The sequence below is a fragment of the Thermobia domestica genome, chromosome 14 (assembly GCF_964235325.1).
Source record: "Thermobia domestica chromosome 14, izTheDome1.hap1.1, whole genome shotgun sequence".
Classification (NCBI taxonomy): Eukaryota; Metazoa; Arthropoda; class Insecta; order Zygentoma; family Lepismatidae; genus Thermobia; species Thermobia domestica.
In genome coordinates this window covers 150,490,343-150,553,325 of record NC_137467.1, presented here as the reverse complement: position 1 = coordinate 150,553,325, position 62,983 = coordinate 150,490,343, and the positions used below count along the sequence as shown (strand labels likewise).

Below are 62,983 nucleotides of genomic sequence, written 5' to 3'. Positions count from 1 at the left end.
GTTTTTCTGCATATTAGGCAGAAAGATTTAGGAAAAAGAATTGAAAACTCTATATCCATAGTGTAAATTCTCAAAACACTGCAAATTATTTAAGATTGGTTGTTTAAGTAATCGTAGGTCTGTAATATGAAACGAGTCGTCGAGTAAGATTTTAAACTTTAAAAATATAACCGTCTAAATGCGTAACAGGACATTAAATATATATATTTTCTATAAATTTAAATTAATCTTACAAACAATACTCAGAGTGCAGTGAGAAAAATGTATACCTTGTGAGCACTAACGAATGACAGTATTTAGGACGTTCTTGCTTGAAGAAGGGACAGGACAGGGACACGTTTACAAACGTCAGTAAGGACACTTCCGACAGGGATCTATGCAGGGGTGGGTCCTAGGGTCCGGATCTCCCCGAAACCCCAACTTCTCTGTATATTTAACTAATATAATTTATCCTCGTGTTGGATTTTGACCCTCGAAAACATTTGGACACCTTCCGAAATAAATTCCTGCGTACATACCTAACTTAAGAAGAGAATTTATAGCAAAAAAGCTCGTTTCCGTGAAAGGGGGCGGGTGGGGTTTCTCATGTTTCAAATCCCGTTCTTCTGTGAAAACATCTACTGTCACCATTTATATCAACATCGTAATATTGGTAATGATGTTTCATGAATAGCTATTAAACATTTTTCAGAATTATTTTCAGAAAAATGAGTAACCTATATTCATTCTCAGGAAAGTAGCAACAGTCTATTGTAGTGTTCGTGCAAAGGATTGTATTTAGGCCCATAACCAGCCCAAAAATTTAGGGGGGGGGCGCTTCAACCACATTATAGTTTATCAGCATATTATAGTTCATTTGTAAGCCTACCGTGAAAATATTAGGACGGGGAATTAAAAATTTAGGGGGGGGGCCTTGGATACGGGCCTGATTATATTTAAGCAGTAATTGTTATCTCTCTGAACTAATTATGTACGAATAGTATGTAAAAATATCAGAATCAATATTTTTCATTATCATTGGGTAACGCTAATGAAATAATAGCAATAATCATACCAGAATTCGAGAGTACTATATATTAAAGTAAAACTCTATAGCATTCTTGAACAAAAAGAAACAAAGGGTGGGAATCAGAAATTGCCATTGGATAAATATATACAGTATAGATTTGAAAAGAATATCGTAACATTTAGAACTTACATAATATACTTGTTAGTAATTGAGTTAGTTGAGTTAGTGCACAAACTGCTTTGGTGCAATAATACTGTTTGTTTTTCCCATAAGTAGAAGCTTTGCTTTGTATATACTTAAACAAAAGCAAACTATTTGCTGAGCAAAACAATATATTCACATAAAAAACTACATACGTGTTACAGTTTCGCCAACTAACATTTTGGCTTCATCAGACACTATCAGATAGTGTCTGATGAAGCCAAAATGTTAGTTGGCGAAACTGTAACACGTATGTAGTTTTTTATGTGAATATATTGTTTTGCTCAGCAAATAGTTTGTTTTTGTGTTCCTCTTTTATGAATTTGTTTTCCCCATGCTTGAGTGTCTTTTATATATATATATATACAAATACGGTGCAATGTTTTGAGGCACAGAGTGCCGTATATCTGACAATCAATTTATTTTCTTTATATTACCCAAGATACACAAAATCAGCTACATTTTTTTTTAAACAGAGATTCGACAGCTCTTCTAAATTTTAAAGCAGGGTAGAAATATTTCCTTTCATGTTTAATTTCTTGGATTAAAAATCAAAATAAAGGTATTTCTCTACATAATTTTCTGTTTGATGTGAACCCAATGCTTAGTGATTATAGAATATTGCAAGCATTATTATTATTATTATTATTATTATTATTATTATTATTATTATTATTATTATTATTATTATTATTATTATTATTATTATTATTAGTTTATCAGCCCCACAAAATCGATAACGAACAACCGTGGAGCAGTGGTAACGTTACGGCTCCGCACTCGGAAGGTCCGGGGTTCAATTCCCGAGGCAGGCCATCGTGACTGAGGTTATTTCACGGTTTCCCTCAGGCAAATGCTGGGATGGTACGTTCTTTAGGGACCGTGACTTCCTCCTTTCTTTCCTCTGTTCCTTTCCCGGATTTTATGTTCGCCGAGGAACGTCATCTCTCAGTTACATGAAAGGCTGATATAGCCAAAAGTTGCAGCAGGGCCTGAACTCCTGAACTCATTAACTCATTAACGATCGCCTGAACTCCTTAACTACCCAAATCACATAACGTTCACTTAGGCCTTGCAGGAAAGAACGCTGACCCCTCTGACATTGAAATGAAAGAATTAACTTTGCGTTACTAAATCGTTTGCTGTTTATGTAGAGATGCAAGGAATGCATATGTTACATATATGATCCTTACTTTATATCTGACCGAAAAAGAACCCTTTTTGACACATCATCAACACAGAAAGTTTCGAAAAATACAAATCTTCCTGTGTTTATGAAAAAAAAACTTCACCAACAGCCAGTGCCAGAATTGGTACAGAAGTTCACAACAAAATGCATGTCAGAATTCTCTGCAATGTGGCTACTTGAAATACAGGATTCCATGAGCACCTCCAGGCAGCGAATTTAGCAAAGCGTCAGGCAAATTTCGACAAATTTCCCCAACACTCCCACACAGGATTTGCCTAAATAACTCGCGGATCACGGGGAAAACTTTGAAATTCCTGCTTTAGAAAACAAAACTCAGCAGACTATGAGGTTCAATATTTCACGAACTGCACGCCGATCTTGTTGCGCGAAATGACTTTATGCATTCCCTAGTTACTTAGGATACAGTCAGAAATTACGGTTTGTGTTTTGATTTTATAAGACAAATCATTTGACTGGAAAGATGTTGATGCTAGGACCTGAATTGACTTTTCTCGTCATAGGGCTCAAGAACTGGAAAAAGACCACAGACAAATTGAGAGCATATTTGAAAAGCGAACTCCATTGTCCGAACAATGTCCGTGGAGGCATTCCCAACACAGTTAAAAGTATGCATATAAAATGGTAAAAATTGTAGTTACAAACAGCCATTTTTATCTAAGTAGTGCAATGTTTACTATTTTATTTGTTCTTATCTGTGATTTAAGTATTAGAAAATTTCTGCGCCATACCAAAATCCAGCACAAAACTAGCACTGGATTAACTAATCTTAAAGATGAAAACCAAGTTGCTTCTCATAGTTGGAAATTTTATCCTCACAAAACTGTTTACAGTTGTATATTATTATTATTATTATTATTATTATTATACATCCAAATCCAATTATAGCTACATTACGAACATATATTCGTATTAGCTTACCTATGTTACATTCTCGTGCCTATTTTCAAGACAGTAGTTCAAAATCAGTTTGCCCCCCAGCTGAAAAATACTTTCGACGCCACTGCCAGTTTCTTTAATCAGAACATGTGAAAAATCTTTATGGCATGCTAACTACTTCACGTGCAGGTTTACTTTTGGCGCACAACTCGAAATAATTATTGAAAAATTAGAATTCTTTCACCAATTTCCTTCTTATTGTCTCCTAAAACATTTGTGTTGGGCGGCATGAAAATATCCTAATTGGCATAGATAAAATTCAAGGGAGTCGTCAGAAGTAATTGTTGAAAAACTAAAATTCTCTTTGGATTTCCTTATAAATAAGGCTTCCGGATGTATGTCATATGAACTATAGTGCAAAAGCAAACCAACCTGTGCTAGGTGACCACTAAAAAGCACGAATGTTATCAAACCAAGCCAGAGCAGGGCGAAGCAAGTCGGCCGCTCTGGGTTCGTCTGAAGAGAAGGCGCGTCGACGACTATGGGTACACGTGTAAGAGAGGATAATTGAAGAAGTGGGTTTTGGCCAAGGTGCGAATTTCAATAGCACTTGTCATGGTTTCATACTAGTAATACTCCACTTACAAACATAAAACACAGCTTCTGTGCACTGTGCAGAAATACACCGCCGGTGGAAAATAGCATCCAATAGAGTCATATTTCGTATGCACTCACTTGTATTGATTTTATAGTAGTAATCCCACACTTTCAAACCTAAAATACAGTTGTATTACTTTGTATAAATCTGTAACCTGAAGAATTCTGTTCCTTATAAATATGTCTTTTCATACAAAGTATTGAATTTTACCTGCAAATCTTCCAAAATGTGGTGCGCCGAAACTACACCAGGTACCTATTTCAAATCATACGTTGCGTTGACGCAAACTATTTATGTAATATGCCCGCTAGGAGTCCGCAAGAGAGTGAAATGGTACAAAAGTAAAAGTTCCTTCGCTAAAATTGCATAGAACTAAGCAACGCAGCATGCAAAATAAAATTTAATAATATAACTTTTATGAACCTCTTTCCTTATGGATTTGCGTCAACGCAACGTATAATATGCTTACTAAAAACTAGAGGACAACAAATGTGCAATCTATGAAAACAAAATTGACAATCAGGTTGCGGAGACACGACGCTGATACGAATTGATTGCATTGCATTTGAAATCTACATGATTTGAAATGTGCAAAAATTGGTTCTATTTGGTTAGTATATAAATAGTATTCTTTTAAGTTGTTCTAAACAGTGTAATATGTTTCTATTATAGAATTGGACGCACTATTTAGAAAGTACAGCTGACACATTAAATCGAACAAGGCTTTATTCCCCTTAAAAATATTAAAAACAACGGTAAAAGTCATGGATAAATCGAACTTTTGAATCTTTTGTTTGGATAAGTCGAAGCAGGAAGGCGCGCACTCACAGGGGTCCATCGGGTCCGCGTGCGCGCGCACACACACACACACACACAAAAATAGACAAGGTAGTGACAATAACATACACCTGAGCGGTTTACGCAGTTAAAGTTCCCAAGAACAAAAGACAGAAAACAGCGGCCCTGAGGGGTTTTAATCCGCACTCACTCGCTAACGCTTGCTCTGCAGTACCAGGTGAATCAGGAACAGCATCAACATTAGTGAGAAAATATCTATGTCAACAAGGAACTGCAATTAATCAGTGACAACCTGTGAATAATACTAATAGTGATAGGATATAACTGGCTTGTCCAAAGTAAAGAGTTAGCAAAGAACTTCTTATCTCAACATGCATTTATACAGTTTCTCAATTATCTGGGGGTAACTCTTTCGGCAAGGCAGTGATATCCTGTCAGCACATAGCATTGCGAAACTAGCGTCAGCGAGTAAAGGCGGGTTAGAGCCCTGCAGGGCGCGTTGTTTTCTGTCTATCCTTCTTGGAAACTGTAACTATAATTGCGTGAACCGGCTCAGATTAATTGGTTATTGTCACTGCCTTGCCAAAAGTAAAGACTTGCCGGCAAGTTCGACATAAAACATGAATCAACTTGTGCTAGGTGGCCACTAAAAGCACGAATGCTATCTAACGGAGTCAGGGTAGGATCATAGCATGGCAGTTCTAGCGGCTGTGAGAGGGTGCGTCCGTTGGTAGCAGGCGCTTCGGCGGCGGTGGGTATACATATAAAGGAGGATAAAGTAAAATGAAAAAACACTTTATACGCCATAAAATGCGTGGCTTATGTGTTGCACAGCTTTGGGGGAGATACTATTAAAAAAGTGCCAAATGTTATCCAAAAAGGTACCAAAATGTACTACAGTAGGTTAAATTCGATTAAGTTTGGTTAGATCTTCCTCTTCTTTTCTGTAGTTTCAGTTCGTTTCCACATTTATGATAAACTGTTCGCCTGTTGAGTAGACCATGCCTTTCACACAATTTCAACAACTGACACTCCATATTTTTGTATAACAATAAAACAAACACGATATGTCACAATCTTGTAATTTACGCAACATTTCCACACTCTATTCCCATAAATCATAACAAGTGTACCTCTCCGCCCAATAGTCCCTTCCGCCTCCATGTATAATACCGTTTACAACTTCTAAAACAACTAACAACAACACATATTTTCTTAACTTCGACTATTCCCCTCACCTTACTTTCACTGACTCTTCCTCACAAACCAAAATAAATTCTTCAATTCATCTGGTAAATTTTCTAAAATTGGTTCGACGATACAGCAGTTAACCCTAAGCTAGCGCAGGTCAGCGGAATAAATGCTCTGCAGAGTGACGCTAAACTTTAATAAAACAAAGAATTATCCGTTCAATGTAAGTATTTCAAGCGTAGTACCTTCTGTGAAAGCCTTATTGACGTAGAATAGAGGGGATAGGAAATGGAGATTAGAAATGAAGTTTTGTGATATGCAGTAGGTATCTATTTCTGAATCATCACTCTAGCTGTGTTATATTTAATGGCATCAATTGTTGAAGCATAAAAGTGAAACTAGGTACACAAGTATGTTAAATATATGGTATGCTTGACTAAGGTTGCCATATTCCTCCATGAAACACAGGGAGCGCGAATTTCCCCTTCCCTTAAAAATAACATTTATCTTGGCATTTTTATATGTATTATTAATGTTTCTTAACGTAGAATTCAAACACATGAGCTCGAACCTGAGTCTCCTACACGCGATTCGCGTGCTGACCATATAGCTAGTCATAGCTCTGCTTCCCATTCGTATTCTACATTGCAAGAAAATTGGTGGTTCAGTCTCAATGGATTTGTTGTACGATGGATGTTCATTGTTTTCGTCACGTGCTCGAAAATTTTTCTTCGGGGAATTTAAAAAAATTGGCGGATTCCAAAATGTTAAAGAAAAAAAGAGAAATAAGATAAGATGACAAATCTTTCGTTTTTTTTTTTTTTTTTTTTTGTGTGTGTGTGTTTGTGTCTGTGTCTGTTCCACAGATTGCTGTTCAGCAGATACTAGCAGCTGTTTCGGTACTAAAAGCTGGTTAGGTAGTGTGAATGTTTTTGAGGATTTTCCTGATTAGCATGCTAATATTACAGTACTTAAAAATATATTGTGAGAATAACAAACTAACATTAATATTTGTTACATACTTTTTTTTTTTTAGTTTAACGTATACGTATTTACTATGTATTATTTGTAATATATGAATTAATATGTAGATTGGTTACAGCATTACATTATACTATAACAGTTTTTACTTCAAAATACCTTTTTCTTAAGTTGGTCACTTTTCAATGCGAAAATGAAATGAAATCTTTAAGTTTTACCTCCCGCGCTTATACCGGCTAGGTTAAAGGAGACGGTGATGATAAGAAATGAGTGAAATGGTGGAAGGAAACGGGAAAACCCGAGAAAACCCACGTATACGGTGTTTTTCTATCACAAAGTTCACTTGGCGCGAGCTGGGATCGAACCAAGGACCCCAGGTACCAAAGGGGCCATGGTGGCTCAGTGGCAGAGTGTTCATCTCTCGTGCGTCGGGTCCTTGGTTCGATCCCAGTTCGCACCAAGTCAGCTTTCTGTTGAACAAACGCCGTGTGTAGGGGGTTGTCTCGGGGTTTTTCCGTTTCCCCCACTTTCTTCATTCCACCAATTTTACACATTTCTCGTCACCATTGTCTCCTTTAGCCTGGCCGGCATAACTGTTGGACATAAAACTTCAAGATTTCATTTCATTTTCCATTTAACAGAGGTGAACTACCACTGAGTTACCACGGCCCCCACACTTTTCAGTGGGTTCAGTGGTGGCCAACATAAACAGGTTTCACTGTATATGATTGACATATTTTGTAATTGTTTTATTTTAATTATTTCTTTTTAGATATAATTGATATCAAGAGGCGAATTGCATGATGATTTCCACGAAGCACTGGGGTGAAATTACACCTCCAAGACGGCCGGAAAGTGCCGTACAATTAGGGGTCGATGATTGTCTTCCCGAAAGGCTTATGACTGAATCCTTGAAAATATACCCTCCGTGTGGAATGATAGAACAACCTGCGAGACCGTAAGTATTAATAGCTGGGAACTTTACATTTTAAGCTTGGTAAAATTGAAATATATCGTTTCTCTATGGACGTCTTCTATTCATATGAAAAATAACGTTTTCTGAATTGCTTATACAAAACAGAATGATTATTCAGTAAGCGTGATTTTTTTTACCTGCATGATGTGTATATGCAAATTACGTAATTCCCAAAAAGGAAAATTGTGGTGGGAATATCTGAAAACTCTTATTAACTCTATGACATATGGAACCCGGAGGCTCAATGCCACGTTCACAAAAGCTCTCCATTGACTTCTGTTCTTAACCAACTGGATCCTGTTTCTACCTTGTATTCCTATTTCTGCGAGATCTGTTTAATATTATCCTCCCATTTGCGCTTTGATTTTCCTAAGGTCGTTTCCCGATTGGTCTTCCAGTTAAAACTTTGAAAGCGTTCCTGCTTTCTTCCATTCTGGGTATGTGACCTACCCACCTAAGCCTCCTAGACTTGATGACCGTAACAATGCTGTAAACGGTATAAATTATGCAGTTTCTCGTTATGAAGTTTTCCCCATTCCCGTTCCTCTTGGGTTCGAATATTCTTCGTAGGATCTTGTCCTGAAATACTTTCAATCTGTGTTCTTCCCTCAGAGTACGTGGCCGTGTTTCGCAACAATATAGTACAACAGGCATGATTATCGTTTTATATATTTTAAGCTTCAAATTCCTCGACAGAAATCGTGTATAATGTGTAAGTCTATGATAATTAGAATAGGAGGATTGTATAGATGATGATCAAAATAATGGGAAAACCTTCAGTTTGCAACGCGTAAGACAAGTTAGCTAGTAATTGTAGGGAACCGGTCAAAACCCCCACAGCCAAAACCCCCACACTCAAGAAATGTCAAAACGCCCACACAAACGGTCATAACCCCCACACAAATGGACAAATCTCCCAAACACACGAACGGTCATAACCCCCACAGCCAAAACCCCCACACTCAAGAAATGTCAAAACGCCCACACGATCGGTCATAACCCCCACACAAATGGACAAATCTCCCAAATACACGAACGGTCATAACCCCCACAGCCAAAACCCCCACACTGGTAATCGGTCATAACCTCCAACGGTCATAACTTCCACACAAATGGACAAAACAGCCACACATATAATAGCAACGGTCACAATCCCCACATAAATGGACAAAACCCCCACACAAATGGACAAATCTCCCACACTCTGAAATGATCCTGGTTGTATGTCTTGCCCTTGTACTTTTTAATAACATTTTTTATTCCACTTAAACCGAAGTTGCAACTATTCTTCTTGCACTGTTTTGTAATGACAGAAACACTAAAGTGGGCGTCGTAAAGAGCCGAAAGAAAGACGTGCAATCACCATATTTTCAGAGTGTGGGGGATTTGTCCGATTGTGTGGGGGTTTTGTCCATTTATGTGGAGATTGTGACCGTTGCTATGTGTGGGAGTTTTGTCCATTTGTGTGGGAGTTTTGGCTGTGGGGGTTTTGACCGTTCGTGCGTTTGGGGGATTTGTCCATTTGTGTGGGGGTTATGACCGATCGTGTGGGCGTTTTGACATTTCTTGAGTGCGGGGGTTTTGGCTGTGGGGGTTTTGACCGTTCGTGCGTTTGGGGGATTTGTCCATTTGTGTGGGGGTTATGACCGATCGTGTGGGCGTTTTGACATTTCTTGAGTGTGGGGGTTTTGACCGTTCGTGCGTTTGGGGGATTTGTCCATTTGTGTGGGAGTTATGACCGATCGTGTGGGCGTTTTGACATTTCTTGAGTGTGGGGGTTTTGACCTAGACCCTAATTGTAACGATGTGTGTACAGCGTCTGGCGTTAGTGGTGTGTTAAGTGATCTTTCAATCCTTTCTCTGCTAACTTCATTTCTTCTTCATCTTTTTATCGTATTGATATATATACAGGGTGTTTCAGATAAAACGTCCAGTGCTTATAAATCTGAAACGGCTGAGAATAAAAAGACGAAACAAAAACTGAGATAGGAAAATGTCACAGGGCGCATCACATGGTGTTGTTGTGGTGACCCCCAGAGCCCTCCTTCAAGGGGACCCAGGGGCCAACTTCAAATTTTCAAATAGGAACATGTATTGAATCATACCTTATTCAATAGTACTTGAAAAACGAAACAACTTTTGTAGGAAACAATTTTCGATTTGGGCCACCGTTTTTAAATGGCCGCAAAAAGTGGGTCCTATATCAGATAAAACGTCCAGTGCTTATAAATCCGAAATGGCTGAGAATAAAAAGATTAAACAAAAACTGAGATAGGAAAATGTCATAGGGCGCATCACATGGTGTTGTCGTGGTGACCCACAGGGCCCTCCTTCAAGGAAGCCCAGGGGCCAACTTCAAATTTTCAAATGGGAACATGTATTGAATCATACCTCATTCAATAGTCCTTGAAATACGAAACAACTTTTGTAGGAAACAACTTTCGATTTGGGGCACCGTTTTCAAAATGGCCGCAAAAAGTCCTGTATCAGTTTGAAGTTGGCACCTTGGGCCCCCATCACGGAGTTTCCTGAGGGTCACCACAACAACACCACTTCATATGCTTTATCATCGTTTCTATCTCAGTTTTTGTTTCATCTCTCTATTCTCAGCCGTTTCTGATTTAGGCCTATAAGCACTGGACGTTTTATCTGATACAGGACCCACTTTTTGCGGCCATTTTGAAAACGGTGGCCCAAATCGAAAATTGTTTCCTACAAAAGTTGTTTCGTTTTTCAAGTACTATTGAATGAGGTATTATTCAATACGTGTTCACATTTGAAAATTTGAAGTTGGTCCCTGGGCCCCCTTGAAGGAGGGCCCTGGAGGTCACCGCAACAACACCATGTGATGCGCCCTATGACATTTTCCTATCTCAGTTTTTGTTTCATCTTTTTATTCTCAGCCGTTTCGGATTTATAAGCACTGGACGTTTTATCTGGAAACACCCTGTATATATATCTTAATCCTAAGTATATATAAAACTACATGAGCTGACATAAATTACTGAGCATTTCCTGTAAGGCTACAATGATTAAATTTGGCACGATTGTAGCTTTTTGGAAAATCGTCCAAATTGAATATTTTTAATTTTTAGGGGGTCTAAAGAGGGAATGAAGAATTTCCTCATGTTATTTAAATGGGCCTTTTTTTGGACCTATAATCTCATGTTTTAGGTACTTAGAATTGGAATAAAAACTTAAAATTCGGTATGCTTGTACGTTTTCGTTAGCACTACCTAATTAAATCAGTAAAAATAAAAAAAATCCAACTTTAGAGTGGTATTAAATGAACTGTAAAATTTTCCATATGTTATTTATATGGGACACCTTTTACCCCCAAATTATTGAGCACTTCCTGTAGGGCTACAACGATTAAATTTGACATGATTGTAGCTTTTTGGGACAAACCCACAGGACAATTGCCAAATGTGAATATTTTTAATTTTTAGGGGTTCTAAAGAGGGGATAAAGAATTTCCTCATGTTATTTAAATGGGCCTGTTTTTAAACTTATAATCTCATGTTTTAGGTACTTAGAATTGGAATAAAATCTTGAAATTCGGTATGCTTGTACGTTTTCGTAAGCGTTACCTAAGTGAATCGTCAGAAATAAAAATTTCCAACCGTACTGTGGTTTTATGGGGAACTGAAAAATCTTTCCTATGTTATTTATATGGGACGTCTTCTATGCTCCAAAATGTTTAGGCACTTCCGGCATGATTAGAATGATGAAATTTGGCATGATTGTAGCCTTCCAGGACTAACCGACAGGAAAATTGCCAAAAGTGAATATTTTTAATTTTTTACGGGTCTAAAGAGGGATGAAGAAACTCCCATGTTATTTAAATGGGCGTTTTCTTGGGATACAAAATCTTATCTTTTAGATAGGTGAAATAGGAAAAGAAACGATACAATTGTGGGCTCAAGAGGTGCGAGGCCAAGCAAAGACAGTGTGTGGGGGCGAAGCTCCCGGATGGGCAAAATCAGGAAATATGAAGAGCAAGTTCACGAAATTCACTGTTGATGCAAAGGGCGAAAGATAAGAAATGCAAGGCCGTAGGCCGAGCAAACTCTGGAGCCTGGGGGCGGAGCTCCCAGCTAGCCAAGGGCTAGTATATATATATAAAGTTTAACGTCCCACGATTATGCATTGAGGCTAAGAGAAGCGGTGTTGATGAGAAGGATGATAATGATTGAATGAAGGAAGTAGGGGAACCTCGAGAAAACCCACGCACACGGTGTCTGTCCACCACAAAACTCACTTGGCGCGGACTGGGATCGAATGAGGGAGACCACGCACTAGAAGTGAATGCTCTACCACTTGAGCCACTATGGCCTTCACCAGAAAATAAATAATACTTTTATGAAACATCAAAACCTCATTGATCCGTATTTATATCCATAAAAAACTAACAATGCATAAACATCTGCTGTTTTTTGACATGCGTTTATTTATTTTTTCTTCCAGTCTTCCAAGTAACTATACCGAAATGGACAACACAATTGTGCACACGATTCTTCTAGTCCAGCACGCAAAGAGAATGAGAGCGTTACTGCGAGCGGCAAAGATTCAAGCGGATCCAAACGTAAGTTCTGTATTTAAGCGTCTGATTGTAATGCAATTGCTTTCTTTCAATAAAAATCATCTTTGCGAATTAATAAGTATTTCTAATGATTTATTTTTGTTGATTTGAAAGCCCAAATCTTGTGTTGAATGTTTCTATGGTCTATAGATAATTGTTGAAGTGATACCTGATTCAGGAATATTGAAATTCCACCCCGGAGGGGATGCTGTGGAGAATTCGGTATATCGGCCCCTGGATTTTCTCGGGGTTCTCCCGTTTTCTCCCACTCTTCATTCCACCGTTTCATTCATTTCTCACTATCTTGTCCTCTTTTAGCCCACCCGGCATAATTGTGGGACGTAAAACTCAAAGATTTCATTTCATTTCATTTAAGGAAGAAAATGCGATGTTATAGAGCCAGGCATTTAGTCTTTGAAATCTGCCTTGAGTACCAACGCCAGTTTCAATCCTGAGCCCAACCATTACTTAGCGTGTTTGGTTGTTAATTTTCAAAATACGTCCCCATCCACGAGCAATTTTACGTCATAAGGAAATGTCATTTATTGTTATGCTTAGCCATCTGTATTAAGAATATCATTACTTTTGTAAAACTAATGAATAAGCATCTGATACCAGCATTCGCTACATTTATACCTGCTCTTCCTTTAATTTGCAACTATTTTTAATCAGCTTCACTTATTAATTCTTATTCTGGGTGTCTCAGCTTTGTCTTCGGTCACCTCAGTTCAAACACCAGCTATTTGAATCATCTGGAAACCATCTACCCAAGCTGGAATACGTCACCAATACGTAACAACTTGGAAGTAAAGTACGGGACAAAAATAAACAACCAAAAGTGCCATTATAACTAATGACTATTTTGGTCGTTTATTTGACACGGTGGTAGAGCGCTTACCTCTGGTGCGTAGGACCCATGGTTCGATCCCCGTCCAAATATATCCGTTGGGGGCGCGGTGGCTCAGTGGTAGAGCGTTTGCCTCCGGTGCTTGGGGTCCCTGGTTCGATTCACTCATGTCTCATCATCGCCGTCTCCTTTAGCGTAACCGGCCTAACCGTGGGACGTAAAACTTAAAGATTTCATTTCATTTTAATATCTTGTCCGTGGATTTTCTCGGGATATTCCCGTTTTCTCCCACACTATATTCCACCAATTCTTCCATCATCATTCACTTGCGTTGATCATTGTCTCCTTTAGCCAAAATGGCATAATCGTAGAACGTTAAACCGAAAGATTTGATTTCATTTTTGCTCTTGTATTTTTGTTCTGTACTTGACATCGATAGGATTGTCCTGAAATAAGTTTTCTAACCGAGGGTAATCATGCGACTTAGCAGCTCGATCGCCGTCATCAGCTCTGCGTGCGAGAGATTACGATGTGTCATCGATTGTCACCGTGTCATCCAGTTTGAAACTCGAGATTAAAGCCCGACTCTGCTACACGAAAATCTGTGATGACACCATGGGGTGATAGAAATGTTCACTACGTGCGAATAAAATATACGATTTTACGTGACGAACCGAATTATTAAAAACTCTTTGCATTCATTGATTAGTTCACGGACAATTTTAGATTGTGATGCAGGTGCTCCAAGAAGTTTGATGACAGTATTTAGGTGCTTGGAGTTATACATTGTTGGAGAACTTAGAGATTTTGTTGAGATAGCCACTTACAATGTTACTTTTATTTTCTTTTTAATGCAGTTTACTTTTTATTTTCCCAAGTACTTCAGAAATATTTTAGTCATTCTCCCTCTTTTTGTACCATTACATTGTCATTCCTTATTTTGTTTACATAGTGGAGTATGCTGCAGTTTCGTATTTCTGTAGTACCTGTCGTCTTTTGTTTTGATCCCGTCCACTTATTATAGTTTTAGTTCAACCACTCACCCAAATCATAAACCTGATTTTCCAGAAAATTCTTCATCACTCTCTCCCCCCCCCCCCCCCTACACACACAGAATTTGAACAGCAGTACCTAAATATTACAACTTGAATGCGATAATTAAGTGGTATGTGATTGCTTGCGCAACCTTGTATTTTAAGAGCTATCGCAGTTCTCCGTGTCATATGTGTTAAGGGGAAAAGGGAACCGACACATTTCGATTCTTATTTTTAACAGGATGGCGGAAACCGGGAAAAGTCAGTGAATTTAAAAAGACCAGGAATAGTCAGGGAATTTCAATTTGCTAAGAATGAGACTTTTTTTTTTTAAAAAAAAAAAAGGAATGAAAATTTGAATACGATGGTAAATATGGTTGAGTGCTTGTTTCTTAATTGGCAGCTTCAACTTGTCTTTTCCATTAATGATGTGCAATAAATTTATCTACTATAATTGTGTACATTATATTTTATTTTCGGTTGTACAGTGGAGTATCATATTGATAAATCATCTACAAAATGCAGTTGGATCAACGATCCAATGGTAAATTCATTTTCGACTCTCATATAATTCCCAATCCTCTTTTTGTTCCCACTAATTTCAATTTTATCGGAGCTTTCTGTTCTGCATTAAATGAAGGTAGCTTATCCCATAAATGAAAAGATTTTGGAATTCGGTTTTTCGTATTTGAACTTCTTTGTTTTCATTGTAATGTATTTTAATTCACAAGAAGTTTATTTCGGAAATGCTTATGGGTTTACGAAAATAACTGGTAAAGCTGCACATTATCGTATGCATTGGGTCAATACTTAGTGAATAGCCGAACAAATTTAATCGTACTCTTGATCCTTAAATGTGGGATACGTATATAGATATCAAAATGTACTTTCTACGTGTGAAAAGATGATGATGATGATGATGATTATTATTATTATTATTATTATTATTATTATTATTATTATTATTATTATTATTATTAATATTATTATTATTATTATTATTATTATTATTATTATTATTATTATTATTATTATTATTATTATTATTATTATTATTATTATTATTATTATTATTTACACTCCTGTCCCGTTTCTCTTTCCCACACACCTCGACGACTGCGATGATTTCAGACTCTGCATGCAAGTGTTCAGCAATATCTTCCAATTAGTATTTCGAGTGCACCGCTAGTACTCTAGAACGAAGTTTGTTGTGCAGCGGTGACCTAAAACTTGCTTTCGATTTCTTCGTTTTATACACTTCTGATCCATGTCAACATTGGCTACAAAAAACTAATACTTCCCATTGCGAGTGTGATTTTTACATTTTATCTAAGTTTTCTGTATTGTTCACTAATTTATATAATTATCAAGAAGAACGAACTTTATTATTTTTGAAGATGTTGGAATTAAAGAGAAGTATTAGGGTAGCCATTCACAACAAATCTCATTGAAAAGTAACAGCAGAGCACTCGCAATAAGGGTTAAAAATTAACACATCAGTTGTAGAACACTTCCAACAGGGCTTCTACTGGTCAGGAGAGTCAGGGAAGTAAGAGAAAACTCGGGGAAAATGCAGGTCAGCGAAACTCAGGGAAAGGGACTGGAAATCAGGGAAATTTTATAAAATATATTTTTTCTAATATTAATTGTGCGCCAATTTCAGCTTAGCCAACCATTATCAGCTAAACGGATCTATAAGAAGTATCGTATCTTCAGAGTAATTGATGTCAAACGTTTGTGGGTAGATATTAATGATCACAGTATGGGACGTTGATCAGATTTTTATAAGAGATAAGTGGAATGTATCTATGAGCAATTGATTACTATTTTTCTCTATAGAATAAATGTTCTTATATATAAATATTCACCGTTATTTATTCCTTATTTATATGACAACGTCATCCAACACCTATCATGAAAGTCAAGGAATTTCGTGGGAAAGTCAGGGAAATAGATTTCTCCAGATCAGTAGGAAGCCAGTCCAAGGTTCGTTTTCACTAATAGTTTGCTATATCGTACGAGAAACTGCATATTTTGCATTTTACAGCAATATGTTTTTGTTTCGCTCGTTGCAGAAATCATCATTAGAAAAAATGGAGATAGATGAAAATATACCAATTCCATTGCCACTGGCACCACCAGTACCTCAGTTACCCAAGAAAGAAAAGCAGTCGGATGTTGGAGAACTTCCTAAGTATACGGACGACAGTACAAGGTAATATATCTGATAAACTTAATGAAGGACCAAAGCAGATACTTTGAACAAATTTAATTATAGGCCTACAATGTTAGATAGGCTTGTTTAATATCCAACTATCATGGCTCTGGCTACGCGGTGACTCAGTGATAGAGCGTTCACTTACCTCCGGTGCTTGGGGTCCCTGGTTCGATCCCAGCTCGCGGCGTGTGGACTTCGTGGTGGACAAACACCGTGTGTGGGGGTTTTCTCGGGGTTCTCCCGTTTTCTCCCACTTTCTTCATTCCACTCATCTCTCATCATCACCGTCTCATTGAGCCTAACCGGCATAACCGTGGTACGTAAAACAAAGATTTCATTTCATTTTTTTATTTCTTCTTAAACTTTGTTTCCACCTATCGTAACTACATCTTCAGACATAATTACGTGTTAAAACAGTTCACAATTTCTTAAATGTTTTGGGTTAACGATACCCCAAAAATGTTTGAATAATAATAATAATAATAATAATAATAATAATAATAATAATAATAATAATAATAATAATAAATTGGTAATTCTGAATGTGTTATTGTTCATTTGACTTTCTGCCCAGTTAACGTTTCGTAGCTCACATAAACAATATTGTTCACACACTTTTCGCAAAGAGCTATTTCGTTCTATATCAAGAGTTGGTTGGTACTACTATAAGATCTAGAAAACACCTGGCCAATCTCTTGAATAGAAAGTACATTATTCGTTGCAAAAAGAAGAAGAAAAAAGAAAATGATTTCAAAGCATTTTAGCTGTTAACGTTTCTGACAGAAAATAAGAAATGTTATGAAGAAATAAGTGCTGGTTAAAAATTCATTCTACACTCGGGTAAAAATGTCATGGGACCGCGGATCGGTTACAGCTTCCTACAAAATACATTAGAAAAATGGCAGACACGTGCTGCAATCTATTATTAGCGCACCTTTAAAGTCGCCTTAATAATAATTTGTTAGGGAATATACTTTGGTAATACCACTGAAAAAATGGAACGCATTCAGAACCTTAATTGTAATTGTAATATGTGTCAATTGCGAACTTCAATGTATTGTTGTTAACTTGTGTTTTAATTTTTATTAAGGAAAAATGTAGTAGGCAGTTAGCCATGAGACAAACAGGAAATGAATGGAGAAATCGTTTTATGTAGTCTTTTGAAGGAACTTTGAGTTTCGGAGTGAAAAACAGTTCGTCAAATCCAAACGACAACGTTTTTAGTATATATTTGTCAGAACTAATTCAAAATTTCCTCTGAAAATTAAACGTTTCTCCCTCATATAAAATATAAAACGGAATTTAACTGGTTGGTTGGTTGGAGTTTTGGGTCTCTTTTCATTACCGAGGCTGTTTGAGACATTAGAGGTTAAATTCGAACTACCGTCAGAGCTCCTTCGTTGCTAAGCGGTTAGTGTACGCGTTTTGGGCGTTGGAAACCCGGGTTCGATTTCCGGTAAGCTCATGTTGTTCGGATTCCACGTTAATCAGTAGGTTCACGTCTCATAAAGCCTCACTGCTGAACAGGACGCTAAGCTTAAAATCAAAATCAAATCGAACGACCGTAAAGCGTTCAGCTTTCAAGACTTTCCCATCAGGAATCAAAACCGGGTCACCCGAAGAATAGAATTCAAACTATAGTGTGTGTTTATAGAATATAATCAGTGGTGACAGTCGGATGTTGGTCCTGTATTTTCTTGAGTGGTTTACGTGAAAAATTGCTTCATTATTTACAAACATCCAAATGGGATTCTGCATTAAAAGCAAAAACGCAAGGATAGTTCATAACTGTTAGTAGCAGGGTTGGCAAAAACCATGGTTTTCATTGTAAAAACCAAAAAACCAGTTTTTTTTTGGTTTAAATAATTTGCTCTATGTATTTATATCACATATGGACAGAAATAAGTTTGTTTCGCCTTGGTGTTACTATACAACAACCAGGTTATGGTGGAAGGGGTCATATAAGCGTAAAGCGGAATCCAAACGGCTATTCGGCTTACATCCGAGAAAAATTGTCCTCCATTTGAACTCGAAACCGGGACTAATTGGGCATAAATGCGATACGTCTGCAGACTCACTCAACGAAGACTCCTGATAAAAATACGTTGTACCGATCTTTGCATACTTGTTAATTGTCAAGAATTGTTTCAGAAGGACAAAAAGATAAACAGTTGCAGAAGTGAAACTATTATACAGAATTACATATGGACAATTTCAAAATACTACAGAGTACAGAAGAACTAATTTAAGTCCAAGGTTAAAGAAATACGACAACTATTTGCATATCAGTGAAAAAAAAAAAGTGAATAAAGATGCGAATTACTTGAGTCCACTTTTGCTCTGACCCATTTATACATAAATAGATACCAAAGATACTTCTGATTTCAATAAATGCCTCTCGTGGGTTTTTTGTATGACCCCCTTCTCCCCCCACACACAAAAGTACGGCATTTCGATGTATTTTATCAATAGCAAAACTTATTAAAACGAAACAATATTTAGAATTTTCTTCGACTGCAATTGCATAACAGTAATAATAAACTATACGAAAATCACAAAAGAAATATTCATAAACTTATATATATAAAAAGCTGCTTTTGTAGTATAATCTCTCTCGAGTAATGAATGGGGAATTTAGGTCTGAAATAATACGTACAATATACGGGAGTGAAACGTGATAACCCACAAGTGTGTGTACATCAAAATTTTACGAACTTTTTTCGTTTTTGGTTTAAACCATTTTTTTTTTTTTTTTTTTTTTTTAAGCTAGTTTAAACCAGCCAGCCCTGGTTAGTAGTATCCTAAATATTACACAGTGTCTGTAGAAGGTGGACAGATTGCAAAGAAAGACTATCAGCTCATTTTCTTATTTAGATAAATTTACAGAGTATCATTATAACTAGGTTGTTATATGTTGGTCCTCACCAACCCTATTATCTCGTATCTCATCAGCTTTTCAATCTGTATACGTTTGAAGGTTTGGATACCGCTAAAAGTTAAAATTTAAATAGACTATTCTGAAACCAAAATATTTATGCACATACAAGCTTTTTGCTTTTTTTTTTTTTTTTTTTTCAATACACGTTAGCCAAATTATATCCATCTTTTATGTGCAGTAACGGAAGATGTTTTTATTCTGCTAATATGAGATTTTTCTTTCTTTCAGTTTATTTTCCCTGGGTATTGGACTTTCACCCCCTGAAATATCACCTGTTGCCGCGAAATACCTTTTAAGAAAATCTGTAGCTGCTTTGTTAGCGCATAGTGGCTTCGATAGTAAGTATACATCCTTCGCTCGGGTTTTGTGTGAGGTATATTTAGTATTTATTTTGAGTATGTAAGGTTAATTTTTGAGCATTCCTTAGCTTTAATATCGAGTTAAGTTGTTCATATGCGAGATATTTATAAAAATTACATGATACTGAAGAAATTCTGAAAGTTAACAAGTAACTGAAGTACGGAAACCGTCTGATACTTTTTTTTTCCCTTAAGTAAATATAATTAACCTTCATGTACTTTAATGAAGTTGTTTATTTCGGTATTCAGTGCTAGTGTACTAATAAACATGTGAATTCAATATATTCGTTCGTTCGTTTATTCCTTCCTCCCTTCCATACTTAGAGTTCCAGAAGAAAAAAAAATATACATACGAGAGTGGTTAAGCGTACTCTGCCCCTGACGTAGTAGGAACCCCTGAAGGAACTTCCACATAGTCTTCGGCAACATTAACACACTTTTCTAATCGGCCTTCCAATGCTTCAATCTGAGCAAATGAAAGTCTTTCTAATGATGCTGCAGCAAGGATCCGTAGTGTCCATATCGTCAAAAACTCTCGAGAATGTCCGCCACGAAGGGCCTTTCCCAGGTTAGGGAACAGGTGGAAGTAACTGAAGGCCAGATCTGTAAAATAGGGACATGAGGGACAAGTTTGAACCCTGATTCATGAAATAGAGGCACCGCACCTTGGGAGGTGTGGGCGGATGCATTATTGTAATGGAACATCACACCACGCTCCAAATTCCACTGATTTCTCTTATTGCTTTACTTAATTTGATAATTAGGTTCCTAAACGAACACCTGTGATTGTTCTTTGTTCGAGACAATCAGACTAATACTCCTGTTTTCGAAGAAACAGATGGCATCACTTTGTTCTTTAATGGTTGCTCTTGAATTTATTGGATGGTGAGGAATGGGATTATTTCCATCTCATGCTTTGACGTTTGCGCTCAGGATCGAAGTGTGTTATTCCACGTTTCATTCATGGTAACAAATCTCCGCAAAAACTTCCGTTTGTTAACCTTGAATATCCATAACAGGTTCCGACTTGTTACATTCTGTTTTGGTCGGCCGTTAGTATTCTTGGGACTCACTATGCTGAAAATATTTCCAGTAATAAATGCTTATTAAACAATTGAATGTACATTGCCAGTTGAAGTACCACATATCCTCTGCTATGTGACGGACAGTCACTCGCTGGTGTGCCAAATGCACTTTTGTCCTCATTTCTGGTTTGGTGACAGTTGCAGATGGGCTAGCACCATGCTCGTTTTCACAAATCTGTCGACCACATTTAAACTCACGGTACCATTATGCCAGTAGGTTGTATAAGGGGCTAAAGTCCCCCAAGAGTTCCTACCATATCAGCACGTATATCTTCAATGTTAGACGTCCTTTCATTAAATATTTTACCACTCCTCGGACCTCCTTTTTTTAAAAAGTAACTTTTCTTATGGATCAACAACCTGTAAAGAAAAGAAAAGAAAAGTAGTCGTTAATTCTTCAAACTTTGTGATCATCAGTCTAAAAGATGTATGATGTTAGGCCAAAATTACAATTCTTTGCCATAACTAGAAGAGGGTCCGGGACGGAGCATGCCGAACTACCCTCGTATAACTCTTGTACCCTAGACTGATGATAAGATAAAATAATACGGAATATGAGCCCTAATGGATGAACAGGGCTGAGCATGTACGTAACTCCAGCGAAATCGAACTTGGATTAACAAGCATTTTGAAACCAGCAATTAAGAAATGCGTCTATAGGCAATTAAGGTAATAATTTTCTCTCGTTAATTTCTGCAAAATCACTAAGCCTGATTCTTTATATTCAGTCTATAAGCTTGGTTTTGTAATTCTATCTGACAGTGGGAACAGAAAAGACATGTAATATTTTAAAAAATAAAAGTGTGAGCGAAGCATGTTAATGTCAAATTTACCCCGAACACCCTGTATATATATGGTGACTACGTGAATTTTTAGAATTTAGAATTTATCTAGAATGTTATTTCTAGATATTTATTGTATCTTGCCTTTATTTATTTATTTATAGTGATTCGAATTAGCATTATGAAGTTGACACAGTTTTAGAAACGGCACTATGCATTTATGATTATATAGACATTTTAGAATATAAAATTATATATATATATAATTATAGTTATAAATATATAGGCATACTCCTGTTTCTAAAAATGTGCCGACTTCATAATGATAATTCGAAAAACGTCCAGTAACACCTACATTATACTGTAGCTTATTTTATTATTCAAACATGATGATTAGTAAGAAAACATTTTTATGTATTACAGCGTCTTCGCAGTTGGTGTTAGATTTCCTGACAGACGTAGCTCATGATTTCTTGGTGAAGATGACTCGTCTACTCAGGGTATCTGTTGATCGTGAATCTATGACTGGCACCACAGGATTTCCGGTGAGTGCATGTGTTTTGTGATGTCGCTTTCGTACAGTAGTGTTCTGAATAAATCCAAGAATACTAGAGAAAACGATATCTAGTGTTGTTTGTTGTCCAATACTGTCCATGATCTAACATCCCTATCATTCATTGTTTCATTGGAATATTATCCGTTACCCGAATAATTTGGCCTCCTGATGTATTTGTAGTACAGTTAGAAAACAAAATGTATTTCAGTAGAGACTTTTTTAAAAATTTGTGCAGCTTAAGTTACATAATGTTCAAGGTTTCGAACTTATTACAGAATTTCGTAGTTGTTTTATTATTATTTTTATGGTATAGTGGTCCCGGGTAGCGTAGTCGCTAATGCACTCGCCTTTGGTGGGAGCGGTACTGGCACGATTCTGGTGAGGATACTCGGTCGAAAAGGTGTTACATTTTTTCAGCCCAGCCATCCTGGGTGAGGTTTTTTCTGCTTTTTCCTAATTAACACCAGGCAGATACCGGGATAGTACCTAACAAATAGGTTCCAGGTTGCTTCTTTCCTTCCCCATTCCTTTACTTTCTCCTTCCCCGTATAGTGTGCTCACTGAGGGACGTCATCCTTTATATGTGAGGGACTTAGGGCTATATATGCTGGCATTGCTCAAAAACATGTATAAATAAAATAAACTGTTACGTTATATCTTGAAATAATAGTAATAATTAAAAAAAAAATTTAAGAGTTTAGGAACTTACTGTTGCCAAACTGTGAAAGAAACATGAAAATGATTTTGTAATCTTGATCCACAAAGTGTTATACCGGTAATGCCCTTTATTTGAAGTTTGTAACAAGGCATCTTCGAATTAATTTATTTCATTTAATTAGCCCCTGTCAATATGAGTGCACTAAGTAAATAAATAAATAACGAATATCAGTGCTTTGAGCGTTGTACGGGGGCGCGGTGGCTCAGTGGTAGAGCGTTCACCTCCGGTGCTTGGAGTCCCCGGTTCTATCTCAGCTCGCGCCGTGTGGACTTTTTGGTGGACAGACACCATGCTCGTGGGTTTTCTTGGGCTTCTCCCGTTTCCTCCCACTTTCTTCATTCCACCATTTCATTCATTTCTCGTAATTACCGTTTCCTTTAGCCTAACCGGCACAACCGTGGGACGTAAAACTCAAAAATTTCATTTCATTTTCATTTGAGCTTGTACCTCTCAATATGAGAGAAATAAAAAGGAATACCGAAGAGCAACGCCTTCGGCGTTACCTCTGTCAGCTCCTGGACCGGCTCCTATGATGCTTCTGGCCTAAACTTATGCTGAAATATTATGGAGGCTGTCGCCAATTAGCTTAGCAATGCCGAGAATTAATATATATATTATTTTAGATATGCTATTTTTCATGCCTCTCTCTCCCTTCCTTTCGGTAAATCGTATCGCGATAAGGGCTAAAGTTGGACTTGAACGTCATCGAGAGTGTTATTGTTCGTGTCAGCGAGCCTGAAAACTATGAATTTGACAGTAATATTCGCTGTCCCGGGTATTTATTATCGTCCTTTATATGTATGTTTTGACTCCCCCCGCCCGTGCCAAAATTGAAAAAAAGAGCTTCGTAGGCGATTAAGTCTGGTGAAATCTATCTGCGTACAAAACTTGGTAGCTCATGCAAAAAGCTGATGGCAGACAGACACACACATTATTTTATTATTATTAAACATTCATGTCTGATCAATACAAACGCTAATAATTGAATTCTATACTGTTTAACACTACTGGGTATATAACGATGACGATACTTATATAAAGGTCCTCAGTTAATATTTGTATATAAATAAGGCTACTAAAACAGCACAAAACATTTCACAGTGCATTCTAATATTTCCCTTTTTATTATGGCGCATAATCACTACAATAAATACACATCTTAAAGATTTTTTTGCGTGTAGTTTTTTACACGATGGTTCTGGAATTATATGTTATTTATATTTCGTTGCTATGACAACGAATCGCTATTTTAACATAAAACAGCAACGTATATCAACAGCAAAACAATTACATTTATATATCCTTGTCTTTCTATATATATCTTCTTCCTTTTCTTAGATAGCTTGTGCATCAATTTGAAGTACATTCTGCCCAAAGATGTTGAAATACAAGTAGAAAAATACACGTATCGTTATAGGTATGCAATAATTGCACAAATTTGGAGCGAAGCGATCCACCTTTATTGATTATTCAAAGAATTTTTTGTGCATCAATTATTTTCGTGAACGAACACGACATGTAAACAGTTGAATATGACATATCAGCAAAAAGCATAATGACTTTGCAAAATTGTGTTTGTAGGACAAAACGAGAAAGGCTTCGCCCCTATTTCTAACACTGAAAATTCTAATATTTTCCATTGCACAAGCTTTGCTTTCAGTAGACTTAAATCCGATTTAAACTACATGCTGGCAATACAATACGTTTGAGCTCCCTCGTGGCTAAGCGGTTAGCGTACGCGCCTTTGGCGTGGGAGACCCGGGTTCCATTCCCGGCGGGAGCTCATGTGGTTCGGATTCCACGTTAATCAGTAGGTCCACGTCTCATATAGCCTCGCTGCTGAACGGGACGCTAAACTAAAAATCAACTCAATCAACTCAATACAATACGTTTATTGTTAAAATTAATAACACTATATCAGCCTGTGTCTGATGAAGCGAAATGGATAGTTGGCGAAACTGTTATACGTTATTCATTTTTACAATAAGAGTTTTTTTTTTTTTTTTTTTTTTTTTTTGCTTAGCGTATAGTTTAAATCGGATTTATGAAAATTCTATTTTCCATTGTTTACAATGAGAATTCGGGAGCCAAATGCTTTTCCAAGGTTAAGTCTTTGTGCGTCCTATTTTTCGGTGATTATTTCTCAGTGTTATGTTCGATCGGGGCATGCAACCGCGTACGATACTTAGCGCGTGCTCTCGAATCATCATGTCAAATTTTGAATGAAGAATGACTTACATTAAAATACAAAATAAAAATATAATATATGTCTGTTAAAGAATTTTAAAATTGTCGTAACAATGACTATATATATATATATATATATATCGGGTATTCTAAAAATGGCGCAGAGCATTATTCTACAAGTCAAAATAAACCAATATATATATATATATGTATGTATACCTTTCGACTCATCGTCTGGAGACACAAATTGCACTATGTGGCAACGTTGCAAATAAAGAACCATAGATTAGATGCACCGATCTATCAAATAGTTATATCGATTCTTTCAAGATGGCAACTAAAGTTGATATTGATTGATACTAGCATCATTTATTAATGTAGCAATCGATTCAATTGCTTTGTTGAATTCGTAGAGTAACGCTAATGGCTCCATGTTAATCTGCGACGTTGCCACATTGTGAAATTTTGATTCCCTATAGCAGCTGAAGGAGGTCCCGGAAGGCATTCCATCACATAACATTTTCGCTTTATTTTGGCCTGTAGAAGAGTACTCTGTGGTGCGTGGGCGCCATTTTTAGAACACCCGATATATATATATGCAATTTCATTTATTTTCGATAGTGTCTAAAGAAGGATATGTTAGATATCCGAAACTGTCACATTTAAGATTTTATTATTTTATAATAAAACGTTGCTTTGCTCAGCATTTGTATCTTAAGGGCCTGCTTTTCTAAAAATAATACGAAATTTACCATTTTTCTTTTGCTTGATTATTCATCAGTAAAAGGAGATAATGAAATGCAAGTTAGCACAATCATAGATAATGCTATTCTACAACAGAAAATATGAACCCGAAGGATTTTCAGTGTTGCAATCCATAGAAATTACAGTGTTGCCAGAAAAAACAATTTCCCTAAAATCTAAGTTAAGACAGCGAGTAGAGGAATGAACTCAACTGCATTTGATTTCGTATCATGTTGTTTTGGTTTCTTGTGAACTACTTTTTAATTAACATTATTATTTAGTTTTAATATATAACAAGTAATGGAAGCGTTCGAAATGTGGGTGTGGAGAAGAATGGAAAGAATTAGTTGGGTCGAGCGGAAAACAAATGAGAGAGTGTTAGAAATGGTGAGTGAGAAAAGAACACTTTTAGATATTATTAGGAAGAGGAAGAGAAACTGGTTGGGACATTGCCTAAGAAGAAATTGTATCATGAGGGACGTCCTAGAAGGTATGGTGGCGGGAAAGAGAGGGAGGAAACGAAGGAGACTACAATTGATGGATGATATTAAAACGGAAAGATCATACGCGAAGACGAAGAGGTTAGCGGAGGACCGTGGAGCATGGAAGCTTCTCAGCTGCGGCAAGTGACCTGCCAATAAAGGCAGAATACCTATGATGATGATGATTTAGTTTTAATAACTGTATGTTAAAACTATTTTCTTTATTACAAACTAAATACAACTATTATTTAAAAAGTAGTTCACGGAAAACCAAAACAATATGATACGTAACCAAATGCAGTTGAGTTTGTTCCTCTACTCGCTGGCTTAACTTAGATTTTAGGGAAATTGTTTTTCTGCCAACACTGCAATTTCTATAGATGGCAACACTGAACAGTGTTCAGGTTCATATTTTCTGTTGTAGAATAGCATTATCTATGATTGTGCTAACTTGCATTTCATTATCTCCTTTCACTGATGAATAAACAAGCAAAAAGGCAGGCTCTTAATGTTTTATTGAATATAGCAAAGCTAGTATGAATCAGTTAATAAATAAAGAATGGTTCATACATCTTAGAGATCCAGTTTTTCGGTGATTATTCCTCAGTAGTATATCCGATTAGGACATGCGACCCGTTACGACACTCAGCGCACACTCTCGAATCACCATGTGAAATATGGTTAAGAGGCCTCATCCCGGCAAAATTAAAATACCGTTAATTTTACAGTAATTATGTTATATATTCAAATAGATAAAAGATAATCGAAATGTGGAACAAAAGCGCCCTAGACAATATCATTTTACATGAGATACCGTTATCACGACTCACTTACCTGCTTTCGAATTCGAACTATTTTGAAAATCGGCATTTATTTTCGCGTTTCTAAACGGCTGCAAACGGAAAGCCACTAGGTGACTTGTGATAACGGTACCTCACACCAAATAATATTGTCTAGGGCGCTCTTGTTTCACATTTCGATTTTCTTTTATCTATTGGAGGATATAACATATTTACTATAAAATTAGCGGTATTTTAATTTCGCCGGGATGAGGCCTCTTAAGAACGGTTCAGGCATCTCGGAAGAGTATTCGAATAAACGAACACCTAAGTCGAGTAAACAACAACTTCGTTCCAGTAACCGGTGAATCTGAAAATTAAAAAAAAAAAAGTCTTGATTCAATTGTTATCAGTTAATAGTCAAATTAAAAGGTGCAAAGAGAAATAAATACATTACTGTAAACCTAACGGAAATCTATACTAATATATAAAATAACTTGTAGTCTGTCTGTTTGTCACCAAATTTTCACACATAAAAGGAGTCTCCTACATCCACCAAATGTTGGCACAGATAGATTTTGACCAGATCAAATTGCGTACGAATGCGGTTTTCTTTTTCGACTCAAGGGTGGATTGGGGACGGTCAAAATGTAAAGTATGTGTAGTACAACGAACTGTAATGCCTGTGAAATACGCAACCCAATCGTTCTTCGTGTGGTTCAGGTTGCATACCTTTCATACCTTTCAATTCTTTTGCATTAACCGTCCTCTTCCCGTGCGAAGAAGAGATGTCAGCAGGTATAGCATTAATAGAGGCTTACTTGTCCTTATATATTTCACACATCTCTTTACTTTTAAAGATTTTGCATCAACATTATTCTTCCCGTACGAAGGACGGACACTTTTGTTAGTAAAACAATATAGACAGAGATTTTGAGAGTAAGAGTATAGATTTACCAAAGACATAAAAGGGACGGTTAACATTGCTTGTCAATTGGGAGGTCTCCAAATTCTAATCCCGAGATCAGTCATTTCAAAGACTGGGATTTCTCCAAAGTTCTCCTTAGTCCCACCGTGCAAAGTCATGATCGTACCTTCGTCATGTAGACCTTTAGCATCCTGTGGTAGAGCGGTCATCTCAGGTGCGTGGAGACTCTGATTCTATTCCAGTTCGCGTCAAGTGGGTTTTGTGGTGGACAAATACCGGTTTTGGGGGTTTATTTCATTTCCTCCCACTTCCTTCGTTTCAGCATTTTGTTCATTATTATACTGTATCACCGTCTTTCTTAGCCTCGGACCATATTCGTACGATATTAAACTAAAAACAGAAAAAATGAATTCTACCTATGTACAGAACATTCTTAATAAATGAATAAATGATATAATACAGGTAGATATATTTGTTCTGAATCATTGCAGGATGTAATGGAACGAGTATTCCATGAAATGAATATTGGAAGTATTCGCTGTCTTCGTAATTTCTACCAAACAAGAGTCATTAATTACCATGAGAGAATGGAGAAAACGTGTCATGAGCTGGTTGCAGAGTATGAAAAGTTGCTGTCGCCAGCCAATATGCAAGTGGCAGGAGGCGAAGGAATTAGGTAATTTCACTATATGTTCCTTTTCCGTAGATAGAGAAATAAAATTGCATGTAATATTTCGTATATGTATGCAAGGTAAATTTATTCTAGTTCAAATGTCTTTGTAGGTTTTTTTTTTTTTTTTTAATAGTAAGTATTAGGCCAATCTTATGCTATTCACAAGTTCTTATTGGTTAACCACCCAATTTCCAATTTCCTTTCTCTTAAGTTTTCAAAAGATTTTTAAAAAATCAAATGTTAATATTACAGTCCTTGGTTCGTTCCCATCTCGCGCCAAGTGAGCTTTGTAGTGGACAAACACCGTGTGCGTGGGTTTTCTCGGAGTTCTCCCGTTTCCTCTCACTTTCTTCATTCCACCATTTCATTCATTTCCCACCATCACCGTCTCCTTTAGCCTAGCCGGCATAACTGTGGGACGAAAACTTAAGAGATTTCATTTCATTTCATTTTGTTAATATTACAAGAATGGCTCTACTTGGTGTGCTGCTACAGGTTATCTATTTATTTATGTATCATTTTTGGATCAAAAGATCCAATATATTTCAATCAAAAATTTTCTTGTAGGCCTTATATCTGGAGAACTACATATAGTGTAGCTAAACCCAAATTATCACGTAACTCAGTATGCGATGTGCTTATTCCGTAGAAATTACGAATACTCGATTTAGGAGCCATTCAAAAATTTTATAGTCCCTGATCCAAAAACTAATTATTGGTCAAGATCACAGTCTTTTGATGAATTTTTGGTTCATTCCTAAAATTCTTGGCCAAGATCGCAATCTTTTGATCCATTTTTTTTAATCATTCCTAAATTTTTTTGTTCACATATAGCCCTGGAAATTTGTAAATTGTGATTTTGTTCACATTTCCATAATTTTTTCTAGTATCGAAATGCTTCTCATGAAGCAATGCGTTGAGTCATATAAGCATACTCAAAATCTAATGACTAATCTGTGAGATCATTGTGTTGTATCTAGTACCTGTATTTAGTGAAATAGATAACGCTATAAAGATGTATATCTTGTACTGCTTCAGTAAATATTGTGTAAGTACTAGAAAAATACTAAGAGGAATTGTAGTAATATATATATATATATATATATATATATATATAATCAGTTTCTATAATTTAGAAAAATTTGAAGAAAATAGAAGGTGGCAGTATGCAAAACCCAGCACTTGGATTTTTTTCTTTCACCCAAACTTCATCAATTATGCTGCTGCTATAACTCATTGTGATCTGTTGCATTCCTTAGTCAGTCATTTCTGACTGTTTTTAGGTTCAAATCTTGTTTTGATAATGGAAAATCTCTTCGTAACATTTCTTGTCGTTGGTAAGCCGGCATTTCCACGACTCTTTCTTTTTTTATTATTATTATTACTACTACTACTACTACTACTACTACTACTACTACTACTATTATTATTATTATTATTATTATTATTATTATTATTATTATTATTATTATTATTATTATTATTATTATTATTATTATTATTATTATCGATATTGCGGATCAAATCATAATTGTACTGATGTTCAGCCTCTTTCTGGTGCATATTTTCTGTTATGGCAGTCGTGCTGAAATTATCATTTACATTCTTTTCCTAAAGATTTTCAGTTTCACTGACAATTAACGCCTCGCTCCTTTGAATCCGGAGTGCGACATATATCCTCAAAGAGCCAGTTCTAATGAAGATGCATATGGATTCCCAGCTTAGTCAGAAATGGATTCCGGAGTTATCAGCTTGTAAAGTTACCATAGGAATCCATAGGAAATACAACGTCTAGGCATTTCCTTAACTTAACGTCTCTTTCTGCTAACCTGAATATAGTGTAACGCTGTGGACGAAGACGCATCACAAGAATCTGAATGTTCTTGGGTAATGCCAAGAACTTGGTTGGAATATGTATAGCAGTTATCTTCAACAGCATAAGGAAAAGACTAAACAAAAAGAAAAATGAAATAAAAACAACCTTAAACCCACAGATGTTGATTTCAAGAAGAGGCTGATTCCTGGAGGATGTACAGGAAAGGAAAATGATAAATGAAATGAAATCTTTGAGTTTTACGTCCCACGGTTATGCCGGTTAGGCTAAAGGAGACGGTGATGATGAGTAATGAATGAAATGGTGGAATGAAGAAAGTGGGAGGAAACGGGAGAACCCCTTGAAAACCCACGCACACGGTGTTTGTCCACCACAAAGTTCACTTGGCGGGGGCTGGGATCGAACCCGGGACCCCAAGCACCAGAGGTGAACGCTCTACCACTGAGCCACCGCGGCCCCCAGATGTACAGGAAAGATTCAACCATTGGATGTGGACTTCTTCAGACAGTCAAGTCATTCATCCGCTACGTAATTGACACACTGGTCGTGATGAGTGATGTGAACATCTGGCACCATGAACAATTCCTGGCATTGCAGTCGTTCACGATTTATCAGTTATCAGTTCAGCGCTCTCAACTTGAGAAACTTCATTCGGTACGCTTTCTACAAAGCTGGTCACAAAGCACGGGAAATGTAGATTATATTTATGATTACTGTTATGACTCAGTCGGCAGTGACACGTGTTCCAAGTGTAATGAGTTAGCGTTCGTCAAGTGTGCACACTGTGAGCAAACGTTTTGTGCTTCTTATACTGTCTCTCGATCTGTACATCGATTGTTCTCTGTAAATGCTTCCAATGTGCCTTCAATAACAATTCTTTGATTTAAACCAAATTCCATCTTGGGTTCTGTTTGAATGCTCTTCCACTTGCCTCTCGTGTTTCATAGATAGATAGGTTTCTATGTAATATATTACATAAGGTTAGCAGAAAAAGACGTCAAGGAAATTCCTAGCCATTGTATTTTCTATGGATTTCTATGGTAACTTCACAAGCCCATAACTCCCGAACCCATTGTTGGCTGACGCTGAAAGTCCATATGCATCGTAATTAGGACTGGCTCCTTTAGGATATGTAACGCATTCCGTCTTTTTGGATTCAAAGGAGAGAAGTATTACCTGTGAGTCTTCGTTGCGTTGGATATAACCACTTCATGCAGCAGAGTTGAAATTACTTATCTAAAAACACTATGGCTTCTGGCCGATTCACTGTAAAAATGGCAGGCGGAAAACATACAAGGAGGAAAAAAAAAATGGCAGGAAGAAGAACAATATGTAAACATGCAACATACGTATGAAAACATTCCAAATATATTACTCAAACTTGCCTCCTGCATGTATTAGTTGAAGAATTTCTGGTCTTGTAGACAAATTATTAGTACTGGAATATTCGAGAAAAAAATTTATTATACTACACAATTTGTCAAACAAATATTCTGGTGTTTCTTTTATTTCATTTTCTATTATTCCTTGATCGATGTTTACTGTATACAGGACATAATTTACGTGAAACAACAGTAACCGCAATATGTTATTATTTTTGTAATGCAAATCACGTATTCAAATTCGCAATATTATATACAGAATAAAACATATGCAACAATAATCTACACTATTATATAATTTTGTATTGTCTAATTTCGTATAATGCAAATCCACAGTTAACGTGGTTGTACTATAGCCTCATAAATTATTCGTATATGCAACAATAATAACCACCTTGTATTCTGTCGTGCTTAAAATCTCAAATTGTGAGCGACTGTACGTAAGAAGTCTTCAAGTTAATAATTTAAATACAAATTCCTCAGCCTATTTTGCAAATCAACATACACTCGCTCTGTCTTCTTTTTCGGGGCTTCTCCCTTTCATACTGCAAAATCACTGCCTCCACTGCCTCGCAGTCCTGTTGCAGGCACTCAACCAACTTCCATATTGTTGGATAGCTCTACCAAGTAAGACAGGAAAACTTATTCTTCCACAATCGCATAAATTATTTGTGCGTGGGTTCTCTCCAAGAGTAGCCTGACGCACATTCCAATTTTGGGGAATAAACGGTGGCGGAATGCGTCTTAATCTCAGAGTTTCTTCCACTCCTACTCTCCTATATGAACCGGATACATATATTGAATCAAAATAATAAGTGAGCTCTTCTGCTTCTGGAGGAGCTATCTGTTTTAAGTATTCCATGCTCTTGGCCACACTGTAGTTTCACATGGAAGAAACGCAAGTGAATCAATTTCTTTGTAGAACAGAAAACTTCACATTCTTTATAAAGTCCTGACAAACCCAATTCTTGAATTTTAAAATAAGTACTTTGTCGTCGGTGGAAGAAACATTCTTGCATTGAAACATCATGTCCAAGCTTACTTCGAACTGCGTTGTAAACTGCTACCTCAAAATCACATACAACCGTTGAAGCAATCCATAAGCAATCGCAAGCTATTTCTCCTATGGAGACCCTTATTACATTTAACTGGGTCAATAATCGAAATGCCATTGCAATAAACCAAACATGTACTTCAGAAAGGACAGCCGGCTAAATGCCTTATGAACATGCTTTCTTACGTATATATGGTACATGTTTACATATTGTTTTCCTTCCTGTCATTTCTTCCGGCTGCCATTTTTACCGTGCACCCTTCTGGCTCCTGAGGCACTCCATTCGATCCTGAGCAAATATCAAACTTATATCAGGTTTGGAAAATCATTCTTCCCTACTTAAGGAATTATTAATTTTATTTTTGAAAATTTCTTGCCCGCATTCCAGCAACAGAAAATATTACTTAATTAGAAATAATGTATATAAGATAATATGAAATAAAGTTTAATTTATCTTCCTCGTTAGTATCTTCTAAGTTAGTGTGTTCAGAAGAAAACCTTAATAATCGTGATGCCGAAATTATCAACATCGAATAATACGCTCGATTAAAGTAAAGTAAACCTTATTCTGTACACACTAATCGATATAAAACCTTAATAATTAGAAATAGTATTTAACGGAAATCAAAAACATGTGACAAAACTCAGTTGTTTATTTTCTTATTGTTCTAAACAAGAAATTGAATTAATTCTGAACCAGAAATGTGTTTATAACTTTATTATTGATGAATCTGCATTTTGTTTGTGTCAGTCAAAGATAAATTGTTTCTATAATTGAGAGTTGTTTCTATAATTGAGGAAAGGAACCCCTCCCAAAAAAATCACAGAAAATAAAAGTTCTCTAGTAAGATTGTAATTCCTCATGGGCGTACGGTGGCTCAGTGGTTGAATGCTTACCTCATATGCGTGGAGTCCCTGGCTCGGTCTCCGGCCAAGTAAGCGTGTGATGGACAGTATCGTGTCCGTGGGTTTTCTCGGGGTACTTCCGTTTCCTCCCACATTCTCATTTTAGCAATTCTTCCATCATCATCATCACTCACTCACCTTAATCTCCTTTAGCCTAAAGGGCATAATCGTTGGACGTTAAACCGAAAGATTTCATTTCTTGTCATTTTGTAGGTCTTATTTAGGGGAATTTTTACTTGATCGTTTTCAAACACAAAATATTATTTATAGGGATGAAAGAAATTATTTTCAAATGAGCACATGCTAAGCAGAAAAGAAAGGAGTTGTTTTAAATATAGCTGTAATGAGTTACGAGTTGTGTTTATGTAGGAAGTTTGGTTAGCTTTCTACATAATATGACAGCTTTATTCGTTATTGTAAGCTTTTACGACGAGAGATTGACATTACTCTCTCTGGTTTTCAAGTGATAAGCGTCGTCTATGTTAGGTATTTAACCGACGATTGTTTCGGTGGTCCTATCACCAGCCTCCTCAGGGTCAGTATAAAGATGGAAAACAAGAGAACTGAGATTTATATGTGATCAATAAAGTTTGTTGCCTTGTGATTAGCTGGAACCTCTTGACCAATCACAGGCTGGCATTTGATGTGTCACATGATTGGTTATCGTTTTCCATCTTCATACTAACCCTGAGGAGGCTGGCAATAGAACCAGTGAAACGATCGTCGGTATAAATACTTAAGATACACGACGTTTATCACCTGAAAATCAGAGAGAGCAATTTGATAACGGGTGTTTAAGAGCCATGTCTGTTAACATAGTTTGATTATGCCTCAGGATAGAAGCTGTATTTAGTTACAATTGGCGTTAAAGATAATCATTGAGAATGCTACGCTGTTTGTGATATACACAAATTGAAATAGTAATTCTGCTCAAGAATGGGTAGAATGGGTCCTGTCCTTTTTTGATAAGTTCGAACCGGAAGATACTGATACCGTGAAGAACTTAACTGATTTTACGAATCGAATGACATTAAAGCTGAAAAGAAGGTCTGTACACTGGCATCAATTTTGGGCGCTCTATAGATGCAACATAGGGAAAATAATATTATAAATGTAATTACTGATCCCCAGTTTCTGGAAATAGAAAAGAGAGGGAAAATAATATTATAAATATAATTACTAATCCCCAGTTTCTGGAAATAGAAAAGAGAGGGAAAATAATATTATAAGTATAATTACTGACCCCAGTTTCAGGAAATGGAAAAGAGAGGGAAAATAATATTATAAATATAATTACTGATCCCCAGTTTCTGGAAATAGAAAAGAGAGGGAAAATAATATTATAAATATAATTACTGATCCCCAGTTTTTGGAAATAGAAAAGAAATTACTACAATAATATCAAATATCATCTAATTTTGTAGTAAAAAGATACAAGTTCCACCACTTAAGACATAATATGATCAAGGCATAGTTGATTATATAGTTGAAGTGAAATGCTTAGCAAATAGATTATACTTTGGTCCAGTTTTACAAGATGCCGATTAGCTAATGTTGGTATTTATAGTGCTGTGACCAAATGGAAAGTGCTGACTGAAGCCCAGCCTACTTAGTAACTTACTTTCGAATTATTTCCCCAAATCCAATCATAAAAAAAAAAGTATTTTTATTGAATAATCGACGCTCTAGCTAATATTTGTAAAATCACACAAAATTGGTTTACAGCACTACAAAACAAATTCTGATGGCGGGGAAATGGAGAGTTTGAGCCTGTGCTCGACTGCATTCACACGAAGGATGCCCGGCACAAGATATAGAATGCTTTCTCTGTCATAGCATAATCAATTACTCAAGGATGCTTACACTAACAGAGAAGAATTACACTTCGAAAAGACATTAAGGGAAGGAGTACAGAAGAGGGGAAAAAATAGTGACCAGGTGGATCCTGTCGTGGTACAGGTCTATTATATTCATCCAGCCCAACGAGAAATTGCAGAATGACACAGAAACCAGTGTGCAAGAGATTTTAGGACTGGTTGATTTTCGTATTCAGTCAGTTCGTAGAAAAGTCTGCAATGGAAGAACTTTAAGAAGGAGAGAATTTTTAATTATTTAGAAAAAGGATTTCAGAAGAATAAATCAGGTACATTGGTGAAAGGTGGGAAGATGATAGTAATTATACAGTGATAAAAGTTATAGAAAAATGGCACGGTTATGTGGGATGGTAAAGGACAGAAAAATAATGCAAGCCAATAAATTTGCTTGATAACAACAAGGTACTTAAATAAAAGATTTTTTTTTTTTTTTTAAGAAAGTGTAACTCTAACTAAGCTGAGGGGGACACAAGAATCAAAACTACAACAGAGACAAGATGATGAAACAAGAATGAAGTCAATTGAAGTGTTGGATTGCGATAACACCTGGCCTTCACGATAAGTTCGGCTACCTTCTTACTAATTCTCTGTATTTTAACGAATCACGTAGTGTAGTAGTATTCATAAACATTCTTTGATTCTTGTTGGGTCCAACAACCGAAAAAAGTACTGTACAGAGCATAAAGTAGGCCGAGAATGAAGTAATTAATAAGCATATGAAACACAGTAAATGGTTTGTAATAGTTAACAATAATGAAAACTCCAACAGTTAAGTTCCTGTCATTCCTTTCACCTTACCGGGGCACACCGGTTTTGAAACACTGTCCTAAACCAAGCTAGTGGTTCAGAGTTTTTATCTACGACATTACCATATCGTCATGTTTTTCTTTTTGCCCGAAAGCCTGAAGGAAGTTCCGGAGGTTATTATATAGCATGTTCATATATTTATTTGTCCATATACCTTAACCAGTACAGTTTCTGCACATAAGATGTTTTGGCGTATTGATTCCAATTAGAAAGCAAACTTACGCATTTTTTCCTAATCTCAACCATAAGTAATAGCGTGAATCAATGTAGAATAAGTATTTGGAGAAGGGGAAAAAAGTGTTTTAATAACAAATTTACTGAGAAACATTGAAGTTAAAAAAGTGTAAATGTACGTCTCGGACAGGAATCGAACTTGGGCTTCTGGGTTACCATGCAGGGTTTTCTTGCCCATTTCAACTATACATTCCCACTTTCGAGTTCGGTGTTCAGCAACTTACGACGTCCGCATTCAATGACTTTCGTTGTGGTCAAATAACGCAGTGACATTAATCAAGACCGAGTGACAGATTTTTGATGTTCTCCACATTTTCATCCTTGGAATTTTAGTATCTATAGTCTATATACATTAATTCATTTCCTAATAATACTAAGGATTGGTAGTTCGATAAAAGAGAAAATTACGGAAACGTAGGAAAATAACTACGTTGGAATTCACAAACTCAATCGCTTCGATATTTAGATAGTGCAAGTGCTTACGTTAACTAATTGTTTGTGTTTGTTTTTAAGCATTGTTTTGTCGTTTTTTGTTTTAGTCTTTTGAGTATAAATGAAAACGTCTGGATTATTACTAGGGTGACCAACTGCTTTATTTACAAGACTCATAGAATACAACTTTCAGGTGATGAGACAACATTACCATAATAAATCGATTTATATCATGACACAATATATTGCTAAAAGAATTATTACTCTAGATTGGTATCCACAAAAACCATGGGTAAACGGAAATGGCATCTTGTCTTTCAGAACTGACAACTGCTTGATAATGAGATAAAATATTCGATCAAAATCTCCCTTATTCTTAAATGGTTAGCGTTCTTCCTTTTAGTCCGACAGATCCGCGTTCGATTCTTGTGTTTGTTCTGGTCTAGCGTGCCTTTTGAGCACCAAGACTATGTGAAACATGAAGCTACATTTTAAATTGGATCCGAAGCATCGTAAAGCGTTGAAATTTGTGAAAGCTCTTCCACCGCGAATAGATCCCTTGACCCCTGTACCAAAAGTGCACACGCTGGCCATTAAACCAGTTTGCAGTTTGGTATGTGTGGTTCATGGCTTTGTAAAGAATCGTATAAATCCTATAGAAAGCTGTATACATTAAGACTTGCAGCGTTAAATAATGTATTGTTAAACGAAGTAAATAAATAAAGGAATAGAAACTAGCATTGAGATCTGACACAATTAAGTTGTGTTTGAGATTTTGTGTTTTGTATCTTTATCCAATACTCAGGTTATGAAGGACGACCTCTACTATCAACGTGAACACCGAACAACAACAGGGGATGGAGTCTGGTCTAGTTATAGGGGTTCACGGATTATAATGAAAAATCAACTCTCACAATACAGGCAGTTTTTCCCCACCACACTATCTCGCCACGAATACAGAAAGTCGTTTCAGATTTATAGTAACGAATTCGGTCACTAATTAACATCACGTGTGAACACACCCAAGAAGTGATTGCAGGTAAGTTGTATGCGTTGATTGCAGGGAGGGCAGCTGTTACATGTGTGTGTGAGTGGTCCAAAAATTACGACCTTGTATAGGTGCTCTTTTCGACATTGGGCGCAGTTATAGGGGGAAAAAAAAGTTAGTGAGAAAAGGCTTCCATGTGTCGAAGAAAAGGATCAACGCTGTATTGAATCGCAGCAAAACGGGCATTCCTGCTGTTACTGGCCTCTCCAGTATTACTTATTGTAGATATCGGATAGATATCGGAGGCCTGGGTAGGTGTGCATATAGCCCGGTATGGTGCAGAAAGTGCGTCCCTTGGTGCGACATGAGAACCCATCGTCTCAAAGAACAAGATTCCGCCGCGACGTAAATCTCACAGCTGGGTAAGATATACGTGTGATAGAAAATCATAAGACTCGAGTTCATATGATACGTCCTGCATATCATGATTTGGAAGACGAACAATAGAAAATGGTACTAACGCCATCTTGTAGAGGACAAGTGGAATTTTGTAGAGACGAGGCATGAATAATATCTTACGACCATCTTATTTCGTCCCCGTATTTCCAGAAGTCACTGTGACTAGCGAAGTGAGTATGTGGGTTGTTTTACACACGGATTTATTGTTGTTCGTGATTACTGCTATAATGACAAACTTAGATACGCAGAGAGGACAAAAAAGCTAAAAATCAATTCTGCTTATCGCCAGACGAATATTTTGGAGCCACAATACCGCTATGATATTTCATTTCTGTTTGACATCGACACGTCTCGCATTGTCATTCGTAGATGGAGCGAATGGTATATAAGACGGGAATTCATGCAATTCCTTGTATGGATATTCTTGTGAAATTCACCATGGATTTTTGTGGGTTCCTGTTGTTGAGACTAGCGGTGGGCCGTCTACAGTCGTGTACGTTCGACGATCTATGGAAACCTTGTTGAGATTAATGCAACAGACTTATGAGCAGTTTCAGTTTCAGTGTAACGTCCCACGATTATGCTTGTTAGGCTAAGGAAGACGACTTGTAATCAAACTATGTCACAACGCATACTCCTTTGGTGGAAAACGAGATGCAGGGCAACAGCTAACAGACAGAGCTTCACATCGAGCAGATCCACTGGTTGCGTTGTGGTACTTCCTAAGCTGTTAAGGGTGCTAAATTTGTTACCATAAACTTGAAATGACTCTCTATAGAAATATACTTCTCATACGAGAATACAAACATACTCCTAAAAGAGAACTTTTTTTTTTTCTTTAATTTCCTCCTTTATCGATTTAAATTCCAAGCATAAGGATGACCAGTAAGTTTCAAAGAAAGACAGAAAGGACCTGAAAGAACATGTCAAGTATGCTTCACCAAAATCAGATGATTTTTACGTGGAAAATAGTGTCCTTACTGCATTATTAATAGGCTTGCTCCAATAATGGTAAAACAACAGATGCCTGTGTAGATACTACACTTCTTTTAGAAATTAGGACATATCTTGGCTTTAGGCGTCCTAGATATTGGGGATTGAATGTTTTTCGATACACAACTACGTTGAGATTATCGTAGGCAAAACGTAGCAGTTGGTCACCCTAATGTTTATTGCCTTTATATGTTCTGCATATTGCTTATATTGTCCATTTGATGGTCTACTGTGAATATCGTAAAATTTAAACATAGCGAGACGCCCCGTACTTTGTAAAGAGTTACTTGTGAACTCTACAGAGGCATTTCAGGGTGAAAACTGAAGAAGATGAGGAAGAAGATGTTCCAGAGATTCATTTCCCAGCTCTGGGTGATGGCGAAGGGGAAGAACTACAGCCATCCCTGGAGACAGGGTTCCAGATGCTACAAAGCTTGGAGCAAGAGGCTCAGTCTCAGTAAGTCCATCTTCGAGGGCTTTCTATTAACCTTTGATGTTCAGCCTTCATGATTAACACATGCTGGGTATACTTGAGCGCATATTCTCAGCACTAAAAACCTTGTCCTGCTCCAAACGTTAACTGTGGTTTCGTGGTGAAGGCTTTATACCTTGCTTTTCATGCATTTTCTTCTTCCATAACATTTCTGGTGTTTTTCCTACTGGAACTAGTTTTGCACCGTTCAGAATATGCTCTTTTTAATCCTTATAAATGTAAGGCTAGCATCAAAATATTGCTAGATAATCGTTGAACGGAATTTCAAAGGTAGCTGCTCGTCAGCCAGGCGGCGAATCGTAAAACTTATTTCTAATGTCCAAAAATTAAAATTTCTGCAAGGTTACACAAAATGTAAAAGACTCTGAATATGTGTGTTTCTTGACAAGAAGTTGTCAGGATTTGCTGATTAGGACTCTTTTGAGGCAGAAAAACATCACTACATCGTGTGTGCTATGATTTGCCGTCAGGCAGGCGATTGATGTATGTGTGGAGCTTGGAATAATCTTACCTCAGAAGCATGCTTTCTCTGTAGCATTACTGTTGTTACATTCTTTAGGTATGAATGAGTGAAGTTTATGTGGTGTGGCAATTTCACGACTAAACCTTTCTCTGTCACGTGTGCAGGAGAAACATTTTAGACACTTTCTTTTTCTAGTTGCACCTTTATTAAAAAAAGAAAAAAAAACTTTTGATGACAGCTTATATCTATCATTAATAAAACAGTTATCTGTTTTAACCGCCTCAACTAGTGAAGCCTTTATTTAGAATTTATAATGAACTATTGCATATCTAATTGGTATATGCAGTTTGCTTTGGAATTGATGTTCAGTTATTGCTTTGTCCGATGTTATTCGCATGCTTCGTACCATGCATACTTTTTTTTTTTATTATTATTAAATTTAATAACATGTTTTACATTTAGATTATAAGTGGTTTCCGATGTAAATTCTTACGTTGCAGAGAATCGACCCCTTGAATTTGCTAATAGTTCGGTAGTCTGCTGACAATTATGACATATTAATCCTTGAGCCTTGCTGAGTCGAATAGTGTTCAGTCCAACTGGCAGATAGACACACGCGATCAAGGCAATGGATGCATAAGCTTTGCATTCCCGTAGCATAGCAGCAGCGACACACGTGACAGCCAAAGAATGTGCCGTGGAACAAGTAGCTGGTGTTTTTGTTCGCACATACTGAATAGTGAGTAACAGAATCGTTTACCAGTACTACTACGTAACGAATCCAGGAAGAAGTTCGAAGTATGTGCGAAAATAAATCCTCGCTGTTACACTGTGTTACGCTGTTACTCAATGGCTTTGGCGCGCACATTGTCGCTATGCTTTGGAAATGTAGAGCTTACTGATCCATGTCTTTGACCACGTAAAGTATTGCCACCTGTCAGTTGAACAGAGCACTATTCTACTTCTGAAAGTACAAGGATTAATATGTCACAATTATCAATAACTTTAAGCAGTTGACACTACAGCCTACGAAGGGCTGTCGTCTGTCAGGTTGTGTACGATGAACTAGTTGCCAGTGTTCTGCACAGGCTTGCTACACAGGGCTCGTTGCTTCTTAATTCAAGTATATCCCGATTGCCTTACATTTGGTTGCCACCAATAGTTTTATGTTCTCAAGAGGAGTCGAAACCTGGACTACGCATGCTATATGGGATCATATTCCTTTATTACGTTATGGGATTACATTATTGCACAAAATTTGGTGGTTATGAAGTTTGCAATTATCACGTGACAGTAAGCGTTTGTTTAAGCTGAGATGGCACTACAGTCTTGATTTAATTATTGACTTAGTGTCGAGAGTAAAATTCTGAGGTCTTAAGAACTACAAATTTATTTTACGTTTCAGAATTTTATGGTGCTTTGAAATACATCAAAGTCGAATGTTAAGTCAAGCAAAATTGTTAGCCATTTGCTAATATATCTTATGTACTTTCGTGGTTTAGAGAAAGTTTTATATTCGGGACCTGTCACACACTAATAAAACTATTTATTAGTAAACATCTATATTTAAGCCAGTAATATTGCATCTACCTATAATTGTAGTAGATATTGTAATTTAGTTAAATGTTCTGTGCAAAGATCATGGCTTTTTCTTATATGAAGTTTTGCTCGATCTAGCAGCTATTCAGTACTTTCAGATGCATTTGATGTCGTAGAGTAGGCTTATGTTCAAATGATATACAAAAAGGGAAAAAGCGGATGACTGAACCGGAATTCGAATGCGTGTGTATGAGTTACCGTGCCGATGCTTTATCCAGAAAAATGTAGGGCTGTTTAGAAAGCAGTCTAGCTAGTGTAATGGTTAATGCATCAGCACAGTAAAACGAAGACTGGGTTCAAGTCCCAGTCGAGTCATGCATTATCGTTGAATTCGCACCTATAGAGGAACTGGTGTGATATAAAATCGGTTATTTCTCCATCTATGATATATAGAGGAATTAGTGATATCAAACCTCTTATTACCTCCATTTACCATATATAGGGGAATAGTGTGATATAAAACCGGCCATTTCTTCCATTTATCATATATAGAGGAATTAGTGATATCAAACCTCTTATTACCTTCATTTACCATATATAGCGGAATAGTGTGATATAAAACCGGCCATTTCCTCCCATTTATCATATATAGAGGAATTAGTGATATAAAACCTCTTATTACCTCCATTTACCATATATAGCGGAATAGTGTGATATAAAACCGGCCATTTCCTCCATTTATCATATATAGAGGAATTAGTGATATCAAACCTCTTATTACCTCCATTTACCATATATAGGGGAATAGTGTGATATAAAACCGGCCATTTCCCCCATTTATCATATATAGAGGAATTAGTGATATCAAACCTCTTATTACCTCCATTTATCATATATAGAGGAATTAGTGATATCAAACCTCTTATAACCTCCATTTACCATATATAGGGGAATAGTGCAGCGTTTCCCAACCTTTTTCAACTTGCAGCACATTACAGGTGTAACTTGAATTCTCGCGGCACATTCATATATATAGATATTATTATTATTATTATTATTATTATTATTATTATTATTATTATTATTATTATTATTAGTAGTAGTAGTAGTAGTAGTATTTGTGTATATAATATACCGTGATATTTTTTCTGTGATTAGGCCTACTGATCTTCTCACAGAAAAGAAAGCACGATGACTGGTTTTCCTTTGTGGTAAATCATTATGCTTATTGTTCGTTCTAATTTAAAAATAGTAAACAATTGCAGTGAAATATAGAATTCAGGTTTTTAAAAATCCAGTTTCTCATTCGAAAACTGTATCCAACCTTTCACTAAAAAGGAAGATCACTAAATAACGAACGAATAAACAAATCTCTTGTATTTTTAAAACACAAATGTAGGTAATTTTTACGCTTGTTTGCTTTGTCAAAAAGATTGAATGATATTTTAAAATTTCAAGTTACGAAATAAACTGCAACAACATTGAAGCAATAATGGTCATGACAATGATAACAAATACTTTTCTCAACATTAAAAATGTACAGAAAAGTAACACAGTATGAAACTTTTGTAGATTCATAGTAGAGGTTCATAGTAATGTGAAGTACAAACATACATTTTTCCGTCTTGCAATTTGATTCCTATAGAATTAGCAATTTTGTTTCGATTTCCTCGCGGCACACCAGCGACCTATTCGCGGCACACCGGTTGGGAAACGTTGGAATAGTGTGATGTAAAACTAGCTATTTTCTCCATTTATTATATATAGAGGAATTAGTGATATCAAACCTCTTATTACCTCCATTTACCATATCTAGAGGAATAGTGTGATATAAAACCGGCCATTTCCTCCATTTATCATATATAGAAGAATTAGTGATATCAAACCTCTTATTACCTCCATTTACCATATACAGAGTAATAGTGTAATATAAAACCGGATATTTCCTTTATTTATCATGTGTACAGGAATTTGTGATATCAAACCTCTCATTACCTCCATTTACCATATCTGGAGGAATAGTGTGATATAAAACCGGATATTTCCTTTATTTATCATGTGTATAGGAATTAGTGATGTCAAACCTCTTATTACCTCCATTTACCATATATAAGGGAATATGTGATATAAAACCAGCTATTTCTTTCATCTATCGTATATAGAGGAATAACTGATATCAAACCACTTATTACTTCCATTTACCATATATATAGAGAAATTGGTTATATCATCAGTTTATCAGATACTATGTTTAAATGATTACTAAACCATTCACACTGTGTTAAATATCTTCGAAAGAATTTAATAAAGTTCTTTTAAAATATAATGGAGGTCTTCAAATTACGTCAAATTCTCTGATGTTATAATAAGCCACAGGGAGTTTAGTTAGACAATGTTCGGTCAGCCCATTGATTTCTATCGCTCTCCGAGTGAATGACTGCTATATGCATAGCTTTAATTCGAATATCTTACACTAATTCTTTGCATTTTCAGGTAAGTGTAAAGAATCTTCTATTAGCAACAGATGGCAGCACATTTTTTTGTATCTTTCCAGTGTATTTTTGTTAGTGATGGGCACAAAAAACGGTTTTCGTTTTTTTTTTTTAATTTTCAAAAAAAAAATTTCGGTTTTCTCCAAAACCCGGTACGGTTTTTCAACGAAACCAGTTTCGGTTTTTTCTAAAACCGGTTCGGTTTTTCACCTGATTCGGTTTCGGTTTTCTTGAAAACCGTTTCCGTTTTTTTCCAAAATTTGTTCGATTTCTGACCACAATAGCGTTTCGTTGTTCTCCAGAAACCGATTCCGTTTCTACAAAAAGTTTTGTGTTTTCCAAATTTTTTCACCGAAACCAATTTTGAAGAAAACTAAAACCGGTTTCGGTGAAAACCGAACCAGTTTTTGGAGAAAACCGAAACCGGTTTTGGTGAAAAACCGAACCGCTTTTGGATAAAACCGATATTTCGGTTTTTCGGATTTCGATTCTCTAGAAACCGGTTTCCGGTTTTTATAAAAACCGGTTTAGCCCATCCCTATTTTTTGTAGGGAACAACAGTATTGAAAACAATTCAATCAAATTCAGTAGATGAATATTCAGTAACAACACTATCAATGTCTTTGGATTGGATATTGTAACAAAAGAAACAATGACCAAAGCTTCAACACACGCTGTATTTTAAACTATTATTGTGTAACAGTTTCGGATATCTAACATATCCTTCATCAGACACATATCCTTAATAGTGTCTGATAAAGGGTATGTTAGATATCCGAAACTGTTACACAATAATAGTTTAAAATACAGTGTGTCTTGAAGCTTTGGTCAGTGTTTCTTTTGTTGCATTATGAATATTCAAATTTTCCAAAGACAAGTTGAAGAAATAATCAGAGAATAATCCGTACAATTTTTTTTTTTTTTTTTAATATTTTCTTTTATTGGTGGGAGCGCTTCATTTTATTCTTTAGTAACATTGTTCCAACTCTCACTCTCTCAAGAGTGAAAGAAGCAAAATACCGAGAAACTGTACGGATTGTTCTCTGATTATGTGTGCAGTTCTCTTTGGACAAAGTTTAAATATTCATGTCTTGGAATTTGATTGAATAATTTTGAATATTATCCCTCTGTATAAAATATATTTGAAATATAGGGGGAGTGCTATCTGTTGATTAAAATAATTATTAGACTCCTTTAAGCTAATCGAAAGTGTGATATAAATACAAGAAATGAATCATACATTTTCTTCTTGTATTTTCCTTCAAGACATTAAATGACAATAGTCTTCAACAAAAAATGTGCAAGCGGTTCCAGGATTCATTCCCTTGAGGATACTCTATTCCAACGATGTAAGAGCATTTTCAGGCCAGCCAGCCTGAGGGTTTTCCTTTTTTTCATTCACACCAAAGCTCCCGCGTGGCTAAGCGGTTAGTGTTTTTGTCTTTGGTATGAGAGACACGGATTCGATTCCCGGCAGGAGCTGATGTGGTTCGGATTTCACGTTAAGCTGTGGTTCCGCGTCTCATATAACCTCGCTGCTGAACGGGATGCTAAACTAAATTTCAGTCCATCAATCAATCTTCATTCACACCAGGCCAATGCCGACATGCTACCTAACTTACGAGGGCTGTCTAAAAAGTATCCGACCTTTGACCAGAAAAATAGTTGCGAATACCTGACAGATTTGGGACCCTAATCCCCTTCAAAGTAGGCCCCTTGTGCTTCCACACACTTAGCCCACCGATCCTTCCACTGCTGGAAACACCGCAGAAAGTCTTCTTTTGGAATGTTGTTCAGCTCCGTCGTCGTGTTCCGTATTATGTCTTCTCTACTCTCAAAACGGGATCCCTTCAGAGGCGTCTTCAATTTTGGAAACAACCAGAAGTCACAAGGAGCCAGGTCTGGAGAGTAGGGAGGTTGGCGAACGGTTGTAATTCCATGTTTGGCTAAGAACGTGTGGATCAATTGGGATGAATGTGCTGGGGCGTTGTCATGATAGACGTGCCAGTTCTTCGCTGTCCACATGTCTAGTCTTTTGCGTCGGACTGCGTCACGGAGTCGCCTGAGAACACCTTGATAGTACTCCTTTGTCACTGTTTGTCCTTCCGGTGCGTACTCGTGATGCACAATTCCACGAGCATCGAAGAAAACAGTCAGCAACACCTTGATTTTGTTTCGCACCTGCCGCGCTTTCTTCGGCCTTGGAGAATCGGGATGCTTCCATTGAGACGATTGTTGTTTTGTTTCTGGGCCGTACCCGTACACCCATGACTCATCTCCAGTTATCACGGAATTCGGATCAGTGTTGGTGGTGTCCAGAAGGTCCTGTGCAACGTCAAAACGGATGTCTTTTTGTTCCTGAGACAACAACTTGGGTACAAATTTAGCAGCCACTCGTTTCATGTTCAAATCGTCACGCAAAATTGCATGTGCAGAATCTTTACTCACTCCAACATCTTCTGCAATCTTCCGCACTGTCAAACGGCGATCTGCCATCACCAAATTTCGCACCCGCTCTTCATTCAATTTCACAGCTGCATTCCGAGCAGTTTGGGGCCTGCCGCTACGCTACTCACTCTCGACTGATGTGCGGCCATCTTTGAATCGGTTGAACCATTGTTTAATTTGTGTTACACCCATCGCATCTTCTCCAAACACCTGCTGAATCTTACGAATTGTTTGGCTTTGAGAATCACCCAGCCTTTGACAGAATTTGATGCAGTATCTTTGCTCAATTCGTTCAGTCATCTTGCGAGAAACACTAAATCCGACGAACACTACCAACAGCACCTCACTTCGCGACCACCAGCTCACGACTGGCACACGCGAACGCGGTGAAAAAATTCAAGCATGCGCATTAAGGTTCCTCCTTCCACCGTGCACGGTGGCGCCGCCTGAGAATCACTACTTTGCGTGGAAAAAATTAAGGTCGGATACTTTTTAGACAGGCCTCGTATGTCCCCATTTTCCCAGATAGTATGCTCGACAAGGGACGTCATCCCTCATTCAAAATGACGGGCTTAGGGCTACATATGCCAGTAATGCCCAGAAATATGTACAAATAAGTAAATTTAACAAGAAATACCTTCTTTAGACAATATATTAATTTTTTAAAAGACTCATCTTAATAAAAAGGCTTATTAGGATCCCGCCGCTGGTCTTATACTGGGCATTGTGCTGTTAGTACGTCCATCTGTTATTCCGCATGGTAACTCTTGAACGAAATCAAATATTTGAGTTTTTTTTTTTTTTTTTTTGCAATAGATAATAGAGCTGTTATCTGGACCAAGTTATTCATTAATGACGTCAGTCAGTTAATATCTTAATGGGTAACGGTGATTTACGTCTGTCAGTTACTCTACACGATAACTTAAACGAAAGATAACTTTTGAATTCTATTTTTTTCTTTTTTTGTGCAGTAGATAGCTAGAGCCATCATGAAGTCAGTCCGTTTACATCTTAATATGTAACGGTGATATAATGATGGCTATCCATGTTCTGGCTAGAAGGTACACATAATGCAGTTATATGGCAACTAATGTCCAGCAGGTGACATCTATCGGAAGAAATTAGAACTTCTAGCGCGTGATCCTTTTCACTGTAGTTAGTAGAACGACAGTGTCTGTTGAATCGGTCTTTAACCCAAGGGTACGGTCGAAGTCGTACTATATTCAGACTCAAATCGCTCTTGTTCCAAAGGGAACATTCGAGGTCGTACTATATTCAAGCTAAGTTGGTCCTTGTATTAATAAACCATTCCTAAGACCGAGGGCATCTTGAGGTCGTACTATATATGCAGGCTAATAAGTCCATATATTAAAAATAACTTCTGAAATCGAAGTCGGTGTGGTATTTCATCTCACTTGAACAGATGATATAACTATTGTTTAATTTTGCAGGCTTCAGAATTTGGAACGTGAAGAGGAGATGATCAATGTGAATGATTCGCCAAGTAATAAACCTATAGCACCAGCAGGGCAGGAGGTGACGCTGCATATCCCAGAGGATACTAATGTGCCAGTGGTGGAAACTGTACAAGCTTCATCCTCCACCACTACTACGTCCGTCGTCTCATCTGGGAAGGGGAAAAGAAGAAAGAGAAAATAATAAGTTATGTTTCTCAAACTTGCAGAGTTTTGTTGCTTTGTGTAAAATATCTGTTTCTCTGTACTATATTTGTTGTTAGTTTTTGTGTAGAATAAAGATAAATACATATTAACCATATTCTTTCTTTTGATGATTCTTGTAATCCTTGAGGTAAAGCCTGAAGTGGGTGACAGGCAAACAAGGACATCAATGGCCTTAATAAAGCCAGTGGTGTCAGGTAAAAAAAACATCGATGGCGCTCATAAAGCCACTGGTGATAGGCGAATAACAACATCGATGGCGTTGACAAAGTCAGTGGTCACAGGCAAACAAGAACATAATGACGTTAAAGTCATTGGTGACAGCCAAACAAGAACATCGATGGCGTTGATAAAGCCAGTGGGTATTGTATACCACACTTTCATACACCATGAGTAATCCTTTATATATATATAACACGAGGGTTGGAACTTAAATAGTGGCAACACTGCTGTAGAGACACTATGCAATGAAATGTACTAGTGGCGCTGATAGCGCACGTTGTTGACAACCTACCTAACCTCTGAGCAAATAGACTCGCTCGTCGCACGTCACCGGCAGGCGCACAACCTTGGGAAGCACACTCACTTGTGAGCGAGCGGTCTAACGTAAAGGTGTCACTACGTTTTCGAAACAGGAACGTGCCAGAGGTCGTACAGCACGACAGTGTCATCAAGGGCTTCAAGAGGTGTGTGGGGAATCGGCATTGCCGTACAGAACAGTGGCACGGTGAGTAAAAGCCTTCAACGAAGGTCGGCAAATTGTGGCAGACATGCATCGGGCAGGTCGTCCTAGCGTCTCTGAAGAAGAAGTGCAAGCTGTTGCCGCGTTAGTGGACAGTGATCGACGCCTGACGATTCGTGAGCTCGCCCACGAAACCGGATTAACGCATACGACTGTGCTTCGCATCCTCAAGGAACGCCTGGGCATGCGCCAAATTGCATCACGATGGGTTCCTTTACGTTAGACTGCTCGCTCACAAGTGACTGTACTTCCCTCGCTTGTGCGCCTGCCGGTGACGTGCGACGGGCGAGTCTATTTGCTCGGAGGTTAGGTAGGTATGTCAATAACGTGCGCTATCAGCGCCACTAGTACATTTCATTGCATAGTGTCTCCACAGCAGTGTTGCCACTATTTAAGTTCCAACCCTGTGAAAAAGGAATGAAATAGGATCACCCCTCCACTTCTGTACTGGAGCCTCCTGCAATGGAAGGTACCATGTTCGCAACCAGGGGAGACACAAAACACTGCTACATCTGCGCCTTGGGTTTGTTTGGTCACATTTATGCGGAACAGATGCTGTACTCTGGACATACAAATATGTCCGTACTCCTCAGTCAGCATTCGGCATGTTTCAGTTGATAACCTTTCAAGTCTTCAAAAGAAACTTGATGTAAATCCTTTATTCTACTTTGAAACTAGTCATCTTCCTATATAGTACAGATACGCGTGTTCACGGAGTGATGTCTTATTTTGAACTGCCAAGATCATGGGAGTCCAAACTTCATGAGACATAGGGGGTCGATGGTGCTTCAACACAACACTAACGAACTTATTGCAACTATTTCCGTTTATGAAATACGAAAACGAACGAGAAATTATTTGCAGTTTTCAATCTACTATTTATTTACAGAAAGGTAAGATTTCAACAGGTACATAATTTTTCTTAGTCATCTCCCGTGTCAATACACTTGATCCAATGGTTCACAAGCTTGCGTATTCCTTCCAAGAAGGTTTTCAGTTAATCGCCTATCTACTTTCACATTGCTTCCAGCACATTTAGGTTTGTACAAGTAAGTAGAACCATGACTGATATTCAAAGAACATCGATAGAAGAAGACGCTACCTCATCTATTGTGACTCACGTGTTCCCCAGAACCGTATCTCGAGTTTGCCGTAGTAGAGTTTTGACGGGCGTCCTGATCCGTTTTCGTGCTTCACACTTGTGCGGCTACAAAAAATAATAATAATAATAATAATAATAAAAAAATTAAAAAAATAAAAATAAAAATAAAATAAAACTAGTGAGGTACTGTTCTCGTATGGTAATAGAAGTCCATGATAAATTCCAGCCCGTTTCACACCCTTCTAGCAGCAGACAGATCGAATCACTGCTCGTTGTTCCTCCTTGGTGCAAACTGCTATCGGAGCGGACATATTTACACTGTAATGCTCGGAAGACAAATGGTACAATCGGGGTCAAATTTCGCAGTTGTATTAATTTTAAGCACCGATTCGCAGAAAGCAGAATGACAAGTTTGAGGATGTGTTATAGCAGAAGTGTGGAGAATTTTGACTCACCCCCGTTTAAATTCAATACTCTCTCTCTCTCTCTCTCTCTCTCTCTCTCTCTCTCTCTCTCTGTGTGTGTGTGTGTTTATCTTTTTCCTACCTTTGCTTTTAAAAAATGACATATCTTCAAAGTTCATCTAGTTTATGTTTTAATGTGCCATATTGAATTGTTTCTTTCTTATGTATGTGTATGTCTTCTTACCTTAATGCATATAAATGTCGTGTTTTGAACATGGGCGGATTTAGGGATTGTTTGCTGTGGCGGCAGATCTCCCGGGGGTTTTGAATACCCCTCAGTCGAGTGGGGATCCCTGAGTTTTCCCGCAGGAAATTGTTAATATAAAAACCTGATTTTTTAGGGTTTTCGTGTATAATTCTCTATAATACAATATAAGGGTATATATATATATATATATATATATATATATATATATATATATATATATATATATATATATATATATATATATATATATATATATATATATATATAATATTTATTTATTTAGAAAATTGTTGGCGGAAAATCAGTCTCTCCATGTCCGCCCCCGTAACTACAGAAAAGCTCTCCAATGATTTTCAGTCATTATGTAAATAGAAACGCCATTTTCTAGGCAACATACCCTCATGTATTTCAATATTTTGATAGCCGGTATGTCGAGTCAAAATCGTAATAAAACATACCGCCTCTGCTTTTTTTAACACTTCGAACATTTCATCTGACATACCAAACAAATAGCAGTTAACTTGAGCTTACTTGGATTTAGGACAGGGTTTACATAACTGAAATATCGCGGAGAGTCAAATGATACCCGGGCACTTGGAGTAGAAGTTAAATTTACAGTGAATTTTGTCTCACAATCGTCAGCCTAAAGCTTCAAATATAAGTAGAGACTGAAAAATTTTGATTATAAAATGTCAAACTTCATCGCTAAAAATGTTTATGGTCGGCTTTAGACGTTACGAAATCGCATGCATAAAAATTCGCAGCCAAATTCGTTCTTGAGATTGTCTTTCAGCTGGCATCGTTGAGCATTGACGATGCAAATCGCATCTTATCGCCGAAACCACCTACGCATCTAACCAGTTTATTCAACTGTGAGAAGACGCCAAGTTTTTATCGCTCCAGGGAACAGCGTTTAAAATGAGAGATAACATAAAGATAAGTGCTAAAGAATAGGTACTATTATTCATTTTTGAATGCTACGAAATTTATAGTTTGGCAAAGAAAAGGTCACGAAAAAAATCACGAAAGGACCCTGTGTAAATTCTCGTCAAAAATAAAAGTTGTATTTGCCTCGCTTTTTTGCTGTATTCCTATAAATATAAAATCAACTACTAAGGAAAAAAATATTTCAACGACACTGATAACGATTTCAAGAAAGTAGGGCCAAAATACCGCAAATGTCTATAATGGACTATATGGGAAACTACATGTTATATTCGGAATTTTGTAGGTACCGTCCACAACTCTGAGATCAATGATTTGCACATATGATGTACATTAGTGTACGGGACGAATAATAGGTAGAAACGAAAGTGGTGTTATGTTTCCTTTGGCTGATACAGGGTGTTGAAATTGGGCGCCATCTGGTAGTTTAATAGACTGTATGGTAGAGTATTTGGTGGCTGGGAATTATATTACGTACCATCAGCGCCTCCGAAATGCAGATCAAGATGATGTGATGTTCCTCCCGAAGGCAGGGTTGTGACCCGAAGGTCCCTGGGCAAGGTGAACCTACGATGGTTTGCCATTGTGTGCCATGAGATGATGACGTCCGAAGGATGGAACCTACAGTTGAACAAGGGATCCGGACTTCCTCTGTCCCCACCGGGAATCTAACCTGGGATCCCTTGATTACAAGGCGAGAGCTTATCCATTCATCCACCGGGGACACATTCTTGCAAATAAGACCATTGTCATATTATGATATTTAATGTTATGAAATAGGCAGAAAAGAAAGTGTTTGGGTCTGTTTCACACACGCACACACACACACCGACACACACAAATAAGGCATCGGAAACATAAAGATCACAAAGTGTTAAATTCTATGGGAACGGACAATATTGTCCGTCGATGTGAATGACAATACCACGATTAGTGGTCAAAATGTGCTGCAGATCTCCTTATATCCAAAGTTAATTCATGCCTGGATCTTCATTACCGTGTATGTCCTTAGCGTCGAGAAAAATACCACTTAGGTGCGAAGCTGGAAAATGAACAGTTTCATAACGAGCAACACCAAGATACCAAAGAAGGAAGCCACATGCGAGCAACATCCGAGAACACGAGCTCCACTGGAACATTTGCAGTACCTTCCAAGAATAGCGTCGGCTCCTGATTTTTCTGAAAAGTGTGTACTGCAAATTTTGTACATGTCGAGATTGAATTTTAAACCTCAGGATGTGTGGAGTGATATGCAAATGGAACAGTGAAAAACTACCATCAGATTTCATGTGCTCTGCTGCATATGCATGAGCATTTTGGATTTGATAAATTCCAAGCGCGATTTTGAATAAGTCTTCTTCTGTTAATCGAGGGAAGTCAGTAATTGACGATCCGTCACACGGTTCTCAAATCTTTGCTGAGCGTTTGTCAATATCACCGGATGTCTGTAGTTTCTTTTGTAGTTCGTGTGTTAAACGAGAACATGATAAGATTTCAATACTTTCGTCAGACTTTTCTGGTGCCTCGTTGGTCAATGGAAGCGCAAACCTGCAATGGGTAAATACTCGCTTAAGTAGGGAAGAGCCGCAATTGGAACCCTATCCCTAAACATCTTGTACTTCATTTTGAGGTGGCCATTTTTCGCTTCTACACACCACCTGCCCTTTGTGACAATACGGGATTGGTTTGCAGCCAGGCAGTCATGTTGCTTCTTTCCCTTTTCTAAAAGACATGGCATTTTCGCAATGATCCCCGCCTCCTTCAACACCGTCATGGAATCTCGGAATCCCCTATCAACCAAAACGCAGTTCCTTGATTGTAAGAGCTGGTTTAAACCATTTGCTGTGTCGGCGAACATAGAGTTTGTAATACTAGCATCATTATTTACACCAACAAATGGACCACCAATGTCGACAATGTACCCGCTGGGTGTAACGATCATCATGGGTTTCACTAACGGACGTCATTTTTGCACACTATACAGACACCTTTGCAGAGTGTAGTTCGTCGATTTTTCGGTGTAAATGTATGTTCCGTCAAAGACTAAAACCAGCTTATCATCCCCTACTCCATAAAGTTTGCGGGTCGAAGCTGGAACATTGCTCAGAAGAAACAAACGAGATGAATGCTTTGAACCCAACACAGACGGTACAAACTGCCTCATCAAAGCCTGTCTGACTGATTTCAATGCATTTGACACACTTCCGTGGCATGGATATTCAAATATTGCTCCCAGAAAGTCATTACAAAGATTATGCCTGTTTCATTAACAACATGCCCGGTCTGGTTTCAACGCTTGTAACACTGCTGTTATGTAAGGTGTCACAGAAGCTGCACAGCACAGTCAACTGTTTATTGTTCAATCCCGTGAACACTACTAACTGTTCTTCAGGAATTTCTGCGAGGTTTACCTTCATTTGCACAGGCACAGTTGACGTATCTTCAGCGTTGAGATCCGATCCCTGACTACCCATTTCTGGTTATTTCTGCACACTTATCACATAAGAACTTGCCTTTATGTAGCATGTTGACGGACCGAAGGACTGGAATGGCTTACCTTTGCACCCACGCATGTAACTAACCGCTTGTAAGAACTCACTTCCACACACCGGGCGCTTTCTTTGCCCTCTAAACCATAGTTCGCACACGGAACATTGCCGATGTTTATCCGTGCTTTCACCGGAAGCCATTTGTGAAACACGTCACCAAATTGTTTTGGAACGAATAATATGGCTTTTGCATTACACGTTTCCACAATGGCGAAACCTACCAGAAAATAACACCAAATAATACACAACAATAAAGTTCGCATAAATGTTGCGAGAAACAGAACAACAAAAGTCACTGGACAAAAGCATGCAGGAATTGCAACTTCTTGCAGGCACAATGAAGTAGGCATAACACACGAATCGATCACCACCTACTTGCAGTCACTAAAGATGAGTAAGATACTACAGAAATTAACACCTCCACAATGACGCTTCTACTGTACTTCCCTCGATAGAGGCAGCCTCGCAACAGACAGATAGCGAATATGAAGAGAATGTTTGCATATACACAACCTCAAACGTTCGGATCGGTCAAACAGAATATAATGCCACTGACGTTTTCAACCATTATTTGCCCCTTACCCTGTTGTACATCATAATATGACAATGGTCTTATTTGTCAGAATATGTCCCCAGTGGATGAATGAATAAGCTCTTCGCCTTGTAATCGAGGGATCCCAGGTTAGATTCCCGGTGAGGACAGAGGAAGTCCGGATCCCTTGTTCAACTGTAGTTCCATCCTTCGGACGTCATCATCTCATGGCAGACAATGGCAAACCATCGTGGGTTCACCTTGCCCAGGGACCTTCGGGTCACAACCCTGCCTTCGGGAGGAACACCACATCATCTTGATCTGCATTTCGGAGGCGCTGATGGTACGTAATATAATTCCCAGCCACCAAATACTCTCCCATACAGTCTATTAAACTACCAGATGGCGCCCAATTTCAACACCCTGTATCAGCCAAAGGAAACATAACACCACTTTCGTTTCTATCTATTATTTGTCCCGTACTCTGATGTACATCATATGTGCAAATCATTGATCTCAGAGTTGTGGACGGTACCTATAAAATTCCGAATATAACATGTAGTTTCCCATATAGTCCATTATAAACATTTGCGGTATTTTGGCCCTACTTTCTTGAAATCGTTATCAGTGTCGTTGAAATATTTTTTTCCTGAAGAGTTGCCTTTATATCTATAGGAATACAGCAAAAAAGCGAGGCAAATACAACTTTTATTTTTGACGAGAACTTACACAGGATCCTTTCATTTTTTAATTTTGATAGACACATTGTTGTAGTATATCTATTTCTCTCAACATATTTACGTTTCCAACTACTCTTGATTCAATAAATAGGGCTTTTGATATTTCATCCATGTTTATTTCATTTTAGTGACGTTTCAAATGCAATTAATTACTTAATAGGTCCGCGAATTAGTAAACTCTGAAGATAAACATAGTGCACTTGAAACGTTAGTCAAATAAACGGATGGAAATACGAGTAGTCTTATTGGAGTATAATGTCTCCGTGAAAATTATATGCAATATATAACTATACTTTTCTTGATCTTTATCAATATCAAACGTGACTACATCTTCGTATGAGAACTGAATAGCTTGCGTTACAATCTGGATAAAAGCCGCGAACAAGCATCGAAAGTTAATTGAAAAGATTTAATTGACTTCTTTATTAATTTCAACAGCAAATATTAAGAATAATTGATAAAGCCTAAAGAAGTTATGTTACAGGATAATCAGAAATGTTTCCCAATCGATATAATGAAATATTGTTATTTTAAAGTGAGGGAATCTTCCGTATCCGTAACAAATTTCAAGTTAATCAATTATGATGATTCGTAATCCTCAAAGAAAACTTGCGATATGTTCATTAATGGAAATCGGAAATAGTTACAAAAATTATAGTGGAAGATATTTACTTTTAAAGTTGGGGTACATTCACATCTTTAACCTTGAATTATTTCAACCTAAGGCAATAAAGGTAACTTCTAACCCTCAACGAACACACAAGCTGTAATTCATGAAGTAAAATAATAGTTTAAGATGGTCATGAAAAGAGCAGCTCGGGCAAACATAATGGTACACCCAACCATAAAAATATCCGTCCCTAAGTGCTCTAATTCCATTACTTGGGGTCCAGGTCTTTTGCAGTTGCGAGAACGCCTAGACAGATGCAACCCAACTTACACGTAACTTTTCTCGGCACTGACAGCAGTTAGTAGCCCTGATCCAAGTATTTATCCAGGTAAAATTGTAAAGTAGGTGACTAACGAAACAGTTCTCCATTCTAAGATGAATCTCTATGGTTCGGATCGTGTTTTCCAAAGAACATCATATATTTATCTTAATATTGCTGTGTATGTAATGTATTATTTCTTATATATATATATATATATATATATATATATATATATATATATATATATATATATATATATATATATATATATATATTGTATGTTTAGAGAAATAAAAATACTGACCACACATGAATAAGAAAATGCTTGAAAGTAGCTGAAAATGTCAAATCTAGAAAAACTGCTGGAAATAAGTTAGTAAATTATTGCCTTCATTGAAATACCTTCTCCAATTCTCCTCATTCCAACATCTTTTTCTTTCTGGAGGAGAGGCCGAACAGAAGCTCAATACTAGGGATGCGCACGAGACGAGTCGAGACAGGATTTTCCGAACAAAATTCAAGTCGAGACACGGCTCTTCCAATAGTAAAATATACATTTTTCGAGTCGAGACATCACTTTTACAGCACATTTTCGAGACGAGACAGCCACAAATCTTGTCTCGTGCGCATTCCTACTCAATACGCTAACCACTTACCTACCGCGTCACTTAAACTTTTATCTAAATTTTTAGATAGTTAAAATCGTTGCATGTAAGACTATACAAACTAATAATGCTCGTATGAGAAGACGTTCGTTATGAGTGTCACAATGACTTACTCGAGATTTCCTTCTTTAACTCAAAAGCAAGTTATATAGACCTTCGTCAATGAGGAAAATATCACGAAACGCTCTTCAAGTTGAGGCTACCTCATCGTTTTTAACTGCTCCCGATTTACATTACTACTATTCTTCCTCATCGTAACTTCTAATTTCGAAAGAAGAAGAGCCGGCAGCTTTTACGGCAATCCCAAGAGTTTCAGTATTCGCGCGCTACCCTAGCCAGCTGTTTGAAGTTGGTAATGTAAAATGTACAGAAAAATTTGAGCAAGAGAACAGAACATAACCAATCTCTGCGGGGCTTCTAACCCGATCCTATTATTATTATTATTATTATTATTATTATTATTATTATTATTATTATTATTATTATTATTATTATTATTATTATTATTATTATTATTACTTTTACTATGGATCTGTATAGTAAAACTGCAAGCTTATTTTAATGAAAAAAGTGTTATGAAAATTTGAAAAATCCTTGGGCAAGGATTGAACCCACGCCAAAAGCTATTATCATTACTAGAACGTTGCCCTAGAACACTCGGCCACGAGGGCCGACAGTAGTTGGCCTTAATTTCCGCTAAAGGTAGGTCATGACTCATGATGTCCTATCTGTATCGGCCAATAAGATCAGAGGATATCTGAAATTTTTGGAATCTCCCGCACACCAAGGTCTGCGGGGTCGTTAGTTACGCCTCTGCACCCGTTCCATACACGACAAATGAATTAAGGGACAATATTGACAAATCTGACAATAATATACGAATATATATTATTTCTAGTGCCCCTAATAGTAGACATTTTTTTTACTGAAATGGGTCCACGACTCATTATTGTTTAATTTTCTTTAGTGTGCTGTTCTATTTATGTAATGTAGTGAACCTGTTTGATGCTTCACTTATAATTTCATTTTCGTATCGTAAGACAATTTTGTCTTAAAATGGAAACCCCTCGAACGGCGGGGAGCTTCCCTGGGGGAGGAGGGAAATATCCTGTTGTTGTTCATTGGTTTACTTGCACACTACACCAAGCCTGGATACTACATTTCACCTTTCTATATCTACGGGAAGTATCCCAAAGGTTGTGATGATCATAAGAGAGTAAGTGAATAAGTGATGAGATCAACGAACTTTGCGTATTAACAACATTTAAAGTATCAAGTTGTCGGAAAAATCATGACGTATTTCGGTATAATATGACAAATTATGATTTGTGGATATACTAGAGTTATTCGGTTTATGCAAAAGTTTGTCATGAATAGCTAAGATGTTGAGCGTTTTGTGTAGTAATAGTGCTATTTGTTTGGCTTGGTTTTACAGATTTGATCAGAGATGGCGTGGGTCAATGAAAACTTGAAACACCACTCATCATGAACCACTGACCCACCAAAACACATCATCAACTCTTAACACATGATCCACGTCCTCTTTTCTACCGACTAAAGAGTTTATACTTGTAATAAATCCAGGTTGTCAAATTCTAACTAATCGGAGTTTGAATTTCTACGGTCAATCACTCAAGCACCGCTCTGTCACAATAATGATGGATCTGACCATTACGATATAAAATGGTAAAGTTTTTGTCATGGGCAAAGTTATGATGAATTTCAATTAAATTATCATGGTCTAATTATTTCCTTGTTGAATTATCGAAACTTTTCAGTGGAAAAAGGGATGAAATTTGAAAGTTCCAAATCAAGGTACGTAGACCAACATACAGAAGCTTACATTACAAATTTTGTTTTCTTCACAACTATATGGGTTAATTGCCCTGTGCTGTAAGCGCTCCATATAATAAACAAGTTTCAGCAATTATTATAAAGCTCATGGTAAGCATATATGGATATATATGATGCGAAGCACTATTTTTTGTTGAGTTGATTTTGAGTTTAACGTCCCTTTCAGCAGCGATGCTATATGAGACGTGGACCTACCCCATTCCGTAAACGTCGTCAACACCTAGTGGCCCACTTGCGGGTAAACGTCGATCATCAATATAGAGACGAGTCAAAGGATTGCCGCTAATGTCTCACTGCCGGCATTGTTTCGTCGAGTCGAAACATATATCTCGCGCTGGGGTGTTGAAGTTATCACCACGTAGCAGCGAGGACTTTGTTTTGGTCCGCGGATGCGGTTATTCTTATATTACTTTTTCCTAGCGAATTGTTCCTAAAGTGAACTCTGGGGGGTCAAGAATAACCTCTGCTTCAATATCATGAAGTGAAAAAGCTTGAGTGCGATAATTATATAAATTTAGATGGCAACTGTCGTCGATCATTAGAAAGTGAGTATGGGAGAACTATGAAATAAAGTAAATAGATACGCGTCATTTTGTTATAAAATTACATGGCGAACGCATTTTATCTTATCCCAAACAGTTATCGTCTCATATATACGGTTAAAAGAGCACTCTGATTGACCAAATTAAAAAGATCTCAACGATTTATCCCTTTACAAGCGACGTCTCCTTCATCGCCTCCGTGGCGAAGTCGGAAGAAGAACCGCCCAATAATCATAAGGTTGGTGGTTCGAACCCCCTCCGGGGTACTTTTTAAAGTGTTTTAGACTCACCTTAAAGTAAACAAATCACACATATAGGCGATTTAATATATTTTTTAGAGTAATTTTGTGGTAATTTGGCGTTTTGTCGCACCAGAAGATGCTGTCTACAATGCAGTGAGCAGAGAGGGTCGGTGGGTCAGAGTGCGTCATAGTGAGTGCTGGGTCACGGTGGATGGTGCGTCGAAGTGTCACGGTGGATGACGGGTCGCAGTGGGTCACATGCTGTTGACCCACTGACCCACTCAGAAAACTCGATCAATTTGACCCACTGACCCACTCCAACTCTAGATTTGACACCACAGAAAATGGAAGACCAAAAATTGCATGTTCACCATATTTTATTGTTTTACTTCAGGAAGGGAAGAACACGCGAATAGTGTTCGTGATTTTTACCGTCCTCCATGTTTCTGTATTTTTGTCCCTGTTCTTAAAGAAAATGAAATGAAATCTATGACTTTTACGTCTCACGGTTATGCCGGTTAGGCTAAAGGAGACGGTGATGATGAGTAATGAATGAAATAGTGGAATGAAGAAAGTGAGAGGAAACGGGAGAACCCCGAGAAAACCCACGCACACTGTGTTTGTCCACCACAAAGTTCACTTGGCGGGGGCTGGGATCGAACCCGTGTGAGCGTGTGGCCCCCCTCACTCCCATTCCATTTTAAATTCTCCCAGTTTTCCTTGGCTGAATTGGAATGAGGCCGCATGGATTATACGTCGACGCAAACTTTGTGTTAGTTTCATCCTTTTTATGAGTTGGCAGTGCTGTGAGCAGTAACTTGTATTTCCGGTTGACCGAACAAAAAGGACGTGATATGGTGATGTTCCAAAAAATAGTACCGCAGTTTCAAAAGCCATCCTAAGTTGTTTTTATTAATTTCAGAATTTTAAGTATAATATGTTAATGGCAAGATTATTTAACACCCGTGATCCATATTTTTTTGTTAACAATACTGCTTATGGATATTTTTTTTAAAAATAATCCTTTGGTGTGATTGGAGTAAGCTAACCGACGCTAGAGGAAGAAGGCGGGAACAGTGTGCGCGAAAATGGATGCAGTAATGAATAGAAGAGGTACATGGCACAGCATCAAAATCCTAAGTTAATTCACTAATCCTTTGTGAAACCGCATCAATATAAGTCGGAGTGAACTGCAGAAATTGTGTTATTTTATAATTCACGTAAGTTTCAGTGAAGTTCTACGAAAATAATACAAAATGCCTCAAATCAGCTCAAACTAAGTACGAGCACACCTTTTTAGTTTTGTGACAGCGTTGTTGTTCAGCTCTAAAAACAAGTCTAATGTTGAGTTCCACTCATGTTATGATAAAGGAACATAGGTAAAACAAGAGATCAATATATTTTGTAAATTGTCAATCAGTGGAAACATAAACAAGTACATTGCCAACTACGCAGCTGAATAATGAAAATAGAAACTAAGTTGGAAAACAGGACATCCCTTCGAAGAAAAATGGGAAGAAGATTCTAGAAAACTGCCCTCCAATACATCTATTGGCCTCCCCCTTCCTTTTTCAAAATCTCCAAAACCCCAGTGTGTGTGTGAATTGGTGATTTGTTGAGTAATTTGCCGGCTTCGTCGTTATAGTTCAAAAATTCAAATTCAAGTGTTCAAAACACCTTTTTTTTATTCTTATTATTTTTTATTTTTCCAATAAAATTCATGGGCTTGTATTCAATATGGTAAATGACAAATGAAAATCCTCAAATATAAAAATTACAGAGGTATCAAACTAAAACGTTGAAGTAAGTATGTATGTTGTATGTATAATACTTGTGTTTAAGTAAATCAATATCATACATGCATTATGTTTCAGTTGCTCCATACCAGTTTCTCACGCAAATCACTACTGGAACGGTAAGAATATTTGGTTGGTGTAGAAATTGTACTGATGTGTATCGGGCGTGTCACTGAGCGTGGGTACGCGCATAAACTGATTTGGATCGAACCCATCTTAATTAATGACTACATGCAATTCATCCCACGATCTCTAACCACTGCTGCACAAAAGAGAATCTTATACTCCGTTCCATCATTCACATTCATTACAAATGGAAATTCTCAGTGTCTAAATAAAATAATTACACTTAGTGAAATCATAATACAGGCGTACCGATCAAGACATGAGTCCCACAGGTCGTAAGAATACCTGCCCCGAACTGGAACCGAACCCAACACAATCCAATTGTGTTATACCCGGGACCCCAAGTACCAGAGGTGAACTCTCTACCATTGAGCCACCGCGGCCCCTGTTCTTTAAGAGTTAGTGGAAAAACTGTAAAAGTGAGTAAAATGTGTCAAAATAGGAAACAAGATACTGAGGAAGGTTCGTTAAATTAATTAACTTAAAAAAATAATCCAGTGCCCTGAAGGACCAGATTCCAATCAATATAAGTATCTGTCCAATGCTGTGTAGTGAAAAATCAGGGCCCGAGGCGTAAGCATACGGCAGCGCCTCCGTACATATGAGATGTCAATTTAAAGTTGACTTCTATGGACTATTGTTTCTGCATAATGCT

General features: G+C 37.3%; 1 protein-coding gene across 3 annotated transcripts; it reads left to right on the top strand.

Annotated features, from left to right (window-relative positions):
• Positions 1-4,414: 4,414 nt before the first annotated feature.
• Positions 4,415-48,986, top strand: LOC145670395 (STAGA complex 65 subunit gamma-like). Of its 3 annotated transcripts, none has more exons than XM_081739020.1 (9): positions 4,415-4,564; positions 7,697-7,882; positions 12,368-12,485; positions 16,439-16,578; positions 19,748-19,857; positions 22,169-22,290; positions 28,631-28,815; positions 40,089-40,232; positions 48,662-48,986. In XM_081739020.1, the coding sequence occupies exons 2-9, from the start codon at positions 7,725-7,727 to the stop codon at positions 48,867-48,869; spliced, it is 1,185 nt and encodes a 394-aa protein (XP_081595146.1). In that variant the 5' UTR covers positions 4,415-4,564; positions 7,697-7,724; the 3' UTR covers positions 48,870-48,986. The 3 variants fall into 3 exon arrangements, with proteins under 3 accessions (XP_081595146.1, XP_081595148.1, XP_081595147.1); XM_081739021.1 differs by lacking the exon at positions 4,415-4,564 and adding an exon at positions 4,893-5,503; XM_081739022.1 differs by lacking the exon at positions 40,089-40,232.
• Positions 48,987-62,983: the final 13,997 nt, after the last annotated feature.

Bases quoted from the DNA above. Each gene is read 5' to 3' on its own strand.
- LOC145670395 (XM_081739020.1), top strand. From the start codon at position 7,725: ATGATGATTTCCACGAAGCACTGGGGTGAAATTACACCTCCAAGACGG. The intron at 12,486-16,438 runs GTAAGTTCTGTA...CGCTCGTTGCAG, and splicing joins AGATTCAAGCGGATCCAAAC to AAATCATCATTAGAAAAAAT. The intron at 28,816-40,088 runs GTAATTTCACTA...GAGGCATTTCAG, and splicing joins GCAGGAGGCGAAGGAATTAG to GGTGAAAACTGAAGAAGATG.